Genomic DNA, 70,643 nt, shown 5'->3' on the forward strand with positions numbered 1-70,643 from the left:
TCATGCTGTGAACCTCTCGCTCCACCGCATCCTGAAGGTGCTATATTGGACTGACATCCGGGGACTGTGCAAACCATTTGAATTCACTGAAGTCACTGTGATGTTCGTATAACCAGCTTGAGATGATGCGTACTTTATGGCATAGCGTATTATTCTGCTGGAAGTAGCCATTGGAAAACGGGTAGACTCCGGCCATAAAGGGATGCACATGGTCAGCAACAATACTCACTAACGCTGTGTCATTAAAATAATGTCTCATTTGGTATTAAGGAGCCTAATATGTGTCAATAAAACATTCCCCACACCATTACACTACCACCAGCCTGTACAGTCGACATAAGGTAGGATGGATCAATGTATTCACGCTGTTTAGGTCAAATTCTGACCCTATCATTTGCGTGTCGCAGCATAAATCGAGATTCGTCAGATCATGCGACATTTTTACCATCTTCAATCATCCAGTTTTGGTGACTCCATGTCCACTGTATCCTCATCTTCCTGTTCTTAGCTGACAGGAATGGAACCCGGCGTGATCTTTTGCTGATGTAGCCCAAGCTTCAAGGTTCGACAATTTGTACGCTCAGAGATGCCATTCTGCACACCATTGTTGTAAAGAGTAGGTAATTGAGTATTTGAGGCCTTCCTGTCAGCTTGAATTAGTCTAGCCATTCTCCTCTGACCTATCCCACTAGCAAGGTGTTTTCGTCCACAGAACTGTTCTCAGTGGATTTGTTTCCACACCATTCTCTGTAAACTCTAAACTGTAGTGCGTAGAGATGTAGTGCGTAAACTGTAGAGATGTTGGAACTACCACGTCAGGAACCGACAATCATTCCGCAGTCAAAATCGCTTAGATCACGCGTTCTTCCACATTATAATGTTTTTCGAACAACAACCGAACCTCTTAACCATGTCTGATGTCTTGTATATTGAGTTGCAGCCACATTATTCGTTGCTTGGCTATTTGCGTTGAAAAAACATGTGTGCCTGATAAAGTGACCACTGAGCGTAATCATCGTATTCAGTAAATCCATATAATTATTTTTGAGAAAGAGTTCATAACACACATGCTTGCAGATATTAGGCGTAACAAAATTTATTTAACCCCTACTAGTAAGTTTAAAAAAATTCAAACTTAGGTTATGGAAATGTCATTAGCTTTTGCGGTTTTTAATTCATTACAGATGATCTAACACGCTGATATGTCACGTTAATCGGATAGTACGTATTAAAGATTCAATGTATGGATCATGTTGTTCGTGTTTACCTAATTCCTTTAAGAATGATGAAAGTAATAACTTCCAATCACTTTCATTTCAATCCGATACTCGGGGAGACAATTATATTGACACTACAAGATAAACGGTAAAAATGATTAAAAGGCAGCTAGACAGATTAATATATATATACAATGGTTTAATGAGAGACAAATAATTATTCAGGTATCTGAGAAGTAGGCCCGGCATGGCCAAGTGGGTTAAGGCATGTAATATGAGGGTTCCGGGTTTGAATGCGGATCGCACCAAACATGCTCGCCCTTTCAGCCGTGGTGACGCTATAATGTGACGGTTTAAAGTTATCTGAGGAAGTATATGCCCCACAAATTTATAGTTGTCTAAATAAATTTTTTTCTTTAACATTTCTTCGATGGGACAGTGATGAGCTAAAAAACGGGGTTTGATTATCCGCGGTGAACACAGCAAAGAGCCCAATGTGGCTTTTTACTAAACCAAACTTTGAGAAGTTATGTGCAAAAAAACTATACAAAGTGTGTTTTGCTGAAATTCGGGATTTTATTCCCAGTTGTGAACATAGAGAAAAAGCCCAAAGTGTTTTGCTCCAAGCCAAACAAACCAACTTTTAGAATTTTTGTGCAAAACTGCACAAGGTCTGCTTTGTTAAAATCCGAGAAGTTATTCCCTACGGTGATAGACTCGTAATCTGAGGGTCGCAGGTTCGAATTCCCGTCACACCAAACATGCTCGCCCTTTCAGCAGTGAGGATGTTATAACGTAACGGTCAATCCCACTATTCGTTGGTAAAAGAGTAGCCCAAGAGTTGGCGGAGGGTGGTGATGACTAGCTGCCTTCCTTCTTATCTTACACCGCTAAATTAGAGACGGCTAGCGCAGATAGCTCACGAGTAGATTTCCGCGAAATTAAAAAAACAAACAAATCCTACGGTGAACACAGGAGATAGGTCAACGCAACTTTGCTCTAAACCAACAAAATAAACTTTGTGAATTTTCGCGCAAAACTGCACAAGCGCTACTTTAAACTGATAAACTAGATGAAAAGCAGACAACCAGTCAACAGCACTCATCGATAAATTTCGGATCGAATACCAAGCTTTAACAACTAATATTGTCGCGCTCCGATAAACCAAAGTTTGGAGCAAAACATATGCCTTTAGATTCACAGTCAGGGCACGATAACCATCAAGCAACACTCAGTCCAAGCAAACTGGAATCGATATGAGCGTTTCTTCACACACTCATATTGATTTCTGTAGTTAATCACGAGGCCACCAAAAGAGTTAACCAGAGGAAAAGATATTTTATCACATTTTTAATAAACCGAGTTGTCATTCACCACATACTTGTAAAAGATTTTTACTATGTTTCTTTACAAGTACAAGCTGAAGTGTTGACTTTCCTTGACTATTAATTCTCTTGCCAGTTTGGCTGGAAAGTTTATATGTATGTATATATATACATATATATATATAATTAATTTTCAATTTTTTGTTCTTGTATAAAAGCCAAAATAAACTTTAATTAACATTCACCGAGTTTCGGTTTGTGAAAACTATTTGTTAATTAAACAATAAAAGTTCCAACAAGGAAAGTTTGAAATTTACTGTCAGATGAGTCAGTACCGGTTCACTGGTGACATTTTCAAGTACGCACTGAGAAATTGTATAGGGACCGACATGGCCAAGCGTGTTCGAATCGCGGTTGCAACAAACATGCTCGCCCTTTCAGCCGTAGGGGCGTCATAACGTGCATGAAATTCAAAACAAAAAACAGACACTACTTACGTTATGCCAATGTTAAAATGTACTTATGATAAATGCCTCGACCATGACTTTATACGGATATGGTTGTCACGTGACTTGTTGACTTGCACATCCCAAATCGTTTTAATAAAACGTATTCTACTGTCTGCATATTTGTGTGTGTTAATGTGGCTACTCTATAGATAGCTTAACATTAATACGTACAAGCCTCTAAGTTTCTACTTATTACGTAATGGCATATATATGTATTTTATACATCATTTTATATATATCCGTAATTAAGAAAGAATTATTGTAATTGTAATTGAAAATTTAATAGTTAATTTTTTATAAACTAATGAGCAGAGGGAAAAAGAATTCGTCTAGACCTGAACTTCTCTGTTACACAGATATGTACACAATTTGTTTGTTTGTTTTATATTTCGCGCAAAGCTACTCGAAGGCTATCTGCGCTAGCCGTCCCTAATCTATCAGTGTAAAACTAGAGGGAAGGTAGCTAGTCATCATCACCCACCGCCAACTCTTGGGCTACTCTTTTACCAACGAATAGTCGGATTGACCGTATTATTATAACGCCCCAACAGCTGAAAGGACGACTATGTTTGATGTGACAGGGATTCGAACTCTCGACCCTCACATTATGATTCAAACGCCTTAACCATCTGGCCATGCCAGGCGTCGTAGGTAGTGTAGTGCTAATGAAAACTGATCGATTTTGAGATGAGGATGTAGCACATATTTATACACTCAAATCATAAAGATATTTTCAGAGCGGAATTTAAAATACCCGTTGTTCTTAACAGCATTCGAAAATGCATGAGAATGGATCAACTTGAAGTCCCGCGACCATTCAGAAGTAGACTTGCAACATTTCGTACGCTAGACATGACAGACAGTGTGTTACGTCTTGAAAGAGGTAGCAATCCACACACATGTGACAGATTTACTATCATATATTTGTTTTGATACTGATGTTTGTTTAAGCTAAATTTATATTTATAAATGTACATAATGTATAGTGTTAAATCTATATTGCGAAATTTCCGATTATTCACTAAAATTGAAGAAGAATGTGATGTGTAATAATAAACAATATATGTGTGTGTGCGTAAACACTGGTGTTTCATCTATATTGTTGAGCAGGCTGAGAAATGTCTATAAAATCCCCACACGCCTAGTAATACAACCAACACGACATATCAAAAGACAGTATATATTATCGGTTTGCTACGGTTGGTAAACCTCGGAAGCTATAATTGTGATTAACGCTTATTAATCACGAAGTTCAGACGTACTGACAAGGTGTTGTTATAGGTTTCAAACATTACAAAGAATTTAACATCAGCAGATTCACATCGTACATTTGTATTTTTACCAATAGATCATATAATTTCAGCGGTGAAAAACTCGACATGTGATAAGTAAAGAGCTCCCCAGCTACCCTTTATGTAAATTGTACCTACATCAACTCAAAATTAATTCGCTCATCGTGAACCTTGGATTAGATGTCTAGTTCTAAACCAGACAGAAGACTCAATATTATTTGTAAAACGTTTGTATAACGTTTATTATTTGTAATAATTATAAATTGCTTTTTTGTATATTAAAATATTAGGAAAGAAAACTGTGCGTATCAATTTTCTTGGCAAATATGATAACTTGAATACATATAACATTTAATTAAATATAAATTATCATTTAAATCAGTTCCAGGCTATTTCAAGTCGTGATACATAACAATCAGGGACTTAAAAGTATCCCTTGTTATTAACAGCATTGAAAAGTAAAGGAGAATGGATCAACTTGGAACCCCATGAATATTCAGAAACAGACTTGCAATAAGTCTTACCCTAACCATGGTAGGCAGTGTGTGATATATTGTAACAGCTGGCAATTCACACACATGAATATTCATGGCAAAAGAAGTTTATACGTGTTAGGCATGAAAAATGAGATTATTATTTATGCTAGTTCATGCGAATTTGACTGAACGTATTTCAATGGTCTGCATGCTAAACTGTGGTTCTGATATTCCATGGTTTGCACACCATTTTACCAAAAGAGGAAAAAGTAACATTCAACACTTTGAGGCCGTTAGTGTGGTATAAGAATGACAGTCAAACGCCACTATCTGGTTTAATAAGAGTAGCTCAACATTTAGTTGTGGGTGTTGTTGCTAGTTGTTTTTCGTTTAGTCTATCACCTCAAAACTAGGGATAGGTAGCGCAATTAACCCTCGACTATCATTGAGAGAAATTCAACAAATATACAAAGCGCATGATGACATAAAGGGTGCTACAAAACTGTTGTACTCATACATTAAATAGCTTATGGAAAGCCTGCAGAGAAGAAGTGTGTGCTTGGAACATTACAACCTTACGACGGAGCCTTTTAAAATGGGTTTTACGTTGAAAGGTTATTGTCAAGATGTTCATTCATCAGAAAGAACATAATCGGAAGTGGGAACATGGAATGTAACTAACTGAGAAGGTTACAGAATCGTTTTATCATAGCGTACTCAGCCTCTGTATTTAAGGTAAAGAGTAAATTGTATACAAAAGTGGCATAGTGTATACTTCTATATTTCATATAAACTTGATGTAGTATCTTCCAGGGCACGTTTTAGAAAAGTAGCATTGTATATTTATTTCATTAAAACTTTAAACCTAATATTTTCATTTGTGCAATTAATCTACCAGAATCAGCCAAGAATTTGTGTTCAAGCTTCTGTTTCTGCTTAAAGTTAAACTTCTGGTATCAATATCGTTTGAATTTAGACTAATTCAAACAAGCCAAAAAAATAATGTTACCTATAAAAGAAACAAGAGTTATACTAGTAATTTCCTATCTAAGAATAATTACAAGGATAAAAGACTGTATACCTAAGCATGATCTCCAACTTGAAAAATCAAGTTTCTAACAAATTGTAGGGCAGAAGCCCAGCTTTTTGTGATAGCTTAGCGCGATAAGTTGTTTTTTCACGTAAATAAGAAACCATAGAAACACGTAACATAACATCCACCATATTGCTTGTAAGAAGGTTGGTGTGTTTTTGGTGTTTTATTTTCATTCCATCCACGATTCATTGTTTTATGAAAACAATAATTTGTCGTAAACAAAACCCATTGTTGTGCCAAATAAATTATATTCTCTCCACAAATATATCTTTCACACATATACTATAGAAATCTTTATTCACTCCTGAATGCCCTCAGTAGTACAGTGGTAAGTTTATGGATGTACAACGTTAAAATCCGGGATTTGATTCTTCTCTGTGACCACAAAAGACAGTCCAATGTGGCTTTGTTGAAGAAACAGAAAAATACAATGCTTTAAATACGCTGATTACATGTATTATATAAACTGACATTAAAACACTAAATTGGTACATCTGAATATTGAATAAAACAACACTTATTATTAAACGCATGTGGACCACACATTCTTATTTAGTTTCATCAGCGTCAATATACAATTAGAGCTAAGATTACCTGAAAGTTTTTAATGAAAGTTGATTTTCAGTTGAAAATTTTCTGCCACACTCAACATGGTAAATAAAATTCCTTTGCGTATATTTTCTCACTTTTTACAGCCTCTTCGTCCATCTGATCAATTATTTTCGTTATTCTACTATTTTTAACTCTTTTCCAGCCTATTATTTCTATTTTATTCGGCCAAATCTGGCTCTCGTTCATTCTAAAAATACCCGTTAACATTTTTAAATTGCTAGTTATTATTTACGGATTATGTTAACATTTTGACGAAGATAACCCGGTCTCTGAAGTGAAGAAGACCAGGTGGTTGCTCTGTACTTAGAACTTCCTATCAGTTCAAGTAAACTGCCCTTTTCCGAACAACAATTCAAGTAGGAAAATTTGAAAATAAAGATCAAATAGTCTGAAAAACATTTGAACAAATTCTATCCACTTGTTTTGAGGAGACTTTTCAAGCTGATAGTAAAACAGTGGAGGAAGTCCGTTGGTAAAACTTTCAGAAGAATTACAGTGTTGAACGTTTCTGTATTTTCAACAGTCACGCCATGTCTTCGAGCAATATTCATCACATATATTGATAACAATGACAACTAACGATCATTTTTCTTTCTGTTTTTACCACGTGTTTCTACTTACAACGCTATTCAGTAATTTCAGACTCAAGTTATCTGTACAAACGGTAACCTCCATTAAAAGTGCTCATTTATATGTTTATTGTTAATAACTACTCTGATATCACAAACGTTTACGTAAATATGAATAAGTTCTTTCACTGCTATAATCAAACAAAATCTGACGAAACCAAAGTGAAATATACATGGTTTTAAGTTTTTCTTATTACTAATTATTCAGCATATTATTTGTGATACTATATTCTTTCAAATTTGAAATTACTATGTAAAGCCGCCTCTTAAGGCTTCCTTATTCGCCTCAAACAAATGTCCTTCCCAGAGATAGAGAGAAATAATTCCTTCCTCTTTCTTGTGTCATAATTCTCTATCATCGCTGTTCTTTCCTGCCATGACGTCACCATTTCCTGTAGTACACTGTCAAGCCACATAATAACAATACTGCTGTGTGCTGTTGTTTCTATGTTTATATATTTCTTTATGCATTAATACTTTAAAGTTAAAAAACTAACGTGAAACTTCTGGACAGAATATTTTTGTTTATTTTTAGAGAAATGCATTTTTTTTCAGTGTCGAACAATAAAATGCTGTTAATAAATACAGTTTTGTTTTGTTTTTTGTTGTTACAAGCTAACTACCGTATTTGTAACAGACTTGGTGGAAGTGGGTGGAAGAAAGCTTGTTTCTGTCACGTACGTAGTTTCCGGAGGATGCAGATATGTCGTATGAGTGGCTTCTGTTTTGTTGACCACAAGATTAGGTGAATGACATAAGCGGATATTAGAAGCATAGCTTGACATACCAAGACAGGATTTTTTGGTAGGGACCGAAGACTTCAGAATGTAGCCCAGCTTTGGTGCAAATTCATCCAAAGTTCTCGAAAAGGCGCATCTAATTTCCGAGTTCCGATAACCGTAGATCCATGGGTTAATGCAGGTATTTGAAACCGCTAAGACGCCCAGATAAAAAGTAGTTTTCCCAGTTAGTATATCGGTATTATGGAACATGTCAATTAACATACACACTTGGAATGGAAGCCACGTGATAAGGAATAGACCTGTGGTCGCTGCTAAAGTTCGTCCGTATTTGGCCTCGGTTTCAACTTCCCCTGTTTGTCGGCGTAAGGACAGTTCCACTAAAAATATAGCACGTGCGTGGTACCTGGCAATGACGTACACGTAAGCATAGCTGAAGAAAATAATAAATAAGCACGGCGCAAAAAGTGAAAAGAAAAGTAAGAGCTTAACTTGATACCCTATTAAGTTAAAGCTACAAGCTATCACGTGTTTCTCGGGGCGAATAATATACCACCATAGAACAGGCGTGCAACTGACAACGAAAGAATATACCCAGAAGCCTGTAATGTATCTGCCAATGGTACGGTCAGTGATGATGTCGTTGTAGCGTAGAGGAGAAGCGAGAGAAATATAACGATCGAACGCTATTCCTGTCACGCTCAAAATGGACACGCTACAGAGAAGAATAAGAACAGAAAATGGCACGAGACATAGAAGAGCTGTGTCTATTTTTGAACGACAGAGCTCAAAATAAAGAGCAATTGGAAGAACAAGTCCGATTCCGAGATCGGCGGAGCTTAGTGAGAGGACTAAATAATTACTCGGGTTTTTCAAGCGTTTAAAGCGATAGATGGATATTACGAGTAAAGCATTGCTGCACATAGCTAACGAAGAGAGAAGGAAAATGCTTAAAACCGCCAAGGTGACATCACCTGGCGATGTCCAATCAGAAGTTGCTGAATTACCCCTTTCATAATTTAGATGCAGGACAACATTCCGAGATCGAATATGCGGAAGATGTTCGTTGTTCAGGAGACCGTTTAGTTGTGATCGTTCCACGGTTGTAGAATTCAGTATAATGTTGGACATTTTCACATTTCTCTATCTGTGTTCTGAATTTTTGTGTTTATAATAAAGGGAAGTATTTTAAAAATCTGACTTCAGTATACCAAATGTTATAAACTGGATGTACGTAAACTTCCAAGAGCTTTTAGTTACTATGTTAAGACGTGGGGTTTAAAATATGCGTAAATACCTTGAGAGTTTCAAGCCACTATATCACGTGGTGGAATTTGAAAGGTAAGTGAATGTTTCAAAAGATTCCAGCAAGTATTTCAGGTGTTGGAGCTTGGAAAATGAGTGGATCTTTCAAAAGCTTCCAGTAACTATGTCACATATCGTAGTTTGAAAGGTGAGAAGATACTTAAAGAGCTTCCAAGAAGTATGTCACGTGGTGAATTTTGGAAGATTGGTAGATTTTTCAAGGGCTTCCCGTCTGCATGTGTGTGGTAGAGTTTGGAAGATGAATTACAATTTCAAGAGCTTCTGGTCAATATGCCACAGTCACTGGATAAGAAAATACAAATAAAATCAGCTCCAACCATTCTACATGATTAACTAGATTAAACTAATATAAAAACAAAACATGGCAAAACGAAATGTTAGATTCACCATTATTCAATTAAACGTGTTATGCTTTGACTGTAGATGTAAATCAATGTATTCTGCTATTGACCATGTACTCAATGTTAATACTTATATATGTAGGTAATAATAATTTGAGAATATACTAAATTAACTCGGAACTGTAAAAATATATTATTAGTAAATCTCTTAAAAAGGAAATTTAAAATTACTCGATTTAAAGAACGAGAAAATAAGTTGAAGGTATAGTAAAAAAAATATAACTAAAGCAGTCACTAGGAACGAATTATAAAACAAAAATACCTTACTAAGTATATAGATTCTTTACATACCAAACACATCATCACTATAAACGATAAAACTATCAAAACCTTTGATTTAAGGACTAAGACTTCACATATATTATAACTTTATATAAAGAACTAGGGATTACTCGAGAATCACTAAACCTTTTGGGTGATAAGACATATAAAGAACAACAACGAATAAGGTTTTTATCAGACTTTAGAGGCCAAGTGATTAGGGCGTTCGATTCGTAACCTGAGGTTAAAGTTTGAACATCTTATAAAAAGTAATTCAAACACATAATAAAAGGGTGAAATAAATTAAAAGAAAACTAAGTGAGTAAATAATAGAATAATGAAAAAATATTATACAAATATCCAAAGGGCCCGGATAATCAGGTGGTAAGGACACTCGACTCCCAACCTGAGGGTCGCGGGCTCGAATCCCCGTCCCACCAAACATGATCGCCCTTTCAGCGGTGGGGGCGATATAATGTGACTGTCAATCCCACTATTCATTGGTAAAAATAGTAGCTCAAGAATTGGCGGTGGGTGGTGATGACTAGCTGCCTTCCCTCTAGTCTTACACTGCTAAATTACGAACGACTAGCGCAAATAGCCGTCGTGTAGCTTTGTGAGAAATTCAACAATAAACCAAACTAAACACCGCTAAATTAGGAACGGCTAGTGCAGATAGCCCTTGTATAGCTTTGCGCGCATATCTAGTGGATTACTTGCAGAGCACCAGTGTAATTCTTCATAAAATGATCCCCATCCCATAGGCTTAGCAGCAAATCTGCAGACTTATCAAACTAAAATTTGAATTTCAATACCTTTGGTGGAATAAGTACAGAGAGCCCACTGTACACCTTTATGCTTAGCAACAAACAAACAAATACAGAGTTCTGATATGTATTTAAGTTTGACAGTGGGTACCTCTTATGTTTATGTTAAATATATTAATCCTCTTTTAGCTTAATGCAGAATTCAAGTAATAAGCTTAGTGTGAGAGTTGATTTGAACTGGTACTATTAATTACGATATATCCAAGGAAATTCTTTGTTTGAAATTAAGCACAAAGCTACCCAATGGGTTATCTGTACTCTGCCCACCACGGGTATCGAAACCCGGTTTCTAGCAGTTCGATTCCGTAGACATACCACTGTGCCAGGGCTCCATACTTACTTCACACATACTTGCACGACAAATTATTTTGTCCTTGCACATGTTTCAGTAGTAAATCTTAACATGTTACAAGTAAATAATTAACATGTGACTTAATGATTAAAATAACTAAAATAAGATAAAAGTGGATGTCGAATAATGAACCTCAATTAGGAGAATTATTTCAAGAATTTGTGTTTTTTCAGAGTTAGAAATATTGTTGTGCCGCAAGCAGAGCTCCCTGAACAAGTTACTCCTTTCTAATTATGTAAAGAAAATATTCTATAAACATATTACGTTCTCCAATCAGTGATCTACAAATGCATTACGCTTTTTACCCAAAATACTTCATAACACGCTTCCATCGTTTTCTCCAGGGTAATGGTATATGAAATATTGCAGCCTTAAGTAATTTTTACTCAATCAATGATATATCAATATATTGCTTGTTTACTTGTTTTAGATCAAAGTTTTGTTGAGCTATCTATTATGCCCGCTGTGTAGAATAAACCCCCGATTTTAACTCTAAATCCGTAAACTTACTGCTGTCCTACCAGGGGACCAAAATATTCCAAACCCATCACTTACACTCGGATAATAGTATATCAAAATAATCCACTCACATCATTTTCACTCAGACAATAGCATATCAAATATTGCACCTCCATCAATTTTACTCAAACAGTGGAATACGTAATATTGTAGCTCCATCATTTTCACTAAGACAGTGGAATACGTAATATTGTAGCTCCATCATTTTCACTCAGACAGTAGTATATCAAATATTGCACCTCCATCATTTTTACTCAAACAGTGGAATACGTTATATTGCATCTGCATCATTTTCACTCAGACAGTGGTATATGTGCTACTGCATCTCTTCCAGTGTCACACGAATAAGAATCTATAAATATAGCAAATGTAAGCTACTATCATTAAGTGAAATGTTTGATTAGTATTACGGTGCACTTCACAGATATCATATTTATAATGTTATCTAAATGTTGATTTGCACATCTACAACTTCTACTCAGCCTTCTTTGGTTTGAATAAAATTTTTATTCCTTTATTTCAGGTTTCTTTCAGCCATCTTCTGTTTCAATAAAGATGTTTCTTTCAGCTGGACACTTATTACTCTCTATCCAATATTATTCTCTGACACTTATTACTTTCTTCTTTCTTTAGGAATACTTTTCAGCGGTTCTTCCTCGTTTTAAACTTTGACTTAAATAGAGAGAAATTACTTACAATTACACATAAATCATTCTTTGGTTTAACATTTCTCCCATACACTTTTTATAGGAACATAAATCATACTGGCGAACAATCTGAGAATTGATATAAGTCAGAAAAGAACCAAGTATAGAAGCTTGAGATAATAATTTATAGAAACTTTGGAAGAAATAATAATAAGAAACCCAACAGAAATCAAACATATTTTTAATAAAATGAAGTGACGGAAATCCAGATTCCGAAAATACAGTCTCCTCGTGGCACAGTGGTATGTCTGCGGACTTAAAAAGTTAGAAACTGGGTTTCGATACCCCTGGTGGACAGAGCACTTTGTGCATAACTACGAAAAATTACAAGCAAAATATAATAAAATCTTATCACGAGATCAAACCTTTAAAAAAGTGTAATATTCATGTTCAAATGAGTTTTTCAAACCAGAAAAACATATTAATTTGTGTTTCGAAACAAAGATTCCGTAAAGCTCCAGAGAAGTTCGTGACTCAGAAGGTTTCACACTCTAGCCCTCTAGTCAGGTGATTGCTAGTTAGGAGCTGTCTCGCGACATGATGCTGTATTTTTAAGAATGAAAGACACGCCCTCCAGTTGTTCTCAGCTGTACGACGGATACTAGTTGTTAACTAAATGCACTGGACTGACATTCCGTCTTAGAACAATGCACATCAAACTCATCCTCTTAAAGCTAATAAAGTTGGAGTTCAGTACCGGATCCTAAATGTGGCGTCGGCACAGGAAGGGTTTTGCTGTAACACTTCGGATTAGCGGATATAGTTGGAGCTTAAAAGCTGTCTTTAGAGAGACGATGTTCTAGAACTGGACTCTTTTTTGCTCCTTGATTCGTGGACGTTTTGAAGGTGTTCTCAGAAGTGATCTTTGAGTGGTGTCTAGTCTTATCGATAACAAGTTATTTGCAACCAGGCCAATGAATGATGTTCTTTTTACTCTTAAGTGTCAAATTTCTCTATATTTACAGCTTAAAGGGTACTTTATACGATACATGAGCTAAATAGACAAACCAGAGCCTCATATAGTACATTATTCTTCACTGATTAACAGACGTTAGAGTACCAACTCAGTAGAATCCACCAACTACATGATTGCTCTTAATAAAGAAGCGGAACTGGCTGTAATTTTCATTTCTCCTGTAGCGAAAGTGTGGAACATCTTCAGTGGCATATCGCATCTTGAACCTTGGACCTACATCTCGATACACTAATCACTAAACTTTAGCCGATTAATTTTCTAGGTAAATCTGGTGAGTGTATTGTTTTATGTTCTAATTTATAGCTTGATTCATCTTAAAATCTTACTCAATACGTGTTTTTCATTTGGGTCTAAATGATGTATAAATTAAAATCACTGATGTGAAGCTTGAACTACCTTTTTTTCATACACACGCTTGCGAGCACAGAGTCGTTGATTATGAGTAATTCTCTCACACAAAATCCTCCTTTATTTCATTTTTTTTAATTAAAAATTCATATAAGAACATTCTCTCTTAGTTTCAATGATTGTTTTTAAATGAGCAGTTACCATAAAGTTCGATGGCCGTTGTAACGAAACTATATCGGAAGCAAATTGCTGATGTTCACTGTAGAAATTGTTGGCATTGATTGGTGAGTTCGATTATCAAGTGTCGAAATAATCAGGGCTTTAGATGTGTATCAAAAAACATGCACGAATCTCTTACAGGGGTGTAGGAAGGGGAGGTCCCGTGAATCCTTTCATAAGTACTTTACAAACTATTTACATTTTATTTAAATAATGACAAAAATATTTTCTGAAGGTACTGTCTATATAAAATACATTTCGTAACGTATCAAAATATTTGCATTGAAAAAATAAAATATTTAAAGCCATACCAAGGGATCGGAGGGTCAGACTATAAAGGAAGTCTCCTTCCATACGACAGGGCCCGATATAACGATTTCAAATTACCCTCGTTTCGAAGTTACCCACCGGTAATATGAAATCGTTTCCAGAGTACCGGGGGATTAACATGATATCGATTTTAAATTACCCCCCTTGATTTCAAATTACCCCCTCCTCTAACGCCAAAATGAAAAACATAATGATTGCTTTTAATATTTGTAGTGCGTCTCAAGTACGTATCTAAGTGCACGATAATAGGCAAAAGGCCTATTATTTCTTTTATTAAAATTTATTATTTATGTAAGATAAAAGATATTTTAAGGGCTCGTCCTCACCAGACCACAAGGTCTACATACTGTTTTCATTCAATATATTGTACTTTATACATATTAATTTTTTTATATTTCTTTATGCGCACTGAAATAAAAATGAGTGATTAATAGCATGAGATATAGAACATGATAAATATTCGAATTTTTACATTATTATTAATGTGTTAATTTCATTTACACACATTGAGTGCGATAAAAACGTCTAGCATCTTAACAAACCGTTAAAACGAGTCTATCGGGAAGATGGTAGTTTAAAATCAAGGGGGGTAAGATGAAATCGATTTTGCCCTACCCCCCGGTAATATGAAAACGATTTCAAATTACCGGGGGGGTAGCATTTACAGGGGGTAGTTTGAAATGGGTACACTGGCATGGCCAGGTGGTTAAGGCGTTCGACTCGTAATTTGAGGGTCGCGAGTTCGAATCCCCGTCATATCAAACATGCTCGGTCTCTCAGCCGTGAGGCGTTATAATGTGACGGTCAATCCCACTATTCGTTGGTAAAAGAGTAGCTCAAGAGTTGGCGGTGGGTGGTGATGACTAGTTGCCTTCCCTCTAGTTTTACACTGCTAAATTAGGGACGGCTAGCGCAGATAGCCCTCGTGTAGCTTTGCGCGAAATTCAAAAACAAACAAACATTCCATACAACAGTGCCTTTTATTTAAGTAATAATTATTTCTGAATCCATAATAGATGAACATTTATTCCTGCTCTCTGCATATAGATCATTATAGTCTTTAGTTGCAGAACTGGATAAAAAAAAATCTTAATACTTATTGAAACTGTTACAGTGTAATAATCAACCATTGGCAACTTAAAACTGTTGTGATGGTTGCATTGTCAGCAAACTCTTGCGTTTTCCCAATCACTCTGGACGCGAAACGTTGTAATGATAAAAAAAAAGTATTTTACTTTTCTCCGTGTATTCTGCGTTAGAGAAGTCCTTCAACACAATTGGAATTTTATTATCGAGGTCTTATGGATGAGTTGTTACTCGGAGACAGCTTATTAAACTTACACGTTCCAAGAGTAGGCACAAACAAACAGTTTAGAACACACTTGACAGAACTCAGTCGTTTCAAGGTTGTTGGAATGATTTTAAATGATTGTGTGAAACACTGTGCTGTGTGGCGTAAAGTTTCTACCTTCCTTGGAATTAATTCCAATGCTGTCATTCTACTTAAATAAAAAGCCTCCCAGTGACTTAGTAGCGAGTATGTGGGCTATCAACGCTAATAATCGCGTTTCGATACCCGTAGTGAGAACAACATAGATAGTTCATTTTATAGTTTGCACTCAAGTATACTCTTCAAAAAAAGAAACGCAAAAGGGATATTTTTGTTATTTTAAAGAGAAATATATGTAATAACGTTACAAGCTCAGAGTATGTGATGTTACACGTGTTAAGGCACTGATTGTCAGACCAAAATGACAATAAAAGTTGTGCACTTTGAAAACGGAGGAAAACATCGGATTTTTCGCCAAAACACATTCGTGTCCAATAAATTTGTTTGAGAGATCTGCATGTTCTGCAAGTGCAACATGTGCAAAATCCCTATAAAAGTGACGTGTTCTCGGTTTCCATAGCTCAGTGTTAAGCCACCGACACGCAATACAGTTACGTCAAGACTGACTGAAGCACAACGCAACAACGCCATTGGTCGCTTGGAAGCAGGCGAATCTCGATCAGATGTTGCCAGAGCTGTGAATGTCCACCCAAGCACCATTACAAGACTATGGAATCGTCACCAACAACATGGATCAACTTGTGACCATCCACGATATGGCAGACCTCGTGTGACCACGCCCGCACAAGATCGCTACATCCGGTTACGTCACCTTCGGGATAGGACCACCACTGCGACGTCTACTGCCTCAACCATACCAGGGCTGCGTAGGATTTCCGATCAGACCGTACGCAACCGTCGACGAGATTCTTAGGCCCCATGTGCAACCCATCATGGTGAACGTCAACGACGTTTCTCAACATGACAACGCCCGTCCTCACACAGCCCGACTCACCACTGTCTTTTTGAGACACCACAACATCAACGTTCTTCCCTGACCCTCCAGATCACCAGATTTAAACCCCATCGAACATCTTTGGGACGAGTTGAACCGACGTCTGCGACGGCGACAACCTCAACCGCAGACTCTACCTCAACTTGCAGCAGCTTTGCAGGCTGAGTGGACAGCCATTCCACAGGATGTGATTCGTCATCTTATCGCTTCCATGGGCAGGAGATGCCAAGCAGTTATTGATGCACACGGAGGGCATACTCGTTATTGACGTTGAGTGACGTTAAACTTCAACTAGTGAGCGTGGACTTCGCCTCTGCAGACTTTGGATGTTCAGCAGTGAATGTGCAAAGTTTCACACATGTCATACAGAACTACCCGGAATAAACTTGTTAACAATATGTCTCAAATTTTGACTTTTGCGTTTCTTTTTTTGAAGAGTATATAATCAAATAAAGTTAAACATTGCTTTAGCTGTTTTACCGAAATAAACCATCGCTTTGATCAATCAGTATTTTCCGTTCCTTATTCGTTGTCCGATATGAATAATAAAAACAAATTATAGACACTACATTACTAAAACATGGCCTCTTTTTCACTACAACGAAAACCTTTATTCCAACCGCTATTTTACCCAACACCGATAATCGAGCACTATTCCAACTTTTATTTTTAGAAATCAAACCAAACATTATTTCACACGTTACTTTAATTAAGATAAGAACTCCTTCCGTTACTTTAATTACATAAATTTCTTTCCACGTTGTTATTTTACAGCATATACTGTACAAACAAGCATCATTCAAGCTTTGGTCTTACGTAAACATGTAATTTTACGCAAGAAATAAGTAGTCGCATTGGATTTACCGCATATATTTACAGTCCAAGAACAACACAACATTGTAGACCTTAGTCAAATGTTGCAATCTCTATCGCTGAGAAAGTTTTTCAATTTTTCTACTTGAAGACCTACCACGGCTTTCCTATAGCAGAACTGATACGAAAACACTAAGCATTCTTAGTTCTAAGCTACAAGCGGAACTAATGAGGACAGCAGCAACAAACATTTGACACGTGTGTATGCAGTAAAAGAAATTTGACACGTGTGTGTACAGTAAAAAAACATTTGACACGTGTGTGTGCAGAAAAAACATTTCATTCTTGAACGTTTCGAAACATATGTATTTCATCTTCGGCAAGTTATATTAAACAGGGTAAATTATTAGGTACAAAAATTTCTAAAGTTTGAACATCTTATAAAATGTAATTAAAACACAGACTAAAAGGGTGAAATAAATCAAAAGGCACCTAAATAAACAAAGAATAGAATAATGTAACAATTTATACAAATATCCAAAGAGCTCTCAGCATGGCCAGGTGGGTTAAGGCGTTATTGACTCGCAATCTGAGGATCGCAGGTTCGAATCCCCGTCACACCAAACATGCTAGCTCTTTCAGCCATGGGAAATGTTATAATGTGACGGTAAATTCCACTATTCTTTAGTAAAAGGGTAGTCCAAAAGTTGGCGGTGGGTGGTAATGACTAGCTGCCTTCCCTCTAGTCTTACACTGTAAATTAGGGACGGCTAATGTAGATAGCCCTCGTGTAGCTTTGCGTGAAACTTAAAACAAACAAACAAACAAGTATTACAGTAAAGTTGTGCTATTATTTAAAGTTGGCGCATTTCAATAAATAACAGCTATTTCTTGCACTTCATTCAAGTCCTAACACGCAAATTCCCTTCTCACAAATTTGAACCTCTTATAAAACAAACATACACCACTATGGATAAATATGTATTACGACTGATCGTTCTTTAAGCAAAGTTTCACAGTAAAGTCACAAATTTTAAGAATAATTAAATCTTTTTACCCACAAGCTCAACCATAAATGATATTTAAATCACCTTTCAAATTCAAAATCTGACTAGATCTAAAGACCTATACCTACCCTTGTGTATTCCAGGATCATATATAAATACACATGTGATGGTTGCAACGCCAATTACATTAGTAAAACTATATGACAATTGCACCTGCGAACATATGAGAATATCAAGCAAAACTGGTAAAAAACTATCAAATCCAGACTTCACAATTTGCACACATAGTGAAAATAACAACCACCCCATCTTGATTGGAAATTTCAAAGACATCATCCAATATTGAACTTTTAATTAAAGAATGTTTATCTATTATAAATTAACTTCCAACGTTAAACAATAACACTTCGCTACGATTAAATCTGTTGTAAATATTTGTATAATATTGTTGTATTTTCTATCCTTTCTTCATTTGGTTGTCTTGCTATTTAGTTCACCCTTTATTCTGTATTATAGTTACTTTTTTAAAAAAGGTGCAAACTTTAAGAAATTTTGTACCAAATAATCTACCTTGTTCAATACAGCTTGCTCAAGATGAATTACGTACGTTCCGAAACGTTCAGAAATTCAATATTTGTTACTGTACACGTGTGTCAAATGTTTGTTGTTGCTGCCGTCGTACTGGTTTTTCTTGTTAAACTTTGATTCCTGTCGAATTAATTTGTTGTTAATCAGAACAAATATTTCAAAGAAAAAATTCGGGTTGCATATCATATCGAAGGTTTTCAGAACAAAATAGTGCACTTTAAATTGTTGTTACGCAGTTTATTTATTATTAACCTGTAGCGAACCTGTTAAAACGAGACTTTTAATTATCAATAATGTAGTATATAATTAATTGTTCATCAGTCTTTCAACATTAAAGCTGCTCGTGAAAAGACATATTATACGAAGGAACGTTACTGATCAGTGTATTTTTTTTCCGTGGAACCTTCAAATACACTTTTTAACTGTATTCATTCATCAACATTTATTTGTCATATATGAATGTATTTTTATACTGTATTTTATTAGTTAAAGGCAGAAGAAGAAGTCTGGTGGTGGGGCGCTCAACTCGCAGACTGCTGGTTATAGGTTTGAATACTCTTTGTTGTGAGGGAGTTATAATTTTTGTGCAACCCCACTATTCGTTGGTAAAAGAGTAGCCCAAGAGTTGGCGGTGGGTGGTGATGACTAGCTGCCTTCCCTCTAGTCTTACACTGCTAAATTAGGGACGGCTAGCACAGATAGCCCTCGAGTAGCTATGTGCGAAATTCAAGAAACAAACAAGCAGTGCTTAATAGGAAAGTTAGTTTTCACGTTTTATGATTAGAAAACTGCAAAATCCTATTTCAGTAACGCTAATATACCGATATATCTCTATATGTTTACAATAATAAGCTTACAATAAAACAATGTTTCAGTGCTGTCACGATGTTCTAAACTAACAGTGTTCAATCTTTTGCTTTTTTAGTCTGTGTTGAAAATATATCACTAAAGATACGAAGTAAATGTTTACAAGATGTTATAGATGCAAATGCAATTTGCATATTCCATTTAAGACGTAAAAGATGTCCATAAGTCCTGACATGGTGAATAATTATCATTCATTACTTTCAACGAATTGTTACTTTTTGTATAATACTTTTACGTATACGCTGAAAACGTTTCTGTCGATAGTAAAACGACGAAACCGTTCATGTCTGTTACGTGAAATGCGACAAATATAGCTGAGGTTTGTGAGCATTTTCTTATTTCTTCTGTTTGGAGAACAAACAGAACGAAGTATATAATATTAATATATTAAGTTACACTAAAGCTTCAGTGTCTCGAACTTTCGGAAAGAGTTTTGGTGGTCTACTTTATAATGTCGAATATTCAAAGAGTGAAATGAAATATTTTTAATTTATGTGGTAACAGACAACTTAAGCTTCAACGCTTTAAGATTTTTCATGCGTTAATCCCATTCTTAGGGTGGGCGGATAGAGATTTAATAAAACATAGTAGCGAAGTTTGTGATCGATAAAAAATGTTCGACACACATCGTGAAAAGTATGACGTCATGGTGAAAATACAAGAATGGACGTAGTTTAGTGAATAATGTTCAGAATTATGGATAAATAGGTCCATATTCTGAACCTTCAATATTCCTTTTATATGCTCTGCACTTTCAGCTGTGGGCGCGTTATAAAAGTAACGGTCAATTTTGCTAATCGTTCAGGCAGTTGATGCTACTGAATTGCCAAACGGTCATGATGAAGTATCAATTTAAAACTTGTTTTCAAAGTCGTTTATTGTCAAGTTGTAGTCAAAACAAATTACTTGAATGTAGTAGAAAAAAAAAAAAACTGTCCTAACATTTCTGTCCAGTTTTCTTATACACAATGAACAGCGCCCCGAGTTTTGTTATGAAATAGTCTGAAACAAAACGAATTTGGTTTCGTCTTAATTCCCCCCACTGGGACAGCGGTAAATCTTCAGGTTTACACTGCTAAAATCAGACATTCGATTCGTCTCGGTGGACACAGCAGATAGCTGGATGTGGCTTTGCTATAAGAACAAAAAAAACAAACAAACACATAAGCGCTTCAGTACAAAGCCTGGGAACAGTTTTTGCTTCATAATTTATTTGTGCAAATTACACATTCCAGAAATAAACGTGCAATAACAACAAGTGCACGCCCACAATTATTTATATTTCTTAGGTTTTTGCTGTTTTTCTGAGCATCAAGTTATTCATAGTGACAATTCAACAGAATAAAACACTATTGTATTGTTATTGATTAATTTTGTCACATTGTTTTGTTTTTCAAATAAAACCATAACTGCTCAATAAATGTTCTCCATTACCAGAGAAAGAAGAAGTGGTCCCAGACGTTTTGACTTTATCTGTTTAGTGTTTGCTGGAGTGAAACGTCCGTTACCGCAAAGAGAATGGATTTACAAAATAAAAATTACTAGTTTTCAACATTGGCGAACCATGTAAGATAAATCACGTTAGATGTTTTTCACCCTTATAAATCATCTACATCATAAGTAGCGATGGCAAAACAGACAAAAAACACGACACCACATAGCCATTTGCCAATAAATTCTTGAAACGAAATTATGTATAGAGTACAAAAATCCAGATTTAGTTTATATATTTATCTCTTCCAGAAATCTTTAATAAGTTCTGCTCTTGGTTTGGTATCTTTTGAACTTCGCGAAAACTTACTCAAGAGCTATCTTCGTTAGCCGTCTCTAATGTAAAAGCAAGACAGCTACTCAGCACCATCCACCGCCAACTCTTGGACTACTTTTTTACCAACGAATAGTGGGGTTGAACAAAAATTAAAACTTCCCTCACAACATGTTTGGTGTGACAGGATTTGAACACCCCGAGCCTCGGATTACAAGACGAACACTTTAACACGCTTGGCCATGCCGGGCCGTTAAGCGCTTCAACTGTTTGGTTTCAGTTATCTTCAAACAACGTTCATGGTAGTCTTTTGTTCTATCTTATACACGATAATTACTTTAAAAACAACATACTAGGGCTTTAACATATTAAAGAAATTAAATAAGAAATATTTCAGTAACGAAATCACGGAGTTACATAATTAATTTTAGTTTAGAAAAAACGAGAAAAAGAATGAAGTCACACATTTGTAAATTTCGATATTAAAATAAATTTAGGACTAACTTAAAATAATAGTTTGTTTTTTTAAAGCTACAGGATAACACAGTCAGTTTTAGTTTAAGTATATTTAACAATATTAAACAAAAAACATTCATACAATGATATAGCTTTTTAAGGACTCCGAACAAACATACTCGCCGTAGGAGTATATAATACTACCAACATTCCCACTATTCGTTGTAAAATAGCTGGTTGTGGAGGTAATGTTGACTAGCTGCCTTCCCTCTATTCTTTCGCTGCTAAATCAGTCCTCGTGTAGCTTTGCGAGAAATTCCAAACAAACAAACAAAGATGCCACTGTAGACTTACACAGAAAAGTCTTTTAAGATATTTATCATGACAAGAATTGCTGAACACGTGATTGTTCGGAGGAGGATATTGATAAAACTGTGGCCAGTGTCCATCATTTAGGTCAAAACCTCAATTAACTAAGCTGTTAGTAAAACCAAAGGAAACAAAATTGAACACGAAGCTGTCTGTTGTTTGAGGTACTGTAAACGTAAGATTAGGTTTTTCTTGGTATAGTGTTGAATAATTCAGACAAGAATAACTCGCGAGTTTATATAAATGTTGTTAATAGTATTGACAGGTTTACTTTGGGCCATTCGTTCGGTGTATATCAATAGTATAAAATAAAACATTTCCTGACCACTATGCCCCACTTTCATTTTTCCAGCGTGTATTGAAGTGCAATATTATGTAACAGTAATAATACTCGTTTTAGGAAGTCAAAAATATAAAACCCTATAACTTAAGAGTTTTCTGAAGGTGGACTTTTCTTCCTCAGAGACAACCTGGGAACTTCTGAGAAAAGTCACTGTGAACGAAAGGAAAATTGTGTTCTATTCTTACTGAATGATAAAAATGTATTTCTTACAGCATTCTCTGCCAGCATGCAGGTCAATACAATTTTTATCTCACCAAGGATAAGCTGAAAATTGGACAAGCTTTGTTAATTTGAAAATAATAAAAATAATTGTGAATAAAATTCAAAGGAAGCAAATGTTTGTAATATAATAATTGAGATAAACTCTTGTCATATATAAGTAAGAGTATGCAAGGGTTAACTATCTACAAATTCACAACATATCAATTTTTAAAATCTGTGAGTTATATATTTGTAAACAAATAACTGTGAAATAAATTAACTATTATCCAAAATGGATATTCATTCCTGCTGTCTAATACAGTGTCATGCCAACAAAGTTCCAACATGTAACCAACGTGATCTCCGATATAAAACCGATATTCTACTGCCTTTTTATCAACGCTAGTATTTGTTGCTGCTTTGAATTACGCACAAAGACACAGAATGGGTTATCTGTTCTCTCTCCACTCCCACAGGTATCGAAACCCGGTGTTTAGGATTGTAAGTCCGCAGAGGTACCGCTGAGCCACTGAGGGGCTTTTATTAATGAAACGAATAGTAAGATATATTTTAAAAAATTATGTATCCAAAATTCATGGAGAAAAAAAGGAACGTCATTACACTGATAAACCGTCTTCTTTGCCAAATACTTTTATTGATTTCTGAAATAAAAACTGCGCGGACTCTGAAAGCCCAATTTTTAAAGTGGAATTAAGTTCGTTATTAAAACCCGGTTTTAGTGGTGGAAGTTTTCAAATTTGCCTCTGAACCATTGAGTGCTAGAAAAACAATAGAACAACCACAGGCACAACGATAAAGCTAAACTAAAAGACAATAGTAGAAGTAAATAGATATACGGTACGAAAACTAAACATACACAAACAACAAATAAAACCACTCAACCACAAAACTCAATATACAACAATAAGAGTGTACAAACAATGTTTCAAATAAATAAACATTCATGCAATATCTGACACAACAATCAATTTGAAATATTGAAATACCTGATTATTCGTGAACTATGACCTCTGACACTTGTCATTTATATGTTTAAGAAGAAGTAAATTGGCCCTTCAGTGGAATAAGTTGTAACAAGACACGATTTTGTTAAGTTGTAACAAGACATGATTTTGTTGAGTTGTAACAAGACATGATTTTGTTGAGTTGTAACAAGACATGATTTTGTTAAGTTGTAACAAGACATGATTTTGTTAAGTTGTAACAAGACATAATTTTGTTAAGTTGTAAGAAGACATGATTTTGTTGAGTTGTAACAAGACATGATTTGTTAAGTTGTAACAAGACATGATTTTGTTGAGTTGTAACAAGACATGATTTTGTTAAGTTGTAACAAGACACGATTTTGTTGAGTTGTAACAAGACACGATTTTGTTAAGTTGTAACAAGACACGATTTTGTTAAGTTGTAAGAAGACACGATTATGTTAAGTTGTAACAAGACATGATCTTGTTAAGTTGTAACAAGACATGATTTTGTTGAGTTGTAACAAGACATGATTTGTTAAGTTGTAACAAGACATGATTTTGTTGAGTTGTAACAAGACATGATTTTCTTGAGTTGTAACAAGACATGATTTTGTTAAGTTGTAACAAAACATGATTTTGTTGAGTTGTAACAAGACATAATTTTGTTAAGTTGTAACAAGACATGATTTTGTTAAGTTGTAACAAGACATAATTTTGTTGAGTTGTAACAAGACATGATTTTGTTGAGTTGTAACAAGACATGATTTTGTTGAGTAAACGAACCGGGTATTTACTTCATAGCTTTTAGAAAGAGATGCTGGATTCCGACCAGATTTCGTAACAGTAACCCTACATTTTTGTGATTTGTTTTAATTTACTATTAATTTTATTAAACGTACATTTTTAAAACAAAGTCCGAACAACAACATTTATTTATTTAATTTCCAGTACGACTGAGAAACATTTAATGATGCAATTCATTTAAACCTCGGTAAGGAAACATTTATCTGCTCTATGTAATACTATTCTACGTTTCATCTTCTCAGCATAATGACATGTTAAGACTAGTGCGACACTCGATCTTTACGACAGTTATTACGTCCATTTTTATGACTTTACTTTGTTCTAATAGTTGCGTATTTTTGGTTTATTTCAAGCATTTTCATATATATATATATATATATGCCATAAATTTGTAGCCAAAATTTGAAGCCACATGGAGAGGTGGACAGCACTGACCACTTCATCTGGATCTTCACATTATATTACATAAGGAAAGATAAAATCTTTTACACGCAGCATTCACTACCCAATTCATACAAGACGATAGCAGAAGCCCCATCTTGAATACATATTAACGGCTGCCTAAAACATTCAGGTAATATTGGCAACATTGATATTAATAGTTATGTATAGGCTGTATGCAGTTACTTCAACTACAGTGATATAAAAAATAACAACAACAAAAATTGTTCCCATCCTTATAAAAGAAACCGGCCAGACATGATCCGGTGGTTAAAGGCGTTTGACTTGCACTTTCAGGGTCGGGGGATAGAATTTCGGTCGCACCAAACATGCTTGCCCTTTCAGCCGTGGAAGCTTATAACGTGACGGTCAATCCCACTATTCGTTGGTAAAAGAGTAGCCTAAGAGTTGGCGGTGGGTAGTGATGACTAGCTGCCTTCCCTCTAGTCTTACACTGCTGAATTAGGGTTGGCTAGCGAAGATAGTATTCGTGTAACTTTGCGCGAAATTCAAAATAAAATAATCAATCTTTTATTCAAGTAATTTTTTACTCTTTATTTATTATAACTATTTTATTGAATATTGAGGCGTGAAAATTCCACAGATTAAGACTCAGCTGAAACACAAAATTTCGTAAAATGAAATTGGATAAAAAATATAAAACAATTTACGTAATGATGTAATTACTGAGACACTTAATTTGATTGTGAGATGAAACGCACTTCAATTAAACCACTGTAGTATATTCTATCGAGAAAAGTAATCCAAGAGTTGGCGGTGGGTGGTGATGGATAGCTGCCTTCCCTCTGGTCTCATATTGCTAAATTAGGGACGGCTAGTGCGGATAGACCTGATGTAGCTTTGCGCGAAATTAAAAAGCAAAACAAACATACATAGCAATGTACTTCAAAAACGAAAGTTTAGCTGAAGTAACGTTTTTATTTATTTCTTAACAATTTTAAATATGTGTGTAACATTCATGTTCATGTTTTTTTAAATCTCTAAACGCGAATGATAAAGAGATAAAAAACGTTTTTTTAACAAAGGTTACACTGAAGTTTCAGAGTCTAACTCACGTTTGCCTGCTCATATCTTATCTTTAGTAGATTTAACTTTTAAAAAGAATGAATGTTTAATCATTTGTATATGTATATATTATATTTCTGAAACAATAAATATTTACTTATAAAATCGTCTGACAAGTAAAACAATTAAAATATCTGTTGTTTATGTGTTAGTAAAAACACTCTCTCAGTGATTATCTAATTCACAAGAAACATATAGATAGGAAATACATAGAAAAGCCTCAAAATAATAATATATGAACTACCCTGAACGTTCTTAGATCTCTTAGATCATTCTGTTTTCAAAGTGTGTTTGTGACTGTATTTTTTTGCAAGTACTTTCGATGTTGATTCATATTTTTAATTTCATTATTATGTTTACTCTTTATGTAAAAAAATAACACAATAACTCGTATTTTATTCGCGACAGTTCTGATATTTGCATCAAGTATTTTCATTATTGATTTGTTTAACGTGTTGATCAACTGATGATTACATGTTGAATTTCACACAATGCTACTTGAAGAATACCTGAACTAGCAGTTCCTAATTTTGAAGTTACAGAGAGAAAGTAGCCAGTCAACACCAACCAGGCCCGGCATGGCCAGGTGGGTTAAGGCGTACGACTCGTAATCCGAGGGTCGCGGGTTCGAATCCCGGTCGCACCAAACATGCTCGCCCTTTCAGCCGTGGGAGCATTATAATGTTACGGTCAATTCCACTATTCGTTGGTAAAAGAGTCGCCTAAGTGTTGGCAGTAGGTGGTGATGACTAGCTGCCTTCCCTCTGGTCTTACACTGTTAAATTATGGACGGCTAGCGCAGATAACCCTTGAGTAGCTTTGCACGAAATTCAAAATAATAAATAAGAACACTAACAACCGATAATTCTTTGATTATTCTAATTGAGCAGTATGATTTAACTGTTCATCTTATAACATATCCAGCCCAAAATGCGGGGCGCAGTATTTTTTTTCTTGCCGAGGAGCGATAACTGAACACAGTCGACAATGTGACATACTAAACATTGGGTAGAGCTCAACACCGTCACCTAAGGAATATTTTGTTTTTCAAAGTATATGTTGCTTTTCCAAATTTGTCGTAAACTTATATGTATATATTTGTTCCTGTCTGAGTAAATATGGAACTTTATATTTAAGTATCACTTTTACATGCAAAAACAACGATAATATTTTCTCACAAAGTCTGTGTAACATTTCTCAATGTCCCCTAGTGGTTCAGTGGTAAGTCTACGGATTTACAATACTAAAATCAGGGGTTCGATCCCCTCGGTAGTCTCAGCAGACAGCTTGATGTGGCTTTGCTATATGAAAACACACACACACATTTCTCAATAAATCTAAGTATTAACTTCCTAGCATAACAACTGAGAGAAAACCTAACTATCCACCTGGTAATGGACATGGCTAATTAAATATATTTTATCTCCCCAATGGCACAGCGGTATGTTTAAGGACTAACAACGCTATAAACCGGATTTCGATACCCATAGTAGACAGAACACAGATAGCCCATTGTGTAGCTTTGTGTTTAATTACAAATAAGGCCGGCATGGCCTAGCGCGTAAGGCGTGCGACTCCTTATCCGAGGGTCGCGGGTTCGCGCCCGCGTCGCGCTAAACATGCTCGCCCTCCCAGCCGTGGGGGTGTATAATGTGACGGTCAATCCCATAATTCGTTGGTAAAAGAGTAGCCCAAGAGTTGGCGGTGGGTGGTGATGACTAGCTGCCTTCCCTCTAGTCTTACACTGCTAAATTAGGGACGACTAGCGTAGTACTCGAGTAGCTTTGCGCGAAACTTAAAACAAACATAATTACAAACAAACAAATATATTTTCGTTAAGTTCCTACTTATAGAGACCAGAATTCATTGCTTCACCTTTTGGTTCTGATGAGACTTCAATAACTCTGTAAGATGTTTACTGTTTCTTGACTTTTTTAAAACTGGGCTAAAATTGGTTCATTTTCACATTGTAAAATTCACAGAACGTATATCAAAATCGATCATTTTTCTTTTCTAAACTTAGGCTACGTGCACTCGAGATTGATATCGTTTATTATATATAAGTAACCGTATAAAAACTGCTGAAATAGTGGCATACAGTCTTTTCTGAAATACTTGTTGTTAATGTTGCATTTTTTTATTTCGCGCAAAGTTGCACGAGGGCAATCTGTGCTAGCTGTCCCTAATTTAGAAGTGCAAGAATATAGGAAAGGGAACTAGTCATCACCACTCACTGCCAGCTCTTAGGCTACTTTCACCAACAAGCAGTGGGACTGATTGTCACATTATAACGCCCCCACGGCTGAAAGGACGAGGGTGATTGATGTGATTGGGAGCTGAACTCGCGGCCCTCAGATTATTATTCGAGCGCCCTAACCATCTGGCCATGCACGAGCCTGTTATTTATGAACATTTTAGCGAATAAAATCCGAGACCGTTGCAACTTTTGTTATTCTTCTGGTTATTGTCAGCTACAGATTTTAGAAGAATCAATATTAAACGAAAAAAAATGTTTGAAAAAGTTAGTAGTTCAACAATGTCAAACACATTTTTAAAATAATAAACTTGCTTAAATGATGTAAACATTTCAGTTTTGGTGTTAAAACCCAATAAAAACCATAAAGAAATGTTTAAAAAATAATAGTCAGTTTCGCCTAGTGCTTATTTTTCTTGTGATAAGTTATTCAAATTTAGAGAAGTCAATTTTCTTATTCTTTCATTGGTGTTTTAATAGAAATTATGTAACTTAAAACTTTGCCGCTAGGTTTAACGTATAATAAAAATAAGAGAGGCGCTATGAACGATTAAATAGTTTCAGAACTTTTCTGGGGAAAACAATACATCCCTGTAGCAACACCTAGTGGTTTGAATGAACACTAAAGATAGCTAGCAGTTTACAATCATATAACAAAATCTAGAGGACTTTATCACCAGTAGATGGACGGTGATTTTTAATATAAGCAGCAGATAAACTATCTAGAATGCCACTAATACCTCATACAGAATACAGTTAACTTTTACTTGTCTTCATAATGAAAGTGTAACCGTCAACAAGAATAAACTGAATTGTTTCTAATTTCTAATTTTGTTATGGCATTTAAACATTGGCTAAGTGCTTGAAGCAGTTTATCAAAATGGATGTATGGTCAAGCACTGGACTGACCTCACGTTTTGTTTCTATAACTTTAAACAATTAATTTAAACCCATCTTAAACAATTTATAATGAACCTACTTATAATTTCATCTTTTCTCAATATCAGCTGTGAAAGTGGCATGCAAGAAAACCAACGTGTTATGTGGGAAAGCTTCCATTTTCAGTATTAATTGGTATACTTTATAAAACATTTTACTTTTTTTTACTTTTAAATTGAGTTAATTGATACACTAAAAACTGTTTGTCCGTATTATCGTAACATTCCTAACTGAGCAATATGAAATTGATATATTACCTCTAACATCTCCTACTGAGCACGTTATATTAACAGATTTACTTTAAGTTAGCTTTGTTATCGCTAAGCCTATGCTACCAATAAAGCAGAACTAGTTATGGGTATTTACTTGCAAGGTTGTTCCTATGTAATATCAGTAATGATAGTTTGATTAGCAAGACCAGTGATCATGATACTAGTCTGTTCCTACATAATATTAGTATTTACATTTTCAGTTAATGATTAACTCTCTAAACGTTATAGGTTGTGTTTATTCTATATAAATGGATGGCCAAGTGGTTAGGGCGTTCAACTCGAAATTTACGGGTCACGAGTTCGAATCCCCGCCTCATCAAACATACCCGCCCTTTCAACTGGGGAGCTTTATAATGTGACTTTTCAATATCATTATTCGTTGGTGAAAGAGTAGCCCAAGAACTGGCGGTGGATGATGATGATGACTAGCTGCCTTCCCTCTAGTCTTTAACAACTAAATTAGGAAGGCTAGCACAGATAGCCCTCGTTTAGCTTTAAACGAACTTCCAAACAAACCAAATCTAAATGAATAAAATCAGTACTCCGAAAACTGAAGCCATGTGAGAAACCTTGCAGATAAGACAAATAAAACTTAGTACTGTGAGATTCGGCATACCCCAGAAGAGTTAGAAACTATCCACGTTTCGCTATTCGTGTTACTTCAGCCTCCTTCATGTGTTGCAGATTGATTAAACATTGATGCTGTCGCCAAGGGTCACAAGTAAATGACAAGTTCTAGGTTGTCGCTCTTAATGATTAAGTTTCAAATTGTTAGTTCACTCACGACTATAATTTCAGTGCTAATAGATTTATCTTTTAATTAAGATTAATCTCCCAATGTACACAGTTGGAGAAATAAGTAAAAATGGTGTGACTTATTCAGGAACATTTTGAATAATTTGCATATGTTTCCAAACATTAACTGGCATTACTGTTAGGTTTAAGTTCTACATATCGGAATGTTCACTAGCGCATCTGCACACTCTAATAAACCCCATCTCAGTGCTGTTATTAACCACTGTTTGAATAAATGTGAAATATTGTCCCATTTTCTGGCTTTTATAAGATCATTGTACATGTCCAGAAGAGTTCCAGCAAAATATTCTGGAATTCTAGTATTAACAACAGATAATCCACTCTTAATTAATAGTTGGTTTATTATCTTTAAAACTAAACTATGAGTAAACTAAAAACTTTAGAATTGGGAAATTAGAATAAACTAAAAAAATCATCGTTTGATAATTGAAACTTTCTCAGGAGACATGTTTAAATAAAAAGAACAAACTCGAACTATCTGTTATAATGTGTTTGTTTAGTAACTAATGTATTATTTTAAAACAACGTGATTCAAATTCTCGTAGAAAAAGTCCAGCGATCAGAAAGCTTGGTGTTTTTAACATTAATTCATATCAGACATTTGTATAATTGGAGTAATAATACTCGACGAAAAGGCACTAAAATATAGTTTATAACAATGACTAGAAACAAAATTCCGAGTACAGGTTATGACAGTGATAATGTGTTTGTGTTTTCTTGAACCAAAACCACATCGGGTTAGCTGCTGTGTCCACAGAAGGGAATCGGACCCCTGATTTTAGTGTTTAAATCCGTAAACTTACCTCCCAACGGAGGACGTTACGACAGTGAATCAACACCAAATTCAAAATGAAGTTTGTGACGGCATATCAACACCAGATTTAGAATACAGTTTATGAAAGCGAATCATCACTAGATTAAAAATACACTTTAAGATGACATATCAAAACCAGATTTAAAAATAGTTTGTAACAGTTTATACGTACTTTAACTAAACATGCCAATAACCTATACTTTGGGACAAATGATTTTATCAACATAAACTCTAGTTGATAGTTATAGTATTTTAAAAATGCTCAAATCACTTCGTTACTTAACTAAACGTTTATACAGTATTAGTAATTATTCAAAGGAATATCAAATGAATATTTGATACTTAAGATTAAAAAAATATTCTGAAAAACAAAACCAACCTTTTAATCTTCAAATTCAGTAAGGTACTAAGGCTAAACTCTTGGGATGGAAAAAACGTTAGTAGATTGTAATTACTGTATATTTATATTAATATAAATTAGCAATGGTTTTGAAAAGAAGAGATAGTGTGTTGAAAATCAGCTCTCTTCTCGAATTAATGAATCACAGACCCCTTTCCGTAGTTGTTGAATACATGCCACCTAGCGTTCTAACAGTCTAAACAGTGATTGGATAGTGTAGCTTGTGACGTTTGCTGGCTCCTCTGTGTCGATTGCTTTGTCTTGGACGGCTAGCTAGTTGAAGTAAGTATTGCGGCATTCTATTAATATGTTACAATATGAAATAGAGACCAAATACATTAAAAACATAGAAGATACACGTACTTCCGTAAAAGTTAATACTATTTCTTTAATATTAGTGATGAAACGGATTAAATTCCGTATCGTGAATATACGAGCAAATAACACTATATTTTGTTAATAAGAAACGTTGTAAACTAGAAGTTTAACATCATCAAAAACCGCGAAAGGTTTTAATGATATGACTTAGTATTAACTATAGTATTTATACTGATCTTACATTGGGTGCTAATTTTCAAGAACGTTGATAAATAAACGTTACAAAAACAGCAAGTGGTATTATATGTATGTTCAACTTATAATCTCCATTAACCAACAGATCACACTCAACGTTTATTATGATAGGCTTTTCTTTAGCATTTTAAGGCTGAAATTCGTAAACGAACGGATAGCATTTTAAACTTTTCAAAATAATTGCCTCCTGGAGGCTCAGCGTTAATTATCAGGATTTTTAACGCTAAAAATCAGGTGTCAATACCCGCGACAGTAGCCTATTGTGCGTCTTTGTACTTAACAGTAAATAAACACCAAAAAATTAAAAAGATAAAGGTTGTTAAGGATAGTCGTGTTAAATGGTTTGTAAATAAAGATATATGGATAATAGACACAATATTCGGCAAATAAGCAATATACGTTACATATCAGTTTCTGTTATCTTATTATACTTGAGCTTGTGACATATACGTCCAAAACATGGGGGCCTGGCATGGCCTAGCGCGTTAAGGCGTGCGCTTCGTAATCTGAGGGTCGTGGGTTCGCGCCCGAGTCGTGCCAAACATGCTCGCCCCCCAGCCGTGGGGGCGTTATAATGTTACGATCAATCCCACTATTCGTTGGTAAAAGAGTAGCCCAAGAGTTGGCGGTGGGTGGTGATGACTAGCTGCCTTCCCCCTAGTCTTACACTGCTAAATTAGGGACGGCTAGCACAGATAGCCCTCGAGTAGCTTTGTGCGAAATTCCAAAAACAACAACAACAACAACCAAAACATGGATCTCCAAAACAACCACACTAATCGTCACCAATCATAACTTGGTAATACTTTTATAACTTGTATTTTTATAGTTGAGCAATAAATAAAACAATTGAAATATTCACATAGAAATGATACGGTTCAGATTTAACGAATAAAAATGATAAAGAATAGGTGTTAAATATAAAGTAATGAAAATCAAACTTAAAAAAATATTTGTTTTTTTTAGTGAAAATCCCGTGAGTGTTGCAACAGAAAAGACAAGGCACTTTTATTAATAACTGCGTCTACAAAGAAATACTTCACTAAAATCTATTCTGCGACGTATGCTGTGATGACAGCTCATTTTCAAAATAATATTTAAATAAAATCCTTTTTCTCACGAATGGAGAACATTAGTGAATAAAAAAACATGAGAACATTATTGTAAAATCGTCAGACAAGTCCAGAAAAGGTCACAGGCCCAATAGCCTTCTGGAGAGCGGGTATTTCTGCAAGTTCATTTAATTGAGAAACAGTTTTGCTAGAAACTGTTGTCCTAGTAATGTTTTAACAGAGTGTGCAGGATAGGAAAATAAAAACGTATTTTATATGTTTAACTGAATATCGAATGACAAACGCATAACCAGAAAATAACATTACGCAATGTTCAAACACAACATAACAATAAGTTGATAATTCATTATAATTATTATTTCCATAAACACTCACTCTGGAATTTTAACCTGGAGGAAGAATTCCGACTAAAGAAATAATTAATATTATAGTTAAACGTAACCATGCTATGATCACATGTTGTATTAAACGTGACCATGCTATGATCACATGTTGTATTAAACGTGACCATGCTATGATCACCTGTTGTATTAAACGTGACCATGCTATGATCACATGTTGTATTAAACGTGACCATGCTATGATCACCTGTGTATTAAACGTGACCATGCTATGATCACCTGTTGTATTAAACGTGACCATGCTATGATCACCTGTGTATTAAACGTGGCCATGCTATGATCACCTGTGTATTAAACGTGACCATGCTATGATCACCTATTGTATTAAACGTGACCATGCTATGATCACATGTTGTATTAAACATGACCATGCTATGATCACCTGTTGTATTAAACGTGACCATGCTATGATCACATGTTGTATTAAACATGACCATGCTATGATCACCTATTGTATTAAACGTGACCATGCTATGATCACATGTTGTATTGAACATGACCATGCTATGATCACCTATTGTATTAAACGTGACCATGCTATGATCACATGTTGTATTAAACATGACCATGCTATGATCACCTGTGTATTAAACGTGACCATGCTATGATCACCTGTTGTATTAAACGTGACCATGCTATGATCACCTGTTGTATTAAACGTGACCATGCTATGATCACATGTTGTATTAAACGTGACCATGCTATGATCACCTGTTGTATTAAACGTGACCATGCTATGATCACCTGTTGTATTAAACGTGACCATGCTATGATCACCTATTGTATTAAACGTGACCATGCTATGATCACCTGTTGTATTAAACGTGACCATGCTATGATCACCTATTGTATTAAACGTGACCATGCTATGATCACATGTTGTATTAAACATGACCATGCTATGATCACCTGTGTATTAAACGTGACCATGCTATGATCACATGTTGTATTAAACATGACCATGCTATGATCACCTGTGTATTAAACGTGACCATGCTATGATCATCTGTTGTATTAAACGTGACCATGCTATGATCACCTGTTGTATTAAACGTGACCATGCTATGATCACATGTTGTATTAAACATGACCATGCTATGATCACCTATTGTATTAAACGTGACCATGCTATGATCACCTGTTGTATTAAACGTGACCATGCTATGATCACCTGTGTATTAAACGTGACCATGCTATGATCACCTATTGTATTAAACGTGACCATGCTATGATCACCTGTTGTATTAAACGTGACCATGCTATGATCACCTGTTGTATTAAACGTGACCATGCTATGATCACCTGTTGTATTAAACGTGGCCATGCTATGATCACATGTTGTATTAAACGTGACCATGCTATGATCACCTATTGTATTAAACGTGACCATGCTATGATCACCTGTTGTATTAAACGTGACCATGCTATGATCACCTATTGTATTAAACGTGACCATGCTATGATCACATGTTGTATTAAACATGACCATGCTATGATCACCTGTGTATTAAACGTGACCATGCTATGATCACCTATTGTATTAAACGTGACCATGCTATGATCACATGTTGTATTAAACATGACCATGCTATGATCACCCGTTGTATTAAACGTGACCATGCTATGATCACCTGTTGTATTAAACGTGACCATGCTATGATCACCCGTTGTATTAAACGTGACCATGCTATGATCACCTGTTGTATTAAACGTGACCATGCTATGATCACCTGTTGTATTAAACGTGACCATGCTATGATCACCTGTTGTATTAAACGTGGCCATGCTATGATCACCTGTTGTATTAAACGTGACCATGCTATGATCACCTACTGTACAGTATAAGTTGTTTCTACGTTTTATTATTATGCACAAAACACAAAGGACGTTCTGTGCTCTGCACACCACAGGTATCGAAACCCGGTTTCTAGCAGTATAAATCTACAGACATACTACTGTGCCACTGGTGGGCCTGTAGAGTTTAAAAGAAACGGTTTTAACAGAAATATTAATTTCTACGTAAACCGATTGTTTGTTTGTTTTTGAATTTCGCACAAAGCTACTCGAGGGCTATCTGTCCCTAATTTAGCAGTGTAAGAATAGAGGGAAGGCAACTAGTCATCACCACCCACCGCCAACTCTTGGGCTACTCTTTTACCAACGAATAGTGGGATTGACCGTCACATTATAACGCCCCCACGGCTGGGAGGGCGAGCATGTTTGGCACGAAGGGGATGCGAACCCGCGACCCTCAGATTACGCTTGGCCATGCCGGGCCCACGTAAACCGAAATAAACATTATTTCAGTGAAAAATTAATATTTCTAGCTTTTTCTTGAAAGAAGAAGTGCAAACATTTCATGATTGATTTTACACTTGGAGACAGACGTCACACAACAGAACTGAAAACAGTGTCACAAGCTTGAATATTAAACACCTTTATTTAGATATGCACTCAGTCTTCCAACAGAACATTGCAAGAACATGAAAAAAACATACGTATTCTCTATACCTATAAAGTGAAAACCTAAAATATAAGAATAGATAAATTCAATTAATTATTTAATAAGTCCAATATGACATCAGCTTCTCAATAGCGTATTGGTGTTCTTATACACACACTTATAGCATTTTGTTTGATGTTCTCAGACACACACTTATAGCATTTTGTTTGATGTTCTCAGACACACACTTATAGCATTTTATTTGATGTTCTCAGACACACACTTATAGCATTTTGTTTGATGTTCTCAGACACACACTCATAGCATTTTGTTTGATGTTCTCAGACACACACTTATAGCATTTTGTTTGATGTTCTCAGACACACACTTGTAGCATTTTTTTGATGTTCTCAGACACACACTTATAGCATTTTGTTTGATGTTCTCAGACACACACTTGTAGCATTTTTTTGATGTTCTCAGGCACACATTTATAGCATTTTGTTTGATGTTCTCAGACACACACTTATAGCATTTTGTTTGCTCTAAAAAGTATAAACTAAATACGTTTCATAACAGTAGAAATATGTAATACTTAAATCGACACAAAATTATTTCAGCCTTACGAAACTGAGGTTTCATAATTTCAAAATGATGCACAACAATATAAGATTTTTACATAAAATGATGTTTAATACAAAATCACATATTTTATGTTGATGGGGGAAATCAAAAGTTTTTTAAAAAAACAAAATCATAAGTTTGAAAACGACAGTAAAAACAACGGAGAATTTGTAGCAGGATGGTTTCTTGGAGGTCAGAAAAACATAAAGATAATAAAACTGAACCTATAAACCTTACCAACAATATTAAAAAAACAATTGTCAACATGAAAATACTTAACAATATGTTGCACATTGGAGGACATGCTAAAATATGTAGACTCAAAGTAGTTATAGATACATTTATCAAGAGACATACGAAAAAAATAAACCGAACGATCCCACTTATCTAGACATGCAGACTGAGTTAGAACAATCAGTAAGAAAGTTGCCAAAAGAGGAACAAATTGTTAATCTAGAGAGTAAAGTGAAACCAGATAATCTTTGTACACGGTTGGAACGTGAAGATTGGTTGTTGGTTGGTTGGCATTTATAAACGCAAAGCTACTAGGCTATCTGCGCCAAACAACCGATAAAATAAAAGTAAAAGTGTTATAAAATGTAAAAAAATGAATCAAAGTAAAACTAAATAAACTTTAAACAGCTGGTAAAAACTTAAATAGAGTTAAAAAGTCAATGGTCTTTATCAATTTAAAACATTATTAAGGTGTACAGTGTTACCATCTCCAACGATACTGTTCAATGGCAGGGGTAAACCTATGTTAAAAAAATGTCTAAAATACTGCCGTCCCTCACCGTCGTAACGACAGTAAAATGTGGGATGTTGTGATTTGAGATTCACACAGACCACACACTGGTACCTCAGCCCCAGTAACGACGAGTGCAGTGCGTGGTATAATTAGGACAACTTCCTTCTTCTGATCCTTATGGAAACAAGACGGCCAAAGATTAAAATAAGGTTTGATCTTGAAAAGCTTCTGATCACATTGCTCACTTCAAGTCGACTGCCAAATGGCACGGAGAGGAGCCTTGAATACAGGACTGTATTCCATGTATGAAACAGGCACAGCAGTAACAGTGCCAGAGTAAACAGACATTATGTCAGCGAGCTCGTTCCCGAAAATATCATCGTGGTCTGGTACGAAGAAAAAACTGGATGGAAGTAGATGATAAAGACAAATGGGAAAATTGTTTTTGAATATCGACGAGAAAAGGGTGAGAACTAATGTAAAGCGATTCCAGGGCCAGTAGAATGCTAAGCGAGTCAATATAACTAGTACAGTTCGTATACTGTATAGCTTCTAAGTGATCCAGGGCAAAAGAAATGGTGTACCATTCGGCAGTGAGCACAGAAACTGTAGAGAGGATTCTGTGTGCAACCACCGAACCACAACAAACCATGGCAGATCCCACAGAGTTATCGTATAAATGAGAATGGAAGGATGGTTCGAAAGATGTTTGGCAAATAGAAGACGGTACTTCCAATCGGGAGTATCCACCTTCTTCAGATTACTCAAAAAAGGTTACATTTGAGGATGGTTATAAGCCATGATGGGGTTCGCTGACCAATGGATACAGCAATGTCATCCAAGGACAGACCCAATTCATCCAACTGCTCCTGGGTATGAAAGAGAAAAGAAACTGTGGCCGACCTTCTATTCTGAGAAAGCATGGCCCACTGAAGAAGAAAAACACAATCCCAGATGGGATGTTGTGGTAAGGATTGAAGTTTTGAAGGATAAAGTAAAAACAGTTGCAGATAACAAAGGTGCAGAGGAGGTTCGTGAGACTCGGTGTATAAATTCTGGACTACAGAAGTGCAAAAAGACCTTGTGCAGAGCTAAAGCTCCTGATGGTGAACAGAGTCCAACATCTTTAAGGCCGAAGTCCTGGCACAACCATAGACCAGAGACCCATAGTTCAGTTTTGAACAAATGAGGGCACGATAAATCTTCAGCACAGAACATCAATTTGCTAACAAGGAGTGGAATAGAAGACACGTAGGATGTTCAGCGCCCTTGTACACTTGATGTTTAGAATAAAGGTCAGCTTACGGTTAAAGATAAGCCCCTAGAACTTTGCTTCAGAGACGACGGGAAGCACAACTTCTCCAAGACGGAACTCGGAATCGAAATGAATGCCCTGTTGGTGGAAGAAATGCATGCTAACAGTTTTAGAGTAAGGAAAGGTAAACTGTTTGCCGTGGTCCACTTCAGTAAACGATTGAGGACAATCTGTAGCTGTCGCTCAATACACCTCATGCTCGACGACTGACACAATATGTGGAAGTCGTCGACATAGAGACTGTTTGCAACTGCATGGGGTAATTGTCCACTGATGGCATTAATATTTATAATGAAAAATGTGACACTCAAGACACAGCCCTCACTGACTTCAGTCCCTGTGGGAGTGAACGGGAATGCGTTGAGCCCACACAGACCTGGAACCGCCTGTCTATTAAAATGTTTAAAGAAAATGAGTAAACGGTCACTCAGCCCATATGAATAAAGATCTTGCAAGATACCATGCCTCCACGTAGTATCATAAGCTTTCTCAAGGTTAAAAAATACAGATACAAGATGTTGTCACTTAAGAAAGGCTTCCCCGATTGACGTTTTAAGTCGAATCAGGTGGTTCATGGTGGAACTCTGTCACCGGAACCAACACTGGGTGGGCGAGAGGAAGCTGTTTGATTCGAAGAACCAAACAAGACGAGCATTAACCATTCTCTCTGAGATCTCACAGAGACAACTCGTCAAAGCATTTGGACAATAGTTTGAAGGAATCTTGGGATCCTTTTTAGGCATAGTTTGTTTGTTTGCAATTTCACACAAAGCTACACGAGAGCTATCTTCACTTGCCATCCCCAAGTTTGCAGTATAAGACTAGAGAGAAGACAGATGGTAATCACCATCCACTGTCAACTCTTGGGCTACTCTTTTACTAACAGATAATGGGATTGCCCGTCTCACTGACTTCACCCACCATGGAACCCTACAAGGGGACGCACTACATTGTCAAACAAGGACTCTGAAACAACGTCAGGGTTTCGTGAGCATTGTACTCAAACACCAGCATCAGGCACAATGTCCACAACACCTGTTAAGGACATTCAATACTGGTACTCGGTTGACTCTAGCCCAAGTGTAGTGTGTTAGGATTGGACCCCTCAACCTCCAGAATCCTCTCCTCCCCTTCACGGATCGCCACGCACAACAAACCCGTGGATGGATATTTAGCTCCCATAAGAGGTAAACTGAAAGAGCAGAACCTTCTCTAGGAGGGCCCCTCACCACGTATATGAATCTACACCGAAGGGGAACTTGAAGAGAGCGGACCTTAGACAATAGTATTACTAACAAAAGTACTGATAGAATCAAGCACACACAACGATGTTGTGCAGTCAGGATATCGAAAATACAAGAGCTGAAAGAAGCATTTCCTTAATCTGAAGTTATACGAGTTGAGACTAAACATATACATGAATTAACAGAGAATGTGTTTATCTCTAGCCTTGATTTAGTTCTTACAATAATTTGATAGACACCTACACTTCACTCAACTATATTCCAACCTGCTTGATCAGGCAGACAGTTTCACATTTTCCCGCTCTTTCTTGAGAGTCTCTTGATACTTCTTTGTGAAGTGAAGTTTTATCTATAAAAAGAGAAGTACATTAAAAAAAACTACAGCTTGCTTCATCTTATTTAGAAAACAAAATACAACAAATAACGTTTTGGTTTTTGTGCGGGTAAGTCATGTCAACAAACATTTGTTTTCTTTTATTAACACAACTCTTTACAATGAATTACTTGTGCGCTGTCACCGTAGAGATCGAGCTTTAGATTTTAGTGCCACATGCCCACGAGTTTATGCGGAGCTCACTGAGCAAGCTTACACGTGTTGTTTACTAAAACACAGTATGTCTATTATAAAGGGCTCGGCATGGCCAGGTGGTTAAGGCACTCGACTTGACTCGTAATCCGAGGGTCGCGGGCTCAAATCCCCGCCACACCAAACATGCTCACCCTTTCAGCCGTTGGGGCGTTATAATATGACGGTCAATTCCACTTTTTGTTGGTGAAAGAGTAGCCCAAGAGTTCGTGGTGGGTGGTGATGACTAGCTTCTTTCCCTCTAGTTTTACACTGCTAAATTAGAGACGGCTAGCGCAGATAGCCTTCGTGTAGCTTTGCGCGAAATTCAAATCAAACCAAAACAAAACATATTATAAAGCAACATCGGAAACGAGTAATTCAGGAACTTCAAACTTTTACTACTTAACAGAGTTACACTTGCTTAAATAGTGATTGATCATATTTGTTACCAAACCAATAGAAGAACTGTTTTTTTCCATCTAGAATTTCTTGATGTTGTCAACTTTTGTATGCAAACACATATAAATTCTAATGAGTTTATAGCAACACCTACGTAAAATATAAATCAGGTTTTTCTTGATTAAGATATGAACTTCTAATGAGAGTTAGATAAGAGCTAGACATTAATCCAGTAAGGAATGTAGCTAATTCAAATGGAGTGAAACCCCCATAGGGTTACAGGGTTTTAATTCATTTCTATTAAGACTTCTTGAACCTACATGTTTTTCTAACATTAAGAATATAGTTAATTTAATATAAGTTCTTCTTTATAATGCTTAAAATTCATTATTTCATAGTTTGGGATAACAGTTCGCTCTTACGACATTATTGTCTGAAATACAAACTCAAGTCCCGTTAATACAAGTACCACGAATGATTATCTTTCTCCTAACTTTATTCTATGCTATTATAAACAAAATATGTTTTAAAATGTCAGTTGACGATCTACTGATGTTTTATTGTGAAATATACACCACTAGCTTCATTAGCGAAATATTTTAAGACACCCGTAACGTGTTCATGGTCTTTACAAACACCGGATGTTCCAGCCACTGTTGTTCATGAAAACAAAGGTAAAATAGTTGCCAGGGAAAAAAACACACTAGCTATTCGATTATAGACAAAAAGAATTTTCTTGATATTAAGAATGATGAATTTTTAAAAACACATGTTTAGAGAATCACATACAAATTTCCGTTTCCTTGTTTAGTTCTTTTCTATGAGTTGCTAGAATGCTAAACTCCATATCAAAACTAACAATTTTCATATTTTGGCCTTCGTTTTAAAAGCATAATTTACCTTTCAAAAATAAATTTTGAAAACATTGAATCAAGGAAATTCTGTCTTGTTTTTCTCATGTGGTCTCTCAATTAAATCCCATTCAGTAAATGGAGTGAAGAGATCTGAACACCACTGGTGTCCACGAGCTTCGAACTCCACCTGTGTTCAAGGTTATGGATTTGAACTGAAATTCCTATCTTGTTCAAAGCTCAACTCAGGCTAACGCCGGCATTCAGCCGTTATCTTAACTTTGGTTTTGTTTGTTTTAAACTTCGCGCAAAGCTACTGTGCTAGCCGTCCCTAATTTATCAGTGTAAGACTAGAGGGAAGGCAGCTAGTCATCACCACCCACCGCCAACTCTTGGGCTATTCTCTTACCAACGAATGGAGGGATTAACCGTCACACTATAACGCCCTCATGACTGAAAGGGCGAGCATGTTTGGTGTGACTAGGACCATCTTAACTTAATCGTAAGTAAAGTAGTCTTGTTATTTTGGTTTGAAATATTAAAAGAAGTTGATAAAGTTACGAATTATGTAATTTTGAAGTTCTTAAAGAAAGAATAAAAAAGAACAATCTCATTAATCAGAAATACTGAAATAGATTCATTAAAAACGATATTATATAAAGATGAAGTTCAAAAAAAACAAACAACGGAAGGATTTCATTACCCTGAAATACGGAATTTAAAAAGCGAATTTTATTCGCTCTACATTTAGTTTGTGTCAAAAACGTAAGTTAAAAAAAGACGTTAACAACAGTAAAATTGAAAGGAACTTAATATGTTAAGTTGGCTTAGTAATATATTAATATAATTTATTCTATTTTTATCAAATGTTAATCTATATTTTCCTCACGTTTGAATAATACGTTTAAAGAAGGAAATGTTTGTTTGAGTGACTGCACGAAGCTCTTGTCGCATCTATTTCAAAGTAAATAAAACGTAGAAAAGTAGTTGGATTGTGCTTATAACGGTCGTATCAAATGATACTAAAGTTTAAATACGGTTATGATTCAGGAATGAAAGAAGATAACCTTATTTGTTACGTGTGGCTAAGTTAACTCAGAGTCGTTAGCAAACAGGTCACAACGAATCGTTACCTTTGTAGTGTCTGTTAAAGTAAATGAAACACGGTAAAGGGTCCAGCACGGCCGAGTGGCTAGAGCGCTCGACTCGTGAGCTGAGGGTCGGAGATTCGAATCCCCATTAATCCAAACATGCTCGCCCTTTCAGCCGTAAGGGCATTATATGTAACGATCTATCCGACTATTCGTTGGTAAAAGAGTAGCCCAAGAGTTGATGGTGGGTGGTGATGACCAGTTGTCTTCCCTCTGGTCTTACACTGCTAAATTAGGGACGGCTAGCGCAGATAGTCCTTTTCGCGAAATTCACAACAAACAAACAAATACGTTAAAAAAAACACGTAAAAAACGTTAAAAATAGTGAAATAACGCAGACAACTGTAACGTTTGAACACAAAAGAAGATTCATGTGTTGTCTTTTAAACATCAGAAATATCTCTTTTACCTTGTTTCCTGCAACTGCTGTCTTTGTAAAGCGATGTATTTTTTCCTTCTGTATATTTTTATTTCAAGCGCGTTTAGAGTTTAACGTATTGCGTTTATTCTAGGCCCGGCATGGCTAGATGGGTTAAGGCATTCGACTTGTAAGTAATCTGAGTGTGGCGGGTTCAGATTCCTATCGCACCAAACATGCTCACCCTATCAGCCGTGGGGGCGTTATAACGTGACGGTCAATCCCACTATTCGTTGGGGAAAAAGTAGCCCAAGAGTTGGCGGTAGGTGGTGATGACTAGCTGCCTTCCCTCTAGTCTTACACTGCTAAATTAAGGACGGCTTTGAGCGAAATTCTAGAAAACAAAACAATCGTTTGTTCTTTCGCTTGTCCCGTTGTGTTGAGCTAACACGGTAAAACGTAAGAAATAAACTTATTTTCTTTCGACTGTGATTAACTTTCGGTTTGTTGTAAAGGTTACCTCTTTTATTTAATATCATGTGAGTCGGAACGTAAGTTTTTATTTCAGACACAAACCAATGAAGAGCTACACTACAACTTCTAGTTGTTTTAAAAATCACGATGAAGAAAAATACACGGTTTACATGTATTAAAAATGTATTTAATTTTGTTAAAAACATTTAATGCTGCCTGTTGTTATTACTAACTGAAATGAAATGTAAGACTTTTTGCTTGTGGTGCTATTCAAACTGGAAAAAAAAAAAATTAAGGAAAAGTTCCGACAGAGAAGTGTCTGCTACAGCAATAAACGAAAAAAGCAAAAACAAAACCGAAAAAAAAACATGATAAGAATTGACATTCCAGCTACATGTTAGAACATATCTTACTTCTTCTCTTGTCGCAAGCTATGTCTACTGTCTGGACTTAAGAGTACGTATATACTACAAGACCAATGTCCTCGAGAAAAACACTGGAAATAACAGTGAGGGAGACGGAATTATACTTCAGCACAAAATAAAAAATATTTGGCAAATATCACCTAATCCCCAATACTAAAAATGACAAGAACCGAACACTGAAACCAGCAATAAAAGAAAACTCTAAATATAGTGGTAAAAAAAAACAAAAAACTGATGCAACTAAATAACTAACGTGTTATTTTCGTAGTGGTCATTTAAAAAATTCTCCAAATAGCAAAAGAACTATATTTCAGAGTTACAGTATTTTTATTGACAATAATAAAATCTAGGTTTGTAATACAAGGGCTTGCATGAACCATTTTGTTTCTCAGTACTAAATTTACAACTACGATTAGGATTGCTTATATGTTGAATTTTAATAAATATCTAATAAGGTACGATGTAATTCCTTAATTTCTTATAACATATTAAGATATTCTAATATTTGATAACATGACAGTAAGTTGCAAGATACGATACATAAAACATTCGTTGACTATTGACTCGTTTACTTGATTATAACTGATAGTATAGCATTCTAAAACTAACCTCGTTTACCTGATTATAACTGATAGTGTAGCATTCTAAAACTAACCTCGTTTACCTGATTATAACTGATAGTGTAGCATTCTAAAACTAACCTCGTTTACCTGATTATAACTGATTGTGTAGCATTCTAAAACTAACCTCGTTTACCTGATTATAACTGATAGTGTAGCATTCTAAAACTAACCTCGTTTACCTGATTATAACTGATAGTGTAGCATTCTAAAACTAACCTCGTTTACCTGATTTTAACTGATAGTGTAGCATTCTAAAACTAACCTCGTTTACCTGATTATAACTGATAGTATAGCATTCTAAAACTAACCTCGTTTACCTGATTATAACTGATAGTGTAGCATTCTAAAACTAACCTCGTTTACCTGATTATAACTGATAGTGTAGCATTCTAAAACTAACCTCGTTTACCTTATTATAACTGATTGTGTAGCATTCTAAAACTAACCTCGTTTACCTGATTATAACTGATAGTGTAGCATTCTAAAACTAACCTCGTTTACCTGATTATAACTGATAGTGTAGCATTCTAAAACTAACCTCGTTTACCTGATTTTAACTGATAGTGTAGCATTCTAAAACTAACCTCGTTTACCTGATTATAACTGATAGTGTAGCATTCTAAAACTAACCTCGTTTACCTGATTATAACTGATAGTGTAGCATTCTAAAACTAACCTCGTTTACCTGATTATAACTGATAGTGTAGCATTCTAAAACTAACCTCGTTTACCTGATTATAACTGATAGTGTAGCATTCTAAAACTAACCTCGTTTACCTGATTATAACTGATAGTGTAGCATTCTAAAACTAACCTCGTTTACCTGATTTTAACTGATAGTGTAGCATTCTAAAACTAACCTCGTTTACCTGATTATAACTGATAGTGTAGCATTCTAAAACTAACCTCGTTTACCTGATTATAACTGATAGTGTAGCATTCTAAAACTAACCTCGTTTACCTGATTATAACTGATAGTGTAGCATTCTAAAACTAACCTCGTTTACCTGATTTTAACTGATAGTGTAGCATTCTAAAACTAACCTCGTTTACCTGATTATAACTGATAGTGTAGCATTCTAAAACTAACCTCGTTTACCTGATTATAACTGATAGTGTAGCATTCTAAAACTAACCTCGTTTACCTGATTATAACTGATAGTGTAGCATTCTAAAACTAACCTCGTTTACCTGATTATAACTGATAGTGTAGCATTCTAAAACTAACCTCGTTTACCTGATTTTAACTGATAGTGTAGCATTCTAAAACTAACCTCGTTTACCTGATTATAACTGATAGTGTAGCATTCTAAAACTAACCTCGTTTACCTGATTATAACTGATAGTGTAGCATTCTAAAACTAACCTCGTTTACCTGATTATAACTGATAGTGTAGCATTCTAAAACTAACCTCGTTTACCTGATTATAACTGATAGTGTAGCATTCTAAAACTAACCTCGTTTACCTGATTATAACTGATAGTGTAGCATTCTAAAACTAACCTCGTTTACCTGATTTTAACTGATAGTGTAGCATTCTAAAACTAACCTCGTTTACCTGATTATAACTGATAGTGTAGCATTCTAAAACTAACCTCGTTTACCTGATTATAACTGATAGTGTAGCATTCTAAAACTAACCTCGTTTACCTGATTATAACTGATAGTGTAGCATTCTAAAACTAACCTCGTTTACCTGATTTTAACTGATAGTGTAGCATTCTAAAACTAACCTCGTTTACCTGATTATAACTGATAGTGTAGCATTCTAAAACTAACCTCGTTTACCTGATTATAACTGATAGTGTAGCATTCTAAAACTAACCTCGTTTACCTGATTATAACTGATAGTGTAGCATTCTAAAACTAACCTCGTTTACCTGATTATAACTGATAGTGTAGCATTCTAAAACTAACCTCGTTTACCTGATTTTAACTGATAGTGTAGCATTCTAAAACTAACCTCGTTTACCTGATTATAACTGATAGTGTAGCATTCTAAAACTAACCTCGTTTACCTGATTATAACTGATAGTGTAGCATTCTAAAACTAACGAACATACATCGGAAAGCGTGGCAATCAGAGATCTGTAATTTGGATTTGGTGCAAAGTGGATTATAAGATTTGTATTTTAATATCATAAAACAGCATAAGCGATAATTATCTTATAGCTGGTGGTCCAAATTTTTATCTACGGAGGAATGGACTCTGAAGAATGATAAATTTGAAAGGGTATAATAATTTACTTATATAACTTACTTGAATAGGGTTAACCATAAATGTGTATAACTGTGACAGTCTATTGGATCATGTTGATCCATAATGATTAAAGATAGAGAGGTTTAGACTAAAGTTAGGCTTATAGTTGAGTAATTTTGATATAATAGAAAAAGTTCTTATTAATATACTATTTTATTCAAAATAATTCATTGACAACACCAATTGAAAATTATAGTTTGTTTAGAGCAAGCTGTTGGAGGAACATCACCAACTAATTTCCCCATTAACTGCATAATTTTCACACAGTCTATTAAAAAAAAATAAATCTTTTGCCTGTTTTAAAAACAGCGAGATACTTATAAGTTCAATGTACCTTTTATCTACGAAACAATTCGTATAACATAGAATACAAACGATCGTAAAACCTCACACTGATCAGTGTGTTTTAGTAAAGCCACAAAGGCTCAGCCCACCGAGGGGAATCGAACGCCTGATTTTAGCGTTGTAAATCCGGAGACATACCGCTGTACTAGCGGGCGGACACGCTGATTAGTACAACACATTGGAATTATCAGTTGGGCATTCAGCGTAGTTCAGTAGCCCAAATATATGTATAAAAAAGTAATATTAATACACGAAACATATTTATTGCTGATATTTACAAAAGGAAGTAACTACTTATTATGTTGTGAAGCTTCATTTGTAATTGAAACGCTGAATATTCGAACATGTTCACAGTTCTCTCGGTTCCATTTAATAAATAAACCTAGATAATCCATTTGTTGCTCATACTGATACTTCTAAAGAACTTGTTCTGACACTTTTCTTGTTTTAACAGCAGAAAATAAAACACGGAAGGTTGATTGCACTTTATAAAAGTAATTTGCATGTGTCAGTATAGTAATGCGTCACACGCACCAGACGCCTAGAAAGACATAAACCCTCCGTATAAAGCCAATTTTCTAAAGGACTGACAATATTTTTACAGTTAAATTAAATTAAAACCATTTAATTTAATTTTAATATTTCTTGTAAATCAAGACTTCATTTTTGGGAAATTTCTGTTGCGCCCTCCAGTGTGAATGTCCTTCATAAATTTGCTATTTCTTTCTGTACGCTAATTAGCTTTTTTATGGATCTTTATGGTTTATAAATTTGTTACGTTGGATTATATTCCCGAGAACTTAGGATATAATATTTCTAAAATTACATTACAGACTAAACTAGAAAAACTAGTGTTCCTCAAAAAGTTTTATTGCCAGTTCGTTTTACAGTCCAAATAGGCGTTAATTATTTTTATCGTCAGTTCATTTTTACACACCAACCAGCTGTTAAATCTTTCTTTTATTTGCCAGTTCGTTTCACCATTAAACTTTATTTTATTTATTTTTACTGGAACGTTCAAGATTTACTATTAGCTTTATTTACAGTAACATGATAGGTTATCTGTGAACTACATCCGCTACTTGTAGCAAACATATTATTATAAGTAAGTTGAATTTCTCAGTAGTTAGTTTAAACTTAGATCACGAGGGGTGTTCGAAAGAAAACGATATTTGGTTTACGATATGCTGATATGAATAAATTGTGGGCGACCAAGATTGTGTTAACAGATCAATGTCCGTCCGCTAGTAAAGAACATGCTATTCTGCAATATAACAACGATGGGTCCCATACTGATTGCTGCTGTGTAACAAATGAAAAAAAAATTCGATTGGGCAAGTTTTACCTTCCCAAATGTAGTCCTGATATGGTATCATGTGATTTTCATCTCCGAGGCCTTCTCACTCGGTGAGAAAAAAAAACGTTTAGACAATGGAAGTTTCCTTGAGAATTGCGGTATGATTCCATAAACCTTTATTAACCGGAAGATGACCCAAGAAGGTCGAAATGGTGTTTTCTGCTTTATTTTGGTAAAAGTGTTAATACCCTCACCAGCCGTCCCGAGGTACATTTTATTACAAGTGGGTTTCTCGTCATCTAGAAGGACTTCAATAGGACATTCGTTATACATTTGTTGGCTGTAATCCCGAATGGTCGCTGTATAGAAAATAAGATCTAACTTACTTATGAACAACCTTCATAAATTCCAAAAATGCAAGTTTAACCCTTGACATATTTGAAATATCCAGGGTTTTTTCCTCCCAATTTTTGCTTTATGCTATTCCAACTATAAACCTTCGCTTGATACCTTTATCTAAGGTTTTTTTCTCAACATTTTTGTACGCTGCTATTTAAAGTGTTCCAGGAATTAAGTTCGTCGATCTACCATGTTTCACTAAATTTAGCTCTTCCTTTAGAATAACATAACCTTTAGCTTATTCAATTGGCCTTCAGCTATCTATGCATGATACATGAAGCTATGTATATGTACGTGATAATATTGAGTCAATCGGGTTTTCACCAATAGGATCATCACAGCGAAATGTATAAGTCTTGACGTAGAACGTGATCTTCAAATTCCCGTCAGAAAATTATAAACATATAGAAAAAAATCGAAATCTATACATCTTATGAATTCTTATAAGCACGTCTATTGCAAAGTGAAAAGTATAATAACCCAAAATTTGTCCTCGGTTTAGAAAGAACACATATGTTAATATTATTCAATATTAGTATCTAACAAGTACACTCAGTCCTGGCGTATACTGAGGAAGTCTATCTGTACAATTATTAACCAGTATCTATCGAAGTATCAGTCAATTAGTCCAGATGTTTGCTCAACTGTAAATCATTTGAACAAGCCTTGGGTGACACATGCAACTTCTGTTTTCTGTATTCAACTGTAAATCATTTGAACAAGCATCAGAAGGCATGTGTAATTTGTGCTTTATCTACTCAGCTGTGAATCTTTTAAACAACCATTTCTGTTTCAAAAGTAAATAAAACTAAAGTTAAAAGTAACAAATACTTTTATTTCTTACTTTCGAAGTTCATATATTATGTTGTGTTCTAGCTTACAGAGTGCGCAATTATTCTCATGATTCATGGCATGCACACGTTTTACTGACGTCACTACACTACAGCCTGTAAGATATGTGACTGACTGACAAACAACACATTACTGTGTAGTGGTGCGAGCGACCCCTACATGCGGTATTCGGCCCTCATTCGGGGAAATCATAGACACATTTAAAAGCTAAAAATTGTGTTCCTTTGCAAATAATTTATTTTCCTGTATATGCACAGCAAGTCAACTCTGAAAAACAACAAAGTTCTCTTGAGAAAACACATATTTTACTTTTTGTCTTTGTTTCTGTCTGTAATTAAACACAACGATATACAACGGGCTATTCGTGCCGTACCTATCAAGGGTATTTAAACCCAGTTTTTAATGTTATAAGCTTCCAGACTTAGCGTTGGGCCACCATAAAAACCTTGTTTTTAGCGTATAAATTTTGCGAATTTTAATTTTGTGTCTTTTTCCAAGCTCATGTTGTGAAAAAAGTGGTAAAAAGTTTATATTGCGAAACATTAACAATTGCTAATACGTTGACATAGTTTTATAAAATGATTAAAAATTCTGAGTATATCTAATGCCACAGTTAATACATTTCTATTTCAATACAGAGAAATACTTTTACAAAAGTTGAACACGAAACTAATATTTAATTAAAAGAAGTTAACTGCAAGTTACAACGTTCTTTAAAAACCCCACACAATCCCACAAGCTCCTCAGTGGCATAGAGGTATGTCTTCGGACTTAAAATGCTAGAATTCAGGTTTCTATACCCGTGGTGGGCAGAGCACAGATAGCCTATTGTATAGCTTTGTACTTAATTTAAAAACAAAATCTCACAATAATAATAACAACAACGAACTTGAATCCTTTATTTTAAGAAGAATAGCTACTAGTTGTGGAAGCTATTAATTAGCTATGATACAGCCATGTAATAGACCGATATCTGTTCTACACAAATAAACAAACCATAATGAATGAGTGTATAAAATGCCTTCAGAACTTGACCAGTAACTGAAAGGTCATGCGATTGTTTAAAATGTTATCTTCATTACTTGTATGTCGAAGGTAATCATACTCTTTCAAAAAGTATAAATAACAATCAAATTTTAAAACACACAAAACTGAAAACACGTATCAAATACATAACTTGTGAACCTTCTTCGCCATTTCTATCCCTTTTCCTTCGATTATTTTGGAGAAAGAACATTGTTAGCGGTCAGGAGAAACGATATGAAAGTACTAAACATTGTATATTTTGAGATAATAAATTCGAAAACTTCTACTTGAAAAGCTCGAAGAAAGATCAGCCACGAAACTAGCAATATCTTCGAACCGAATGATAACCCTCTTAAAGTCAATAATTAGCAAACTACAATGGTTAAATGTATCTAGATGTCCAAGCATATCACATTTCCTATCAATTCTGGGATTAAGATTTATATAGCTTTATCAAAAATAGACATAAATGCTTTTTAAACGTTTATTTTAAATTTCTCTCAAACTAGCTTACAAATGTTACACGACAACGCCGAGTCTTAAATAGACAAAAATAAATTTTGTTATAAACATCGTTTCAAAAATAGTTGTTGAAAGAGGCCATTTCTTTGTAGTAGTAGTTATATTTATTTATTAACAAACAAAATTATTGAATATAACGTATACAGTGCGTATTTTCTGCTATGTCCATCGAGCGAAATCGAACACCTGATTCTAGGGTTGTAAATCCGAATAATAACTGCTGGGTCATCGGGTGACATATCACATGCACGTACATATTATAAACGAACACAAATATATCTTTTTATTTAGCTATCATAAGGAAAAACCTTGAAGACACGAATATATATACATTTTATTAAATTAAACACTATATATATACTTTTAAACGTAGGTTCTTTCTGAGTACTGCCATGTTCTCGTACTTTGGAAGTGTCCAGTATTTTGAAAAATTACCGTACTTTTTTATTTGTAGCTCAAATAAAGTGGTACCTCTGCAGACTTATACTGCTAGAAACCGGGTTTCGATATCCGTGGCGTCCAGAGCATAGATAGCCTTTTGTCTAGCTTTGTGCTTAAATACAAAAAAAAAAACAATTTCAATCAGTATGTAATGACAACATACATAAAAAAATTTAAAGCAAACTTCAGTATAATTTAAGATACTGTTTTTGTTTGTTTTTGAATTTTGCGCAAAGCTATACGAGGAATATCTGCGCTAGTTGTCCCTAATTTAGCAGTGTAAGACTAGAGAGAAGGCGGCTATTCATCATGACCCACCGCCAACTCTTGGGCTACTCTTTTACCAAGGAATAGTGAGTTTGACCGTAAAATTATAACGCCCCCACGGCTGAAAGGGCGAGCATGTTTGGTGCGACCGGGATTCGAACTAGCGACCCTTGGATTATGCGTCGAACGCCTAAACCACCTGGCCATGCCGGGCACTAATTCAAGATATAAATACATGTTTTCCTACGTTCATCGAATAGAAATACATAATAAAAATTTACGTTTAAAGACGTTCGAAAGCTTTGGTTATTTATGAAAGAATATTCAATTGTGGTGCTTCTTACAATATTTCTCAAGTAAATTTCAATCCACTAATACGCCTCTCTTTAACCCTCATTGAGTAATCTAGTAAAAATAGAATCTGTTTAACTTTAAATTGTTTAAACACACATAAACTTTGTTTTACTTCTTTCATAAAAACAACGGAGTATTTTTACACATTTCATTTTTAAGCCACACACACTGTTTCGATTTCCATACTTTATTGAATGATTTTACTCAGAGAGCAAGGATTACAAACATTTTTGGCCCATCAGATGATTGCAACAGCTGGTGTTGATACAATCTGAACTTCAAGAAACTCAGGAAATACTATGGATCTATTATCTCTCTGGCTGCACTTTAACAGGAACATTGTTCATTGGATGTTGTTCTTTTTGCTGAAAAGATGAAAATTGTGGATAGCTAAAGACAACAACAAAAATGTCGATCATTTCCTGTGCCTTATTAAAAGACTTGTTTTTTTTCGTTTGTCATATACCATTTGGGTTTGCGTAATGCGAACGTCTGCGTGATTGTGACGGTTATATCGTACGTTTATGCTCTGAAGGAAATGTTAAAAATTAGGAACTTGTACTATATATAAATATACATCTTTATATATCTTATTGTAAGACTATTTGAAGTGACTGTTTAGGAACATCTATTACTTTTAAATCACTTTCAAACTGCTAGCCATAGTTATTGTATGTTGACGGACTTATACTGCTATAAATCGGGTTTCCATATCCGTGGTGGGCAGCGCACAAATAACCCTTTCTGTAACTTTGTACTTAATAGCATTTTAATAGGGCTAAGTCTTATTTTTAGGGTAAATTTAATTGTAATATCATTGTTGAGATATTGTTTCTAGGAGCGAAATGCGATTATCTCTTTTTTTTTTTTAAGACATCACACGTCATCTCACGTTACTGGAACGCGAAATAATTACTAATACAATTTTAAAATATCAAAGTTTTGACACATTATGTAAACACGATATGTTATGTTTAGATACGAAATCTCAATGACATCTAATTGTTTTTATTTAAAAACGCAACTCGATTCTGCCCCGTTATTCAGATGTGAGGTACTGAATCTAGGAGCGAAGGTGTAATTATTTTTTTAAAACATCACATGATTCTGTCTCACTATTTGGACTCAAAATATTGAGCGTAACGACTTCTAATTGATTATTTCAATCATCACATGGTTATTCAGAGGACGTAGATGCGAACTGATAAGAATCATGTCTTACACTTGTGGGGTTTGAATGAAATATAGACAGTCGCATCTTGAAGATCAACCGTAATACAACAAAGACAAACTTTTCCAGAGGACGACTCATTCTTTGAGTCGTGAGATTGTTATGACATAATATTCAACCACACTATTCGTTGGTAAAGGGTAGCCCATTAGATGCAGAAGATAATGTTGATTAGCTCTCACCCCTGTATATTTGTTTGTATTTAGAATTTTGCATAAAGCTACATGAGGGATATCTGCGCTAGCCATCCTTAATTTAACAGTGTAAGACTAGAGGGAAGGTAGTTAGTCATCACCATTGATTACTAACTCTTTTACCAACGAATAGTGGGATTGACAGTAACATTATAACGCCCCCATGGCTGAAAGAGGCGAGCATGTTTGGTGTGACGGCGATTCAAATCCGCGACCGTCAGATTACGAGTCGAGCGCCCTACCTACCTAGCTATGCTGGGCTTTCGGAGAGAGAAATGGCACCTGAATATCAGCATAATAACTATACAATGGAGCTATCTGTGACCTTCACATTACCAGTATCGAAATTCTATTTTTAACGTTGTAAGCCTGCAGAATTACCATTGAGCCACTCGAAGGTTGATTCTATAATAGGGTATTCCAGTAATAATGATGCTAATGAAAGAGTGGAATATTTCTTCATATAGTTGATAGCTCCGCTTATAAATTTCAAACAGAAATCAAATAATTCTTTGGAATATCAAATTAAATAAAATATCGCATGTTTCTGTTAATATTGCAAATTCCAAATAAAAATCTTAAACAATATGACGATTACTACGAAGAATGATATTTACGTATATGCAAAAGTGTTGAATGAATATCTTATGAAAATAGAAAATACTTAAAGAAGAATATAGGTGAAAATAATCCAATGTTTTGGAGAAAACAGAAAAAAATTTAAGTGAAGTTTTAATTCTGTTTCTTCAAAAATAACAACCTTTCATACCACATAAGTTTATGCATCGTGTCAAGATTACGCTGTCGAAGGCTGAAGTGAGTACTCAGCAAAATATAAAAATACAAACCACTGTGTCCCGATAACGAAGAGCAGAAAACCAGTTATTAAATGTACAGAAAGTGATTCTTTAGTGACAGAAATTTTAAGGCACTTAACAAACAATAATCAATTATATGAATCTTCAATAACGTACTGAAGCGATCTTTATAGCGAAAAGGAGGAAAGTAGTGTTTGTTTGTTTTTTAAAAAATAAGTTTATTTCAATAAACAAATTTGTTTTAGATAGGTAAAATTCTGAAAGTGGAAAAAATGCATAATTTTAAATGTTCAAAAAAATAAAAAAATGAAGAAAAAAAAGAAGGAATAATCATGTTTGTTTGTTTGTTTTTTTGAATTTCGCACAAAGCTACTCGAGGGCTATCTGTGCTAGTCGTCCCTAATTTAGCAGTGTAAGACCAGAGGGAAGGCAGCTAGTCATCACCACCCACCGCCAACTCTTGGGCTACTCTTTTACCAACGAATAGTGGAATTGACCGTCACATTATAACGCCCCCACGGCTAAAAGGGCGAGCATGTTTGGTGCGACAGGAATGTGAACCCGCGACCCTCGAATTACGAATCGCATGCCTTAACACGCTTGGCTATGCCGGGCCGTTTGTTGTTTTGAATTTCGCGTAAAGCTACACGAGGGATATCTGCGCTAGCCGTCCCTAATTTTGCAGTGTAAGACTAGAGGGAAGGCAGCTGGTCATCATCACACACCGCCAGCTCTTGGGCTACTATTTTACCAATGAATAGACTAACTGTCCCATTAAAACGCCCCCATGGCTAAAAGGGCGAGCATGTTTGGTGCGACGGGTTTCGAATTCGTGACCTTCAGATTACGAGTCGAGTGCCTTAACCATCTGGTCATGCTGGGTCAACAAATTAATAACTGTATTATGGAAATATATCATACTTTAAAGAACATTTTGTTTCTTATATTTCTATTTTATTATAATGAAAAAATAAGACGTTATTTCATGAAAAGTTTTATTTGTAAATATAAAACTACGTTAAACGTACATAGTTTAACATACATATAGACGGAGGTTAAAACACACATAAGGTTTTAAAGTAGAAAAATCAGGAAGTTTTTCATTAACTAGGCTTCATCAGAAGGTATTTTACTGAAGAGCATATTTCAAAATACAAAATTGGCATTTATATTTTCGTTTGAAGAATGTCTTGCAAAATTACTCAAGGGATATCTGCGCTAATTGTCCCTGATCTCGAAGTTAAAGACTAATGGGAAGGGAGCTAGTCAACACTATCTACCACCAACTCCTTACCAACGAAAAGTAGGGTTGATTGTAACTTTATAACGTCCTCACGACTAGCAGGTCGAACATGTTTGATGATATAATTCGAACCAGCAGAATGCGAATCAAGCCAGAATAAGAACATTGTACTTAACTTCAAACAGACAAATTCAGTAGTTTTTTTTTTCAAACCGATCCTCTGTTTCGTTTGTTTGTTTTAATTTCTCGCAAAGCTACATGTGGCTATCTAGGTTTATTTAGCGGTATAAGACTAGAGGGAAGACAGCTAAACATCACCACCCATTGCCAAGTCTTGGGCTACTCTTTTACCAACGAATAGTGGGATTGATCGTAACATTCTAACGCCCTCATGGCTGAAAAGGCGAGCATGTTTGAAGTGACGGGGATTCGAACCCGCGACCTTCGGATCACGAGTCGAGTGCCTTAACCACCTGGCCATGCCTTATCCACAGTTCCTTTATTGGTGTAAAATCACATATTATCTAATCCTTTCAAATACAAAACAAAAATAAGGTGTAATTTTTAAGCTCAACTTAAAATATTTAAATGGAGGTCATCTTATATTTGAGTTCTACCTATAATTGGGGCAACATGATATTTATATTTGAATAGAACTGAGCTACATATGAAACATGTTACACGAAGCATGAGGGGTCAAAGTTTGCCAATAACTGGTTTAAACTTTCAATTACAGAAAAAGTTTAAAATAAGTCCTTCAGTTTCATTGTTTTACTGTGCACTACAAATAACATTTACTTCTGATGGTAATTTTCAATCAAAATGTTTATTCCATGGAGTGACTTTCCAATCACACTGGTTTTTAAACTATTTTATTACATGCAAATATGTATATATTTATGTTTATTTATATTTGTATTTTTCCCACAATATAATCTGGTGGTAAACTACGGACTTTAAATGTGGAAGAAATAACAAAATTATTACTTTTTTTGACAGTGTAGGAATACTGCATATTATAAATACGATTTTCCAACAATCAACAACTATTTAAATAAACATTAAAAAGTAAACTGAACCATTTCTTGATATCATTGCTACTCAATTATTAGTTGTTAAATAAATATTTCACATATATCTTAATTTGATAAGCTACTCCAGGCTGCTATATATATTTTACAGAAGTTTATTCAGACATCAAATCTTCGCCCAAAAAAGAGTTTAAATATAATAAAAATATAATAAAAAAATAAATAAAAAAGATAAATTCAACAACCTTCCACGAAAGGGGGACGAAGAGGAACCACAACGTTCCTGAACACCCTAGTTAGAGAGAGAATTCTTCTGATTTCTCTCTCTCTAAACTAAACCCCTGCCACGTTAGTTTGCGTTTGTTTGCGTTCAGACATCAATGCAAATGGCCCGGCATGGCCAAGCGTGTTAAGGCGTGCGACTCGTAATCTGAGGGTCGCGGGTTCGCATCCCGGTCGCGCCAAACATGCTCGCCCTTTCAGCCGTGGGGCGTTATAATGTGACGGTCAATCCCACTATTCGTTGGTAAAAGAGTAGCCCAAGAGTTGACGGTGGGTGGTGATGACTAACTACCTTCCCTCTAGTCTTACACTGCTAAATTAGGGACGGCTAGCACAGATAGCCCTCGAGTAGCTTTACGCGAAATTCAAAAAACCAAACCAAATCAATGCTAATACCAATTAATTCTGGCCTGACATGGCCAGGTGGATTGGATTCTTGACTCGTAATGTGAAGGTCGCAAGTTCGAATCCACGTCCCACCAAACATGCTCGCCCTTCAACGATGAGGACATTATTAAAATGTAATGGTAAGCGGAGGTAGCCCTTGTGGCCTTTTTATGCGGCCACTTATTTCCTAATTCTTAGATTAATTCAAAACAATATGAAGATTCTGGAATATTTTTTTTGTAGAAAGAACTGTGTTAGAAAGTTGGTAGTAAACATACCTCAGAATACCACTTATAAAGACATATTTTGTTTTCAAAAACAGAAAACCTCAAAATCCCATATACAGCAAAAAGAACGCTTCTTGGCAGAAACTTAGGATAAGAGAAAGCGGGAAAACACTAAAATATAAAGAAAAAATATTATAAGAATTGACTTCAAGGAAGAATAAAAATTTTCTAGGTCTGATGCTGCGAACAGAACCATGAGACAAAAACACTTTTCCTCCATGCCGATCCATAAGAGAATAAAGAAAGCTGTGGTAAGTACACATTTCTAGGCTAACGATTGTTATCATTCGTACTTACTTCCCCATCTTTGGCGTGTAAAGTTTGAAAGCCTGAAATATCGTCGAAACAAGGTACAGAAATTTTTCCTTTTTTTACGTGTTATACAAATTTTATTCAGGCCTTAAAAAAGGGGATTCATTGAGCTACCATTTTGAAAAACAACAACTTTACTGACAGACAAGGTATACACTGCAAAAACGTTTTCAAAGTTACTGGCGACCAATATTTTCTTGCTTTACTACGTCGTCTAGTATTTCAGGAAATTATTGATTTAAATTTAAATTTTTAAAGCGCAAAGCTACACAGTGTATCTACTGCTGGTATCGAACCACAATTTTTAGCGTTATTATCCCACAAGCTTACCGTTGAACCGGTGTTGGGCAAACGGTTAAGGTGCTCGATTCGCAGTTTCAGAATCACAGTTTCGAATCCCCGGCACCGAACCCTTTCAACCGGGGAGCGTTATAATGTTACAGTCAATCCCACTTTCGTTGGTAAAAGAGTAACCCAAAAAACAGCGGTGGATAATGAGGACTAGCTGCCTGCCGTCCAGTCTACAACTGCTAAATTAGGAACTTCTAGCACAAATAGTCCTTTTTATAGCTTTGCGCGAAATTCAAACCAAACCAAATCCTCAACAATGCCCGAATTTTAGCATATAGTAGACAATACTGTTTTAAAACGAAAGTAACGCCAATAATCGTTACTTAGGGCACTCTAACAATCAAGTCCTTGAATAGAATACCTAAAAATGGAAACACTATTATCTTCCTACATTCAATATATATATATATAAACAATTGGATGTATTCACTAATTGCTTGGAATTAAGCACAAAGCTGCACAATGGGTGATTTGGGCTCTGCCCACAACGGATATTAAAATCCGTTTTCTATCGGTTTGAGTCCGCAATCATACCGCTGTGCAAATGGGGGCAAAATATATTTATATTAGGAAAGTTGTTTTGTTATTAAATACAAAGCTATATAATGGACTATCTGTACGCTGTCCACCACGAGTATCGAAACTCGGATTCAAGCGTTGTAAGTCCGCAAACATACTGCTCTGCCACTCGGGGGGGGGGCATTGGATATATATGATACGCAATAAGACAGTCATTCATGTTTATTTTATTGCGTTTTTTTTCCTACAAAGTTACATAAGGGCTATCTGCACTAGCCGTCCCTAATCTGACACTTGTAGACTGGATGATTTGTTTTTGAATTTCGCACAAAGCTACTTGAGGGCTATCTGTGCTAGCCGTCCCCAATTTAACAGTGTAAGACTAGAGGAAAGGCAGCTAGTCATCACCACCCACCGCCAACTCTTGGCTACTCTTTTACCATAGAATAGTGGGATTAACCGTAACTTTATAACGCCCCCACGGCTGAAAAAGCGAGCATGTTTGGCGCGACGGGGTTGTGAACCCACGACCCTCAGATTACGAGTCGCACGCCTTAACACGCTTGGCCATGCCGGGCCAATGTAGACTGGATAGAACGTTGTTAAATAACAGCATACGCCGCAAACTGTGGATCTACTTTAATGGCACAGGTAGGCTCAAACGTTACTCTTTTATCATACTCATGGTTCAAAGTGAGAAAAGCGATTTTTATTTGTTTCTAGCAAGTTTAAATTATTAAAATTATGATGATTTAAGTGAGTAATTACTTAATAAGTACAGAAAGCTCTAGAAAAACATCGTTAAAAATTCGCTATTCGTTTAGAAAATTATTAATATTTTTTTTACATTAATCATATCATCTGAATAAATACCGCAATTTTCTCTATCGTGTCAGTAAATAAAATTAATCAATTTATTTTATTTGTATTAAAATAAACGTCCATTAATTTTCTGTTTTTTTACTGAATTCTAAGACAGTTTTTCATACAGAACTATTTAATTTCTTCACTAAAATCTCAAGTAAAGAATAATAAAGCGTTCAGTTATAGTATCTTTCTTTTGCGGCAGATAATACCTTTGAAGTTCCTTATGACTTTGTTGAAAAGTGCTCGAAGTTAGCAGATACAACTTTATAAAACTAATTAAATTCAGGTCTAGATGAAAAAGATAAACCTAATAACTGCAAAGATACTTAATCAAGTTGAAAAAAAAACATGCCAATACTTCTGATAAAAATACGCTGGGTGAGATCTCATTGTGGAAATTTGTAGGATTTACTAAAAATACACAAATACTGCTGTTCTATCACACCCATTGTTACTTGTGTTGAGAATTTCAGTCATAGATTAGGCGATATTTAGGATCTTTTTTGAAGCATGAATCTACTGCAAAAAGTTTTGAGTTTTACAAATAGCTAAGATGAAAGATTTGATGACTGGGTATACTGTGCTAGCGTGAATATAAAATCTCTGTTAATAAAATAGCTCATGCAGTAGTCCAATTAAGTGCAGTTTTACTGTATAGAGACGAGGAGCTTGTCCAAGGTTTAACAAAATCTATATTTACCGAATTAATGACGTTTTCAACAAGTAAATGAAAGAAGCTTAGTAATAGAATTTATGATCAAATGGAATAATATCCAATCGTTTCGAAAGTATTACCTAGTTTAGTTAATTTAATGTTGTGTTATCATAAGAAACAATGGTTACACAATTGTTCAGAAAGCTTTTTAACCTTTAAAGTGCCATGGATATATTGATGGAATTTTTGTTATTGTTACAGTTTATCTGTTGTATTTCGGAATCTCTAACTTGGCAGTAATAGATTGATAGGAATGCAGCTAATCAACACCACCCACCGCCAACTCTTGGGATACTTTTGTTAGAGACACGAGGCCTCGCTCAGTCATATCATTTTACGAAGAAGAAAAAACATTTACAATTATTTTTCATGCGTTTGAACAATCTACACGGTGGTATTGAATTTACACTAGAAGAAGATATAGATTTATAACGTAGAACTGGATACTTTTAATTTAGGTAAAAAGTGTAAGACTGAAAATGTTACAACCAAAGTGTTTGGACTACTTTGCTATATTGGTAATTTTACAACTTTCAAATATAAAAAGAATTGGTCAACATTTAATCTAATAAACTTATAATACTGCTAGTTTTGTTATTTATTTAATAAAGAAATTGAAGATATAAAAACTTTTTTTTTTAAAAAAAAGGGCTTTCTGTTAACTGTTACTAGCATAGTTAAAAGGCAATGTTAAATCAGTGATTTACTTCCAAAGTTAAAAATATGGTGTACGTGTACTAAAATAAACACACTTTTGGGGGAGGGGTTTACGATACATATTAACCAAAAGTTCCATATTGAGAAGGTAAATCAGGAAAAGTTTATATGTGAATTATAAACATCAGTTTGTTTGTTTGGTTGTTAAACATTAATGTGAAATAATAACATCTTAAAAGTACGAGATTGAATTGCTAAATTACAACTTTTATTTTTGGTCAATCGATTTATCGGTTCTCGTTTTCAATGAAATTATGTCGGATCAACGGTTCTCCGCCATGGTTCCAGGATACAAGAGTAGTTAACAACAAAGTCTGTCTTATGCTTCAAGCTTCTTACAAAACCTATATAGTTAATGTGAGGAAAGAGTATTTGAAAAACAAAACAGTTTTGTGTGTTCTAGTGATGGCGGATGTTGATAAATAGTTATCTCCTTCTATTTAATGGTTCAAAATTAGGAACGCTTCTCTCGTGAGGTTCTCCGACTTGTTCATTTAGCCCATAAGATACTGTTCAGGTTAAAAATCACCAATACTATACCTACATAAATAAACTACGTATAACTTTTGGCTTTTATAATCTCTGTTAAACATTAGACATAAATTTTCTAAATGGCCAAACAAATTTATTTATTTTTTATTGCAAATCACAAACAAAATATAAATCAATACAATAACAAAAACCTCTGAACCTTAACGGATAATATTTCTCTTGTTTCTGTTTTTTCACTTTCTATATTTTTAATATTTCAAAGGAGATATTAGTTTATTAGAGGGCGCATAACATCAATGACTTAAATATTTCGTGTATGAAGAAGTAAACAAGTACGACTTGAATATGGAGAATCAGAGAGGAAGTGATCTTATGATTGCGTATATTCAGTGCCTGTTATAAAACAAGAATTGCGTCTTTCATTGAAACTGTGCAAATAGGTATCGTATTGGTGAGTTGGGTTTACATCAGCCTTCAGGAGGTCTACGTAACTGTTAACTGTCGTAAATGAATTTATGCGAACGAGTAAGAGTAGCCTAAAACAAAGGTTATTCATTTATTAAAAAAAAACAAATTAGTTCTCTATCGTTACTAGGACTGGATTTTGTATTATTTTTACTAATTTATAACAGCACTGTAACCTTGGCGGTTTAAAATTATAGTTTATCTGTCATTTGTTAAACACATATTTTGATCTTCGGATATTTTACGTGAAAATCGTATCAAATTCATGATTTTTTTCAAGTTCTGATCATTTTAGCCGATCTTTCAAAAGAGGTTTATCTTTAGGTATTAAAAAATTTAAATACAATACTGTGACAACACCTTTCAGTCTGGAGGCCACCAACTTGAAAAAATTTCAAGCTATCAAAGATTTTTTATTAAAATGTCTTAAATCAAAAACACATCTGTCATTCTTATCCATTTGTAAGGCCAGGCATATCCAGGTGGTTAAGGCACTCGACTCGTAACCCGAGGGTCACGGGTTCGAATCCCCGTCGCACCAAACATGCCCTTTCAGCCGTGAGGGCGTTATAATAATACAGTCAATCCCACTATTCGTTGGTAAAAGAGTAGCCCAAATGTTGGCAGTGGGTGGTGATGACTAGCTACTTTTCCTCCTGTCTTACACTGTTAAATTAGGGACTGCTGGTCAGATAGCCCTCGTGTAGCTTTGCGCGAACTTCAAAATAAATAAAAAATCCGGCATGACCACGTGGTTATGGCATTCGACTCCTAATCGAAGGGTCGCGTGTTCGAGTCCCCCGTCGCACCAAACATGCTCGCCCTTTCAGTCGTGGAGGCGTTATAATATCATGGTAAGTCCCTCTATTCGTTGGTAAAGGAGTAGTCCAAGAGTTGGTGGTGGGTGATGATGACTAGCTAGCTATCTTCCGTCTAGTCTTACACTGCTGAATTAAGGACGGCTGGCGCAGATAGCTCTCGAGTAGCTTTGAGTGAAATTCAAAACAAAACAAACCAAATCATTTGTATGTTGATTTTATTGAGATTTAAAATAGATATGTTTCTGAAGAACACGTTTATATATCTTTTTACCTATTCAAACAACATTAACAACACCGATATATTGTACCTGAGACAGTATCCAAACAACGTTAGCATCACCGGTATATTTTGCCTTAGACGGTGTTCACAAAACGTTTAAAAGAACCGTTATAGTTTGTTCATTTGATTACTGAAAACATTTTGGCACAATATTAACAATTTAATTTAATGTCACTACATTAAAAAAAAAAAGTGTAAAAAAGAATTTTGTCGCAAAGTTGTCCGGGTGAAATTAAGGGAATAATTTGAACCCGGCATTGAAATTTGCGTAGTATTTGTCGACATTCTTACATATTTTATACAAAATTTAATAGTGTATAAGGCTTTGATCTAAGACTTTTAGAACCAATAAGAAAATAGAGAGGACATTTTTGTTAGTGAAACATGATCGTTTATTCTACAGATGAAGGAAAAAGAACTTTGAGGAAATGAAGCAGGTAACATTTGAGGCTTATTTTAAAGATTGAAAACGGTACATGTTTATAACGTGTCATGTTGCTTAAAGAAAACCAACAAAAAGAAATTAGATAAAAGCTATCAATAGAAGTTGTTTGTAGGTGAATTAGAGTACCAGAAATATAACACTTAACAAGGAACTACATGGGAGAACAAGTGTATTTATTCAAATTCATGAAATGAACATGCAAAAACGTGCCACGTTTCGTTGATCACAAACAGTGGTGTAACAAAGAACTACCTGGTACATCACATCGTTGGTTGCTTGACCATTAAACAGACATCCATTTAAATTGTTCGACACAATCTGAGGTTGAGTATGAAAATCTGAAAAGAAATCAAACACCAATTAAAAGCATAAACTCGCTAATTTCACGTGTAGAAAACATTCTATCAATGTGTATGTTTCATCGAACAAGAGGAAATGTTCCTTCCAAAACAAACAGTAATAAAAGAGATAATTAAAGTCCTACAAGCACAAATAATGGATAGAATACAATGAGTTTTAATACCTTCGGAGTATCTACTTTAATACTCTCAGAGTATTTGAGAAATAAAACTTTGAGTTCATTGGATTCGATGAAATAAAAACTGCAACCACTTGATACTGATAACAAAGTGCGAAGCAGCACTGAAACTAGAACTATATAAACAGTGAAATAACGTTCTTTGAAACTAATCAAATATTTTAGGCTACGTGACGCAGTAGTCCCAAAGAAGTATTTGGTATTATTCTCTATTGATTGTTGTTGTTAAACGCAAAGCTACGCAATGGGATATCTGTGTTGTACTGACCTAAAGTATCGAAACCCAATTGTTATCGTTACAAGCCATCAGAGTTAGCACTGAGCCAGTAGGCAGAGCCTAAAACAAAAGATATGTTTGAATTTCGCACAAAGCTACGCAGGGGCTATCTGTGCAAGCCGTCCCTAATTTAGCAGTGTAAGACTAGAGGGAAGACAGCTAGTCATCACTACCAGCCGCCAACTCTTGGACTACTCTTTTATCAACGCATAATGGGATTGACAATTACATTATAACGGCCCCGCAAGCATATTTGGTGTGACCGGAATTCGAACCCGCGACCCTCGGATCACGAGTCAAGTGCCTTAACCATCTGACCATGATAAAAAAGCTTTAATACGTTTCAACAATATAAATTATTTCTTCTTTTCCCACAGAGTCAAATATAGTGTTATTTGACGTCATAAATAATATTTATATACTATCATTGTTGTATGGCACCACACAACAAAAATTTGTATCTAAATTGTCCAGTCACGATTTTAAAGAAAAACTGAAATTTTGCCTTTCATTAATATATAATTTCCTTTACTAAAATCATATGTATGGTAACAAACATCTTCAAGACACTTTTGTGCTATGTTTTTAGCTATTTTGAATACCAAAGTATAGTATGAATAAGAACTTCTGCTCTCTCTAGCGGTACAGCGATATTTCTGTGTACTTACAACGCTAGAAACTGGGTTTCGAGACCCGTGGTGGGCAGAACATAGATAATCCATTTTGTAGCTTTGTGCTCAATTACAAACATACTAATAAACGAAAACTTCCTAATGAAAGCAAATAATAATATTATTATTAATAATAATGTATATTAGTAAGTCAACCACACTACAACTGTTGTATCCGCTGCCAACGAGGATTTTCATTCAATACCAGGATTCTTGAGACCAGCTGGAATGCGACAGAAATTGTGAAGATTGAGACGCTCAACTAAACGGGAAACTAGAAAGAATGTCATCCCAACTGAGATGTTTGTTTTTCAAGACTTATGACGTAAGTAAATTAATGTGTACAATTATACATGGATATTTCTCTGCGTTAAAATACTTCTATTTGTGGGCTTTCGGTGAAGGCTCCGGTGAGAGAGCTGAAATCTCGCAAATAAAAGTATTTTAACGTAGAGAAATATCCATGTTTAATCCAACATATTATGTCAGATGTATCAGGAATTCACTCTCATACTCAATACAATTTCGTTGCTGTCATATAATTTAGAAAGAAAGTTAAATGATACTGCGAATGAAACGAGTGCGATTATATAAAAAAAATCAGATATTAGTTAAATAAAAATATGCATTTATATTTTGTATTATTTGAAATATGTATATATATATACATATATATACTTGGATACGTTACTACTTTTATAATGCGTGTTTCGTTTAGAGGATTCGTTCAATTTAAAATAATTTCACGTTTCATTATTTTTTATGTAAGCATACAGTTTTCTTGTCACCTGAAATCTCATCGAAAGCTATTTCGCTACATTCTGCGAACTATTTCAAAATAAAGAAATAACACTGTTAGTTTTAGGCTGGGATATGTTGGATACGACTGGATAAATGCATCACCTGCTGTTTGCTCTTGCTGAAAGCGGACTCTATATCAAACAATATATATCATTCCAGTCCAGTGGTTTCGCCATGTACATATATTCACGCTTTATAGCTACGCCATTAAATGTCTTGATGTGGTGGGTATATGTACTTTATGATACATGTTCCATTCAACAATAACTCAAAATCCAAGAAGAAATACAATCGCTGAATAACTTACTTTATTTCCCTGTTTTCTTTTCTCTCTTTCTCTTTTTTCTCCTTGTGTGCCCATTCCCGCTTTCAATAAATTAAATTTTAACATAACATAATATTTAGGGACAACAAGGGGCCTCTTGGTCCACCTCAACTGACCTATCCTCTGAGCCATGTACATATATTCACGCTTTATAGCTACGCCATTAAATGTCTTGATGTGGTGGGTATATGTACTTTATGATACATGTTCCATTCAACAATAACTCAAAATCCAAGAAGAAATACAATCGCTGAATAACTTACTTTATTTCCCTGTTTTCTTTTCTCTCTTTCTCTTTTTTCTCCTTGTGTGCCCATTCCCGCTTTCAATAAATTAAATTTTAACATAACATAATATTTAGGGACAACAAGGGGCCTCTTGGTCCACCTCAACTGACCTATCTTATCTGAGCCAAACTAAACTATCAAATAAACAAATTTAAAAAATAAAGCTAGCCCTTATCATTCATATATCTATCAAGTTTTCTTTTAAACTCATTCAAATTTACTGTCTCCACAACATCCGAAAGCAACCTATTCCATAAGACAATGACCTTATTTGAAAAATAAAATTGTTTTAGCTAAAGATAGCTTCTACCTTGCCTAAATCTACATTTGTATCCTCTACTTCTATAATTCTCTTTGTTCAGTGAGAAAAATGTTAATACAATAAATCATCAATTCCTGTTACAATCTTAAACACTTCAATCAAATCCCCTCTAACTCTTCTTTTTTCAAGAGAAAACAATTTTGTGGATCTTAAACTCCCCTCATATGACAACCCCTCCATCACAGGTACTATTTTAATAAACTTTCTTTAAACCTTTTCTAACATTTTAATGTCTTTTCTAAGGTAAGGAGCCCAACACTGAACACAACAATCCTAATGTGGCCTAACCAGTGATTGCTACAATAAAATTATAACCACTTCAGACTTGTATTCAATATTTCTGTAGATAAAGCCAGAAATCATATTTATCCTACCACTAGGAACACCACACTGCTTGAATGACTTAAGACAGGGGTTCCCAAACATTTTAGACCTCTGGATCTTCACATTAGAAAGAAAAAACATTCTGGAGCCTTGATAAAAAAATACACTAAAAATAGAAACAATTGGTCACTAGCATCAGATGAAGTGTACTTCAAACTTTTAGAATATAAATCTATTGAAAATATCAATATTTAAAAACAAAGTTTTACATCTACTTATCCGTTTGTCCCCCGCTAGTACAGCGGTATGTCTCCGGATTTATAACGCTATAATCAGGAGTTCGATTCCCGTCGGTGGGCTCAGCAGATAGCCCGATGTGGCGTTGCTATAAGAAAACACACACACACTTACTTTTCAAACATTTCTGCTCGCAAAATTTATATCAGTAAAAGTACGAGTGCTTATTTATTCACAAAATATTTGGAGTTATGGTTGTTACCTATAAACACAAATCATCTTCAATAGTTAGCCTGTTTCTATATTTGGTCTTTGTAGTTGTATACAGTGAAAATGTTTGCTCACAAAAATATGTTGTTGGAAAGCGTATCAAATTTTTCAAAGCTCTATTACTTATTTCAAGGTATTCCATGGCTATTTGAATCCAAAATCGTGCAATTTATTCCTGCTGAAATTTCGTTTTTAGGATGAAATCAGGTGAAATTTCTAAAAGCTGTTCTTTATCTAGTTGCCGTTTTAACTTTGCTGAATGTAAACTACTGTTACTCAACACTGTTCTACATTCAACACACAACCCACTAGGTCCATCTTCATTACGTATCCCTGTATGTTTGTTTTTGAATTTCGCGCAAAGCTACACAAAGGCTATCTGGACTAGCTATATCTAATTTAGCAGTGTAAGACTAGAAGGAAGGCAGCTAGTCATCACCACCCGCTATTGGGCTACTCTTTTATCAACGAATAGTGGGATTGACCGTCACATTATAACGCATCTATGGCTGAAAATGCAAACATGTTTGGTGTGACAGGAATTCGATCCCGCCACCCTCATATTGCGAGTCGAGTGCTTTAACCATCTGATCATGCCGGGCATTCTACGTATGATAGAAATATGAACAAATTATCTTTTTATCCATAACGATTTAGCTTACACAGTCAGTATTTAACCTTCAAGCACAGCTGCTGTCTCTCGATAGAACATACAACAGTGGTTTAACTGAAATGCGTTTCATCTCACAATCAAATTAAGTGTCTCAGTAATTACATCATTACGTAAATTGTTTTATATTTTTCTATTTTCTGTGCAAATTCATTTTACGATTTTTTCGTTTCAGCTTAATCTAAATGTGTGGAATTTTCACGCCCCAATATTTAACGAAATAGTTCTAATAAATAAAGAATAAAAAATTACTTGAATAAAAGTTTGATTATTTGTTTGTTTTTGAATTTTGCGTAAAACTACGAGGGCTATCTGCGCTAGCCGTCCCTAATTTAGCAGTGTAAGACTAGAGGTAAGGAAATTAGCCATCACCACCCACCGCCAACCCTTGGGCTACTAATTTACCAGCAAATTGTGGGATTGACCGTCACATTATAACGTCCCCACGACTGAAAGTGCAAACGTGTTTGGTGCGACGGGGATTCGAACCTGTGACACTCAGATTACGAGTCGAACGCCTTACCCCACCTGGCCCTGTCCATGTAAACTCATATTCAATAAAACTTTCATCAAACTTTCTTTTCTTTCTTGTTTCGGTACTTCTTGCATTGGGCCCGTTAAGGCGTGCGACTCGTAATCTGAGGGTCGCGGGTTCGCGCCCGAGTCGCGCCAAACATGCTCGCCCTCCTAGCCGTGGGGGCGTTATAATGTTACGGTCAATCCCACTATTCGTTGGTAAAAGAGTAGCCCAAGAGTTGGCGGTGGGTGGTGATGACTAGCTGCCTTCCCTCTAGTCTTACACTGCTAAATTAGGGACGGCTAGCACAAAGCTACTCGAGGGCTATCTTCAACAAGATGATGCAAGTGTTTTCACACGAAGATAGTGCAGATGAATTCATATTAGACCAAGGAAGATTTTTACTCGTATCAGATTTAGGCCCGACATGACCAGGTGGGTTAAGGCGTGCGACTCCTAATCTGAGGTTCGCGGGTTTTCATCCCCGTCGCACCAAACATGCTCGCCTTTTCAGCCGTGGGGGCGTTATAATGTGACGATTCGTTAGTAAAAGGGTAGCCCAACAGTTGGCGGTGGGTGGTGATGACTAGCTATCTCCCCTCTAGTCTTACAGTGCTAAATTAAGAACGGCTAGCGTAGATAACCCTCGAGTAGCTTTGCGCGAAATTCAAAAAAAAAACAAACAAACGTATCAGATTTATTACTGATATTCAGCCACTTATCCATTATTACGGTGAAACTAATTATTCTTATATCTTTGTCACTTCAAAAGTATTTTCACGGACACAAAATACCTTCTTAATGAAAACTCGTTCAAGCACTTGAGTTTTATCATCATACAAAGACATGCTGACCTGAGATCAGTGTTATCATAACGAATTCAGAAACAAATATATGTGAAAAAAAGGCTAGGCCACTACAGTAATGTATTTTTCTAAATGAAAATGGTGACCTGTTATTTCTAGAATTTGTTTGTTTTTTTAACAGAAACGTTTGAGCCAAATAACAAAATATTAAGCCAGATCTGACGTGCGTATAAATTTCGAACGAAATGAAGCAAAATGAAACATGACGACATACAGCTCATTGGTACCAAGTTTGTCTAATTAAACAACAACGAATCTAATCTAATCTAGCAATTATCAATTATAATTGTCATAAATATAATTATACTTCATATAA

The 70,643-nt window shown here is 35.3% G+C and overlaps 1 protein-coding gene across 2 annotated transcripts; it reads right to left on the reverse strand.

Annotated features, from left to right (window-relative positions):
- Positions 1 to 6,182: 6,182 nt before the first annotated feature.
- LOC143229783 (adenosine receptor A1-like) lies at positions 6,183 to 31,852 on the reverse strand. 2 transcript variants are annotated; one of them, XM_076462557.1, is made up of 2 exons: positions 31,711 to 31,852; positions 6,183 to 9,504 (listed from the first exon to the last, which is right to left on the reverse strand). In XM_076462557.1, the coding sequence occupies exon 2, from the start codon at positions 9,025 to 9,027 to the stop codon at positions 7,765 to 7,767; it is 1,263 nt and encodes a 420-aa protein (XP_076318672.1). In that variant the 5' UTR covers positions 9,028 to 9,504; positions 31,711 to 31,852; the 3' UTR covers positions 6,183 to 7,764. The 2 variants fall into 2 exon arrangements, with proteins under 2 accessions (XP_076318672.1, XP_076318673.1); XM_076462558.1 differs by lacking the exon at positions 31,711 to 31,852 and adding an exon at positions 11,654 to 11,778.
- Between the last annotated feature and the right edge of the window lie 38,791 nt (positions 31,853 to 70,643).

Source organism: Tachypleus tridentatus, chromosome 10, assembly GCF_004210375.1.
Source record: "Tachypleus tridentatus isolate NWPU-2018 chromosome 10, ASM421037v1, whole genome shotgun sequence".
NCBI classification, from domain to species: Eukaryota; Metazoa; Arthropoda; class Merostomata; order Xiphosura; family Limulidae; genus Tachypleus; species Tachypleus tridentatus.

What these genes read in the sequence shown, in the direction of transcription:
- LOC143229783 (XM_076462557.1), bottom strand. Translation starts at nt 9,027, where the DNA reads ATGTCCAACATTATACTGAATTCTACAACCGTGGAACGATCACAACTA.